Raw genomic sequence first — 63,342 nt, forward strand, 5'->3', positions numbered from 1 at the left:
TGATTGGGTTGATCTAACTTGCTATAATATTGGCTTAAAATGCTCATGCTTTATCTAAGAGAGGGCGGTTTAAATAGTGATGAATGGAATTCATGAAAGATCACATCGTGGTTTTGGAGGCTAGCCTTTCCCATTATATAAGATTCTACAATACTCACTAAATTACGACTTCAGAGGTTTTCTAAATTTATCTATGCTCTAAATACGCAAGCCTTCTTACTTCTTTCTTTCTTTGTGAGGTGTTCTAGGATCCACTCTCAATTTAAGATTTTTCTTTGAGATAACTCAATTCAGAATATTACATTTTCATGGTGGAATGGAGCTCGAATAGAGACATCTAGCATTTAGGTGAAATGTTATATCTTTAAATTAGAAGATAACATAGAGGTGAGTGTCAATCCAGATCTATACTGAAGTTACTTAGGTCAAATTCAAACCGATGGCTTCTTAAGCTTAGGTTCTTCCAAATCCAAACCAATGGCTTTTTTTAAATTGTTGAGCTAATTTTTATCAAGTTCAGTTAATTGGATTCGTCCAGATTTAATTCAATACGTACAAGATTCAAATAAGAGTTCTTATGATAGGAATTAAAGAAATCCATGACACACACACACACACACACACACATACATACATACATATATATATATATATATATATATATATATATATATATATATATATATATATATATATATATATATATATATATATATATATATATATATATATATATATATATATATATATATATATATATATATATATATATATATATATATATATATATATATATATATATATGCCTATAACAACTTGTTTGATATTTTCATTGTGCTTATGAATATGATATTGATCCGATCAGGGAGAAGAAAGATTTTCTGCAACCTGCTCAACTCGAATCTTTTGGAAGATAACTAAAAAAAAATGAAGGAATCTCGAAAGTAGGACTTTAAATCTTCTTTTTCTTTATTAATATTTTAAAAAAAAGATATGCATGGCTTCTATTTATAATGTAAGATTCTTTTCCTAATACAATTTGGATCAAATTACTACCTCTAACCCTAGTAGGACTCTTTTTTTCTAAAATGGACATCTCTAGTAGAAATTTTCTAGAAAAAGCCAAAAATCTCAAAGAGACAAATCTCAACTCCTACATTAGCTTTGACTTCTATTGCTCCACCTGATTCTTCTTAGATAGAGGTGTACGTGTCGTCAAAGTTTTATCCAAAAAAAAACTTTACATTTAACCGGGCCATTTTGGGCTCCAAACGATGGAATTTAAGTTCGATCACTAAGGATGCCACCCCCTAAAGGGCATAGCGTCATATCGTATATCTCAAAAAATTGTTCAATTAAAAAAAATATTATCTCAATCGAACGTCGTATGACCAAGATATAGCTTCCAAAAATTTGGCATATGACTCGGCGTTCTGATGTGGCAAATCTTGCTTTTGGACCCTATCTAGCCCTACTCATAGTGGTCTATATTGAGTCTGATGATTCTCCTGAATCAAATATTAACTTTTACGTTCAAATCTCATTGCCATGTTATACTAACTCAGTTATGATCTTACAATCAAGACGAGTAAATACTCCCTTCTTTCGAGAGAACCATAATCCATCTGATACATGATTCTAATAAGAGATTGCTGTGCCATCTAATATTTCTAGGCTAACAAAGATTGAGGAATGGAATTCTGAGCACAAAATATTGAGAAATTGCTTCTGCACTGGATTTTTTTTTCTGTATTTTTATCCTCAACTAATAGTCCAAACCAAGACAACCACGTCTGGATTGAACAGTTTATAACATATTGGTGATGACTTTTTGCATGACCATGCCACAGTAGTCGGGAAATGATCGCAGCTATGAGTGATAATACCAACAAAAAAACTTCAAGCTTTTAGCAGCCAATAGACCTACCAAAGCCAGATCCTGTCCAACATCCCATAAATGACAATTCATGTGGGTCTCTCTATTTCTCTTCTGTCTCCAAGACTTTTTTTTTTGGGATACTCCTATAAGTTATTTGAAGGTACCAAATGCCCTCAGTAACAAACACCGCACACCTATATGGCAGGCCATACAAGCATGCAAGGCTACAGATCATATCAAAACAATAATAAATCTAAAAATTTTATTTAATCAATAATTTATTCAAATTAATCTTACAAAGTTCCAATCTAACATATGTCAACATGTGCTAACTAATAATACAAATTAAATTAAATACTCTAACTAATCTGACTAAAATGCTATCGACTAAAGATATCTTCAGAAAATCTAACGTACTCCTCAGTCCTATGCGATCATGTATCTGGAACTAAAAATAGAGAAAATATGATAATGAGCTACACTAGCTCAGTAAACAAGATAATATCCCAAAATAGGGTCAAAGCATGCCAAATATGTAATTAAAGTACAAAATTTTGACTAAAAAATAAATCATCACTAAAACATATTTTTCTTTTAAAATTTATTATTATTTTTATAAACTAATACCGAAAACCCAACATCAAGCTATGGCCACATAACCCAGTGGCATGGATTGCACAAAATGCCAAAAACCATTATTATTAACCACTGACGGCAATGGTGTCTCAATACCACTATTCTAATTATCAGTGGTGCGGTGTCGAAACCAATTTCTCATATATTACAAGTCGATGGAGCCAACGAATAATCTCTATTGGTGAGGCCAGATTATAACCATGTTGATAATATATACAAACAAAATAGATTTTTCATAATTTGCTCGGTCATATTTTTCAAATTTCTTAATATAGAATATAATTTTTAAAATAATTATTAACATGCCTGACACATTTAATTAAGTACAAAATATATATCAAAAATTAATTAATTAATAATTATTTTATCAAATAATTTAAAAAACATACTTTGAAGCATCAGGTTACTTCTTCTTGCTTTAAATTGCACTTCAAACAAACGAGTTGGATACACATGTTTAATATTATTAAAATATTATAAATTTTAATATTATTTTAGAAGCCAAAATTAAATACTACTGGAGAACAACATCATGCCCCCAGATCAATTCAGTCGGGTGATTGTGCGTGACTGCTCAGGTTGGTCCACTTGGATCTAAGCGAAAAGAAAGCTAGAGATTTATACTAAAATCTCTAAGTCTAACTTAGAGAGAAAGAGGCTTAGAGAGAGAATCTCGATCCAAGTCTTGGTATGATCCTGATCACGGGCCCAGCTTGAGTGGTTTGGGTCGACCATTAGGGAAAAGGTCTAGATCTACTCGATTAAGGAGAGTCATGACTAGTTTTTTTTTCTCTTGGTTCAAAATGGGGATGAACACGGTCCAAAATGGATGAACACGGCCCAAATTGAACTCAACCGATAATGGATTAACGGGGCCCAAAATGAATGAACACGGCCCATGATGGATGAACATAGTCCAAAATGAATGAAAACGACCCAAAATGAACAGGGCCCACAATGGATGAACAGAGCTCAAAGTGAATGAGCACGACCCAAAATGAATATGGCTACAATAGATAAATAGGGTCCAAAGTGCATGATCACGACCCAAAATGAACACGGCCCATGATGGATGAACAGAGCCCAAAATGAAAGAACACGACTCACAATGGATAAACATGGCCCAAAATGAATAAACATGACCATAATGAACATGGCCCATAATGGATGATCGGGCCCAAAATAAACATGGCCCACAATAGATGAACATGGCCCAAAATAAACACTCCCCACGATGGATGAATAAGGTCCAAAATAAATATGACCCACAATGGATGAATAGGGCTCATAATGGGTACAACCCAAAATGGATGAACGGGGTCCAAAATGGGTACGGCCCAAAATGGATGAACATGACCCAAATGGATAAACAAGGGGTTCTTCATCCCGCTAAGAAAACAAGGAGGAAGGAGGAAAAGAAAGAAGAGGGAAGGTCCAGCGACGGCCGGGCCTGGGTGGCCAGAGGTTGACGTCCGGTCGATGGCCAGCCGACAGTAGTGGTGGTGGGTGGGCACTGCAACGGCTGACGAGAAGGAAGAATCTAGAACATCCTTGGTTTGGGTCTGAAATAGGGGAAGGGGAGCTCATCGGTGTGTCACCGAAGGAGAAGGTTCTCAGTCGTGGACTGCTCAACCGGTGGTAGCGGTGCTCAAAATTGGGAAGAGTCAAATTAGAGCATGAAAAGATTTCAGATAACGCTCAGCTAGGGTGGTACACCAGCCACCAGAAAGGGAGGAGAACACTCGGCGGTAGATCAACTACAGGGGGGTGGAATGTATAAAGAGAATTTTCGAAAGAGTCGTCTCATTCACCACCGTGACTCTTACGGCGGTTGGGCATGATCGACGGCTATTCAAAGCGGCTGTGGGGCTACCGCAGATCCCACCCCCCGTCACACCGCGAAAAGTGGAGTAGAGGCTCGCAATCGCAATCCTGGCTCCTCCTTAGGCCACGGGTTGAAGTCGGTTGGGCCTACCGACTTCAGCCCAATATGGCCCATTTAGGGCCTGATCTTACAAGTATGCTCTTCCCACAAGAAAAATTTCCACCATCTCCTAGGATTATGGTTTAGTAGCACCACAACCAGGGGTTCTGATCCTCTTCTGTCAATGCAGAAAAACAGGAGCTTCTAGCTCGAAGTCATCTGAACAATGGATGATCCAAAAGGGTGGTAGATAGGACACAAGCATTGCTCTCCACCTGGACATCTTCAGTTCAATCACCTGCTGCTGATCAATGCATGGGCAATGATGGGTGATCCAAATAGAGTTTTCACTTTGATGTACAAACTTATGAGGATCTCATTCTTCGAATGTCTCGAGTTAGAGCTAGTTTTGATGTTATTTCCCTCTCGAACAACAGTAAGCTAAACTATAAAGGAAACATCAATGGCAAGGTTTTGTGTATGTTTCCTGCAGCGCTGCGGATAAAGTTGAACTCTTTTGATGTAACATGCTGTGTAGGCTGGGGAAGGGCCCCTTCTTCATGTGATGCAATATGTTTTAACCCTTTTAGGACTCCTAAAAAGCAAACGATCCTCTAATTTGGAGAACAACATGTCCAGTCTTGAGTGAGGACTTCCAATTAGTCGGATGATCGAGGCGAGGGATTTGCCTGATCCAAATACAACCCTATCTGAAATTGGGTTCAATATTTATATTAAACCAAACTCACTTTTCAATTGGACTAGGTTCGCGTGGTGAAAGTGGATCGAATAATATTCGTTTCAATCTATTTTCGTGTACGAATATATCTCGATATGGATAGAAACTTGAGCATTTCACTAATATTTATTTTTGTATCTATATCTGTCAAAGAACAGCAGATGTAAATGTGAATAGAGAACTATCAAATCCATATCCAAATATCCAATTTTATTTGTAACTTTGTTCAATTTTATATAGCACTCATGAATTAAGAAGAAAAATATATTATATCAACATGCTATTAACTTAATTTACTATTCACTTAGTGATATCTTTGATTTTGTCATCATAAAATTTAATTATCCGACTTATATTCGTATTTATGTCTATACTTTCAGTATCTGATTTGTATCCATTTTTATTTAAGAAAATATAAATATGAATTTTTATATCCGACTAATATCTATATCTGTATCTATATTCATCAAATAGAATAAATATGGATATAAATATATCAGAATTCGATCCATTTTGGCCCTATTTACAAGGATTCGAGATTGGGTTGAGTTTGAGAGTTGGGATATCTTTGACGTATCTATCATCGAGATCAAGTATCTCCTCGATAATAACAAAATTTAGTTAGATTCTGTATGATTTTTGTGCAAGGAGCAAAATGATAATAAAAATGTACTTTAACTAGTTACATACTTTAGATACTTCATTAGATCCTTTTGCATTATAACACCATATTAGGTTGAAAGATGAGGGCCAAAGCCTACATATATATTTAATTTTTATTTATCTAAGCTATATTATAGAATGAGAGAAAAATATACAAGGAGACTCCTTTCATTAAATATACTAATTAAAGCAGAAAATAATATTATCGATAGCATTTTTAATAAATATCAAAATAAAATATTTTTAATCTTTGAACTGCACAAGTTTTTATCTCTCTAATGCTACCATACCCTTCATTAATTTCAAATTTTAAGGATTTCTCCAATTTTCCCCCTTTTGTTTTCTCTCCAATTTTAATGACCCCTACTGCTTTCAAACTTAATGTAACATCCCTTTTTTTTTTTAGCTCTTTCATAAACATGCATCATATGTGCCTAGTTTACTGGTAGATATTTTTTTATGGATTGGATTGTGGAGTTACCTCACCCTTTCTAATCAACATACCAAGAAGAATGATTTGATTGGTTGATAATCACTAATCAAGTTGGGTTAAGAAATGGGGATCCATGCCCAACCCATATATCTCTAGGAAACCCAATTTATTTGCAAGATTATCTGAGGCTCCTGCTGTCCTCTTTTTTCTTTTCCTTTTTTTTTTGAGGAAAAGAGAGGCTAAGCATGCCACCGTGCATCCATTAAAGAAGAAGAGTGAGATTTGTGATCGGAGACCACTATAACAGGCTGGTTGTGGCGGGAGGTCGGTGCACCCCCGGCTTGATGTCGTTGAGGCGAAGCTCCGGGCAGCATGGGAGGGCATCTTCTATGCGAAAAGGGTACTTGATGCAGATAGGGTATACCTCGAGGGAGATTTCTCCACAATTATCGATTGGATTCGAGGTGTGGATCGGTATGGGGATGGCCACCCACAAATTTGGGAGACTCGCAAACTAGTCAGGGCGATGAGTTCCTTTCGGGCAGTACATATATATCGAGAGGCAAATAGAGCTACAGACTAGGTTGCCTCTTATGTTGCTCGGCACTCCGGAGCGGTTATTTGGACTAGTACTGCTGAGATTCTATTTTGTTTGTATCATTTAATTTCTTCTGACTTGGCAAGCTGTACCCACGTAAGAGCTATATGAATGCCGTTTTTACTATATATATATATATATATTAATTTAAATTAAAAAAAAAAAAAGAGGAAGAAGAAGAAGAAGATATTCAAAGGGAATGAGAACAAGAAATATGATAGCCATGAGGGGCAGCACCACAGGCCTGAAACAGAGGAAAATAAACTACTGTTGCTGGCTGAAACTTCACAACAAAATCAGATCAAAGATGCCAAAGACCACAGCCTCCATGCTTCCATATCCTTCAGTAGTAGTAAAATAAGCCTCGAGGGAGGGATGCTAGCAAATAGCAATGCAGGAGTGGACCTGAAACAAAGAAATCATTTGAACCTACAAACGTTGAGGAATTCATCATGCTAAGTGAACCAGTGGAAGTATGGGCAGATACCTTCACCTTCTCCGGGATGGCGGACTTCCAATTAATTTTGTAGCATGGGGAAATGAGTCCGCCATTGTTAATGAATCTATAGGAGTCAACGGAGAACAAACCATTTTGAGTGAGTTTCCATATTGGAACATCAGCTATCCATGAAGGCCTAACATTGACAAGGCTACTCTGAAGCATCTACAACTTCCTTGATTAATGCAAAGTTAGGGGGGGCCTTTAAGTTTGATTTTCCATGCAAGAGATCTCCACGACCATTGGAAGGCAACCAAGCAATCCTGTTTCACAGCTAATGGATACAAGTCCTTGAAGAGAAATGCATTCAAGTTAGTCCACACCATGCATCCTTCCAATATCGGATTCTCGATCCATCACCAAATTTGAATAAAAGACATCCTCTTAGTACCATTTTTTTTCATTCTCATACCAAACTTCTTTCTCACATAATAGGCATGTTTATTTTGTTTCCACCATAAGGATTGTGATCCAATAGTATACTTGCATGCCATTTCGCCCCAAGAGCAAGGTTCGTCTGCTTAATATTTTTGATGCCCGATTCTCCTTGCTCCTTAGATCTGCATAAACAATCCCAATTTACAAGATAGCGAAAGCTATTGATCTATTCTATTCGGCACCCGAATACATACATATAATAGGAAGACGGAGCTATCAAAATAGGGTACTTGTCCCTATTCTTAGGGATATAGTTTCTTTCCGTGAAAAGGCAGAAGAACCTACGTCCGGTTGATGGCGGATTGGGTCTTGAGTTCCCGATCGTCAGTCTAGCATGGATGGATCTGACTGGAAAAGTGAATCCGACCGGGCTTTCATCTCGAAAAAGGATGGGCGGGCTTTGCAGCCATGGACAAGTCTATCGGTCAGTAGGGTCAGGCCAATTCCGAAAGTAGAGACGATAGAAAACAGGCGAAACTCAAAGAAGAAGACAATAGGCAGATGGGGTCCATTTTGTTGCTTACTCGAGTGCAGATTGGGCTGGCGGCCATATTGATAGACACTCTACAAGTGGTTTTTGTGTTTTTCTCATACCTAACCTTATTTTTTATCGCAAAGAGGAAGACCTACGTATGTAAAGGGAAAAGATCCTTTTCTGCAATTCATCATGCATACAATTGAACTTTTATACAAATTAATTCTTAATCTGGAGGCACCCTCAAAAGCCAGAGGAGTAGCCTTCGCTGGCTCATGTTTGCTTCGCAAGTTACAAACTTGTGAGTTGCTGTCACTGAACAGCCTTGCCTCTGGTCATAGATCCCAAACTTTGTATTCCTTTTTTTATTTCAAATAAAAAAAAAAAGGAGATTTCCACTTTCTCGTTTTGGATGTTTGTATCCAATAATGGTGGCTTCCAAGATGAGGGCCCATCTAGAATTCTAGCAAACAAGGACGAAGCACAGCTGGCTGATATATGAAATGAATAATTTGAAAGTAAGATTTGTTTAGCCTCCTATGTATAAGCTACTCTTGTTAAAACCATCTGGCCTTTGTTACCTTATGGAGAACTTCCTCTGTATGAAGATACCACAAACAATTTACTTGACTCTGTGTGTGAAGTAGATGTCTTGCGCTTAAAAGCAGATGGATTGATCCTTCACCTCAAGCTCTTCCTGGATATCCAACAAATGATATCAATACTTGGCCTTTGGATTTGCTAAAACATAGCTAAATTCTGTGTTGTTATTTGGTGCAGAGCCAACAATTTCTCATGGCGTAAGCCAATGCTGCTTATACTTATCTTTAACAGCTATAGTAGCATCCCATGAGTAATTTGCATGATAAAATGAGATGCAGATGGAATGCCATGACCAGGTTGCTGCTTCTTGTTGAGGTCTCCATCAAATGGATGCCACCATCTTTTTAAAAAGGTTAAATTAACATAGAAGGAAAAGAGATGTTGCTGCCATTCTTGCTTTCCCTCTGTTGGACTTCCATCATGTCATAACAGGAAGCTTTTTCCTTGTATCGTCATAAATCTGCAGTGGATATTCGTGTGAAGGGCCCAGACAATCGGACAAGGAATTTCTGAGTGCTTACTAGATCTTGGTTTGGTGCATGAACCCTTTTCCTTCCCACTATGACTTGAACTCTGAGAATGCCCTGGTTGGTCTGGAGTCCTTTCCATGTAAGAGAATCATGATCTTGCACAAGATATGCTTGCCTCTGTCTCTCTCTCTCTCTCTCTCTCTCTCTCTCTCGCTTTTAGAAGATAATGAAGTGCTGCATGAGATATGGTTGGTCTGCTCTTTCCTGACATATATTTTGATCATAATGAGGACTTGGTTTGTACATGGTACTCATCTCATAAAGAACTACAGTAATGATTTTAGTTTTATATCTAGTTCTTTCCCACAAATGAATTGTATTCTTATATAAGGGGAACTAGTTCTTCACTGTTCTTTTATTCTGTCTTTTGATTCAAAGAACTTGCACTTCCTTTTGCTTCAACGATTTAGTCTGGTCTAATGCAATGGCTGTCGAAGCAGTATGGCGTGCACCCTAAGCATTGCTGTGTTTTTTAATCACCAGTGGAGAACAAATTTAGAAGAACCTTTTGCTTTGCTAGTACTCTGAAAGAATCTTCTTTAAATCTAAAACATTTCGAGATACTATCAAAAGAAATGCTACTGTACCAGGCTTCTTATCTTTGGTGATGGAACTATTTGTAAGCAAATGCTTGGAAGCAGTCAACCAACAGAGGCATGCCTTTTGCCTGAAATGGAAGCAGATATAGCTAAAAGAGAAGGAAGACTGCACTGATTGGTTGGTCTTGGTCATGGCTGTATCCAATGACACATGGTGCCATGCATGTCGCCATAGAGTACAAAGGTTATGCTGTTAAGATAGCAGAGAACATGATCGACAAACCTGATTACCGAAAGCTGTCTCCATCTTGGATAGTAACATGATGGATAGAGTTGCCTAACTAATTAACAAAAGCTATCTTCATCTAGGATTGTAACATGTTCACTATTTGCTTGTAGATATTTCAGATAATTGGTCAAAGAGAATTTGCTGAGTACTGCCTAGTTCGCTTATCGCTCGACACTGGCTAGGATATCTTTAGACTGAAAGCTAGGTTTGGAAAGGAGGGGTCTCGAATGCGCGTCGAAAAGTCTAGTGGACTTGATCCTTGATGCTCCCTCCCACAACAAAAAGAGGGAGAAAAGTTTTCAAGGGACTTGCTGCTTTGGGAGACATGGTTCTTGATTGGGATTAATGATGAAGTAGAATTCATTGCAATAAGCCAAAGAGATGATGGGATAAGGCTTTTTGTTTAGGCATTTGAGGCAAATAATAAGCATTTGGAGCTGATCAAGGTTATAATCTGGGTCTAAACTAGAATAAGCCCATGCTAACCAGGAATTTACCTTAGCATCAGAAGAAGAGCTGAAATGGCAAATTATAGATGAAATGAGGGGCATAGAATGCTGATTGCATGCAGTGCCTGCTGCAATAACACTTGAGCTGTAATGACTAACATTTTTCGTAAACTACGAGCAGTGAACAGAAAAGGCGGCAGAGTCGGTATCAGAGATTTGATGGATTGTGGAAATGCAGCTTGATGAGTTAGAGCTCTCTGTAAACTTTGCAAGAGCATTGTAGAAAATGTTATCCTCGGCTGCACAAACCTTCTACCAGCCTCATGAACATACACTAGTAACAATACTTCGAAATCTACTCGGTCACAGACAGCCATGAAGAACAAATCTAGTTACTATTAGTGCTTGGAGGTTATCAATATCCTCGAAACCCTGTTTGATCATGGACCCTCTTGGCTAGGAATAGAAATAGGGCTAATATTGACTACATGGAAAAAAATATTAAAGAAATGTTCGATCTTTCTCATGTTTTGCTTGTGGTGTAGCCTAACTTCTGTTCTTCAGACTTGTCCCATCCTCACAATGAAATGAATTGATTGGGGATCTTCCCCCAAGTTACTATCTTAGAAAATGTGGTTACATGAAAAATCAAACTGGACTGGTCTAAAATGAATTCTTTATGCATTCTATGCTTGAAATTTTTGTGAGTTTTTCTCCGATACATATTGTTCTTTACTTGACCCTGGATAAGTCAGGAAAATAACTATTTCCAAAAATTTTATAGAAAAACCATCTATCTGTTAGTGTTAGCTTCTTGCTATTTGTATTAGGATGTAGGATATATATATATATATATATATTCCCAAGATTCTTTTGCTTAGGTATAAGATTCTTCTTCTCTAATATTAGATTCTTGGTGCTTGGTACTGTCTTGCTTGGAATATTCCTCATAGTCTTTAGAGTGGTGAGGGTCAGCTTGCTTGGCCTCAGTGTGTAATTCATTTACTGCAACTGTTAATTGCTGCATTTTTTTTTCTTAAGAGAAAAAACAACAACAAAGATCTGCCACTCTGTGGACTTTTGCTAGATCCTCGCTATTAGTTCTTGGCCCATGGTCAGCTGTATAAGAAAGGTATTTGGGACCAGCTCACCCTTCAGTTAAAGGCCAAGACCTGACAAGGAAACTCTGTTTTGTTTGGTATGGAGGAAATTTCTCAGCAACGCGGCAAGATTCAAACCTACAATTCTCAATAGTCCAACTTATCTAGAGCAAGAAATAACCTCAACTCGTAAAGACAATCGGCGAAAGACAGATAACAAAGTAACTGGCATGCAATTATGATTGTGTAAACCCCACACGGTAGTCACAGGACAAGCAAAACTATGGACCCTCATGAGATGTTTGATATGAACATTTAGATGATTCGCTGTCGCCGATGTCGAACAGGGCTCAGTCGCATCTTTGTATGAATAAAAACAATTGGTAATAGCTGGCAGAAACTAAGTCCTGAAGTCTGGATCATATTGGTAATAGCTGCCTGAGGTTGCAGAAAGAATGTTAGTTGGCCTAGTGTAATCTAAATGTTGTGACCAAAAAGCTTAGAAGAGGCTGTGAAACAGAGGAATCATAAACAAGTCAAATGTGTTATTACTTTCTTGGTTTGACTTTTGATTGTTAACACTAAACAATCAACACAAAACCTGACATTCAACGCAAAAACCACCTATTTCGGTGTTACCAACCTCTGCTAGTGATTACACTTTCAAATTATCTGAGAAGAAAAGGAAAAGAAATACATATATATATATATAGTCATTTAACTTGAATATTTTGACAGCCTTCATCAAATATTCAACCCTGTTATATGAATTGAAAGGCCTGTACAATTTGTTCCTTGTGAGAGGGAGCTTCGCATCCTCTCACATGAGCTGATTCTTCTTGAATGATAACTGTATGGTGCATCCATGTCACTTTTTATGTGATCTCTTTCCTCGAGGAGTTGCGATCGCTTTCGATCGCAAGTTCATCCTATCTATGAAATATCACCATTCAAAGTGGCTTTTTTTCGTCTATAATTGGCGACAACTACGATAATAGATACTGTCTACTGAGCAGGTGTATCTGCGAATCTTCGGTTCATGTCTTGCGAGAGAATCTCATGGGCAATCCATTCAGGGGCAGCACGAATGGCCCAAACTGAATTCCACTCTCTGATCCTGACATAGACCACCTGAAAGATATGTATATGCCATCAAAAAAAGTTATTGATGCATCCATCCCCCCACAAAGAAGAGATCTTTCTACTTGTGTGAGGCTGGTGGCCTAGCTTAAGATGGAACAGAGGTTACTGTGATGCTTTTAGTCCAGTACCTGTACTTGGTGGTGAGATGATGGAGAAGGACAAGCATCTCCAGCTTAGCTAGCTCATTTCCAGGGCATGAATGGGTCCCATTTCCAAATGGCATGAAGGTGTTGGGCTTCGGAGCAACCTGCAGTGGAAGAAAGAGAGTTGATTTCGTCTGCAGAACAGGGGCTGGGATTGATTGAACTGTGAGACCGATCGGCTTCTTTTCTTACCTCAAATCTGGAGGGATCGAACTTTTCTGGGTCAGTAAAGTTTTCTGGGCTGTGGTGAATGTTTCTGAACAGTGGCAGGACTTTCCATCCCTTGGGAATGAGATATCCTGCGCGAGCAAAGAGAGGAAAGGCTCAACAAACTACAACAATACATGGAACTGTCCAATCTATATAGAAAGAGAGAACCATGGATCACAGCACATGCTGATGCTCTCCCCTCACCTTCATACTCCACATCTTCCACTACTTCTCTGAAGGTGAAAGATAGGATCGAAGCGACCCTCATCGTCTCCTGAATCACCCTCGAAGTCATCGACATCCTCTTGGTATCAGCCCAAGTCAGAGACCTCTCCCCTTCACCCATTTCTTTGCTCTTCATGATCTCCTCTTGCTCCTCCTACATGTTGCGATCCAGACAAGCCATCAGCTCCTCTCAAATCGCACTTGGAAAGCAGGAGCAGAAGCGGAGAAGAAGAAGAAGAAACTTACGGTGACTGCCCGTAGTATGCTTGGGTTCTCTCCAAGGTACTTGACGATCCAGGTGAGCACGCTTGCAGTGGTGTCCCGAGCGGCGAAGATGACCCCGACGATGTTGTCGATTATCTGGTCATCCGTGAAGGCTTCCTTGGCTTCCATGAAGGAGCCGAGGAGGTCATCAGCCTCTGCCTTCTTCTGCCTCCTGGATGAAAGGATCTTGGCCACTATGTGGCCCAGCTGCTTCCTGGCCTTCATGGCCTTGTGGAAGAGGGTCCCTGGGAGGTTGATAGGCATGGAGTTATAGCCCTTCTCCAGCGTGTAGTAGCACCCCTTGAGCTCTTCTATGTAGGAGATCTCGTCCTTTCCGAATATTGATAGGAGCGCCACATTAAACGCAAACTGAAGGGGGGGGGGAGGAAAGGAATGGAAACAGAGACAGTATCAGTGCCAGTTATAGTGACAGCAATGGCGTGGTATTCCACCCTTTTGGGTTCGACCTGAAATAGTGAAATATCATGACTTCCATACCGTACCTTAACCATCAGCAGTAAGTGAGTACATGCAGTAAATTTAATCAATAAAAATGCTTATTCTTTTTTTCTTTTTGAATAAAAGACAAGAATGGAAAAAAAAAAAGCCACTCAAGTTGCTGGCTAGGTGATACTCTCCACAAAAAGAGAGGTAAAAAAGGCGAGAGAAACAAGTAAAAAGCAGTGAATTTCTATTAAAAGCAGGTGAGTATATACTGCACTGCATGATACCATAAGAAAGATGAACTCTTACAATAAAATCAGAATTTCGTAATATAATTGATCCTGAGCTTCAATTTGTTAAGGAAATTAGGAAGAAAGCAGAGGGAGGGAGAGGACAGGAGAGAAGGGATGGCGGAGCTCACCGTCTTCATCTCCTGGAAGGTGTTGATCATGCGGCCATCCCAGGAGCGGAGGGCCTGGACGGCGACGGCCTCGATGCCGGCGACCCTCCGACGGATGGCGTCGGGCATGAAGGCCCTCAGGACGATGCGGCGCAGCCCGGCGTGGTAGTCCCCCTGCTGGAAGAAGATGGCCCTGGGGCCCAGCATGCGCTCCTTGCTCGCCGGGTACGTCGGCTTAAACAGGTGGGCCTGCGTCGCCAGCACGAACCGCGCCGCCTCCGGGCTCGACACCATCACGCAGGGGCATCCCAATATGTGCGTCTTGAATACCGGCCCATACCTATAACGAGAAGAAGAAGAGAGGATGGGGTTACAATCTTAGCTAAGAAAAAAGCGCATGGAGTGATGGCGAGGAAGAGCAGCAATGTGAAGGCCATGGTGATGCCGATGGCGTACTTCTTGTGTTTGAGGGCGAAGAAGGTGTTGGGGTTGCTGGAGTAGAGCTGGAAGGTCTCGCCGACGTAGGGCCAGCCCATGGAGCCGGGAGGCAGGGGCAGCTTACGAGGGGTGGCGGCGGTGGCAGAGGAAGCCTTCTTCGCTCTTGCGAGCAGTATATAGAGCAGGGAGAGAAGGCAAAGGACAAGCGATGGCAGGAGAGGAAGCATGGCGATTGTGGTGGAAGCTAAAATGTTAGTGTTAGCAGTGGAATTCTTCATGCTACCAGCACTCAACACCAATCTCACTCTCACAAACCAACTGGTGTTTCGCTCTTACGAGCTGTGCTGTGAAGCGTTGAGAGAGCGATAGAGAGGAAAGAAGGGCGAGTAGGATTTGAATGAAAGGGGTTGGGGTGTGTGTGAGGAGAGGAGAAGGAGGGGTGGTGGGTATTTATAAGGGCAAGGAGGGATGGAGCAATACAGCTCGAGTCCACCCACGGAATCTCTTCCAGCTCACCTACATCCTATGAACGCTGATAAGAATGGTATGGTGATAGGGAGAGAGAAGGGAAAGGAGGGGAGTAAGAAAGCGAGAGATGAAGGGGGGGAAGGAGAGAGGAAGGGAGGGCAGAGGAGGAGAGAGAAAAGAAAATAAATAACGACACAATGTATGAATAGATAAAAATTGTGAAGGGAGAGGTGGGCGGGAAGAGTGGCACGCGTCATCGGCACGCAAGGAGAGGATGGTTGACCGCGTGCCCTGTTTGACTTGGGCAACGGATATGGGGGACTTGAGATGGGGATATGATTAAATTATATTATTTCTAACTAGCATCTAAAAGTGGTTTTTGTCGTTTTGTATCCTTCCAAAGAGGAGAGGGAAGCCCGGTTTTTCTTTTTTTTTGAATTCCGGCAAATTACGGCCGACGACACGTGGGTGCACCACAATGACCGTGCATCAGACCAATCACCAAGATAAACATATGCCGAATAGATCTTGCAGAAAAGAGATAAGTTGATTGGCGCCGTGCACAGCCATAAAGATGCTGATGTGATCATTCATGTAAAATGAGACTATTAATTAGTATAACTTTAATCGGAGTTCGGTTTACCTCATAGATCATAATCTCAATAAATTTTGATAAATGTTACCTAGCTTATACGGTAGGAAAAACACTTTCAAGATTTAAACACGGAATCCCCTTCCGAGAGAGATGGAAGATTTGCTATAGCTTTGTTTGCCAATTGACCATCGATGTCTCTTCGCTATTTTTTCAGCAAGAGAAGGCAATTTTGGATTGGACTTCTTCATTGAAAGCCTATATATGCGGCCACCCATGACAGTCTGTCGATAAAAAGGCCAATAAGCCATGGCCAATTTGGATTCAAAATATGACAGTTACATTAGAACATGGGCATGCATGCACTGCGTCTCCTCGACTGTAACCATTGCAATGGAGATTCTAGCTCCCATTTAGGGTAATAATGAAGGGTGTTACCCATTGTTAGGAGGCAGCTGGTCCCTGTCAATGACTTGGAGGATGTTTGGAAATTTAGTGCAGCCATTTTGACCAACCTGCTCCTTTGTTGGCCATGTTGAAACCAGGGAACCATCGAGGGGTTGTTCCGTGCAATGGCGGATGTCCTATGAGACAGGTGGGCAGCTTCGGCACCATGGGATGACCCCATGGGAGCCACCTTAAGAGCCAGAATGGCCTCATTTGGGGTTAAATTCCATGCACCATGCACATTCTATCAACATCTTTGTCAATTGAGAGAGATGAAGCAGAGCTCATATCTACTCACTGACATATGAACATATGTCATCTCTTCATGCATGGAGGAGAATGATTCAACAGAAGATCGACGTGTCGAGCTGTGGAGGGGGAAGGTGACATTTCTACTTCTCCAAGCCCCAACCACCTCATTAATTTCATCCAACTATATTGCTTGGAGTCGTTGCTGCGAGCACCGGACGTATTTCTCCATCAAATCGTGGAATTTTTGGTCGCCTGACACCCATTCTATCATCATCAGCGTAGTCATATAATCTTGTATTGAAAACATTTTTTGCACCCGAATCCTTCGTCGTCAATGGAGTGTCTAAATAGGTTAGATATTAAAGCTAGGATCAAGTCATCGAGAAATCATGCATGATCTTTCGAATGTACACGTGTTGATCTTGTTATTGATTGGAAATCTCAAAATTCTTGCATGCATCATGCATGGTTTAATTTAGCTCACAAAATCATCTCTAAAGTTTGCGGACTTCATTGCTTGGTCAAAAAAGGGGGCCTACTACACTAGAAATCTAGTTTTAGAGTAGCCAAGTGTCCTGAAGTGCAAGGAAAATTCTTTAGAATGTACGTTTCGCTGATTAATTAAATTTTGGTGTTCTCACCAGAGAAAAAAAGAATGGAAAAAAAACCTCTGAACAGCCATGTGTCTCGATGCCAATCATACAGCGAGGTTTTCAAAGATGCTATGCTTTCCATGCATGACATCAAACATAGTTTTTCTCAAAATTAAACAACTTTGTATAGTGGGTGGATTGGATTTTTCAAAAATACTTGTAATTTTATCATGAAATGATGACCAAAGGAACTCGAAAGTTGCCACCTGTTTAGTTGCGAATTTTTCCACTGAATTTAATAATGATTGAAGAAGATTTGGGTCATCCACCTCCTAGGACAAATAAATCGTGCTCTATTAAATTTAATGCAAATATTAGATATGCCATAACAGGTTTTGTCACATAATTGGGCCACAAAGCCATGTGCCCAAGTCCCAGGACTGAATCAAAACAATGATCATGTCATCCTAGTTTTTACTTGTTCTTATTTCTTTTCCCCTTATATTGGACAAACTACATAATAATTCTAGATCTAGTTTCCATCCATTGAGAAGAATTTAGCCCCATTAGCTCAAAATAATCAAATCTCTTGAAGTGCATCTAGAAGAGGGCTTCGGGTTGTATCTTTCGTGCGAAAGAATGGTTCTTTTTTTTTTTACCTTTTGCAATATGCAACGTTTGATCGCGCAATAGCTGCTATGAGATATGTACATATAGATGAAAGAGAGAGTTCGGAGTACTTTGAGATCTATGTAAGATGTGATCCGACGATTTGATTGGCGAAAGAAGGTCGATCATTTCTTCGCGTGAAGGATGAAACCAGAATCCTCTAGAAGAGAGCGGACCGTGGCTGCGGTGGTGGCTTAGAAACTTGGCATGTGGCATTGTAACAACTCATGGTTTTGCATTGATAGTGACTGTCCCACAATGACTTAAATAAGCTTCTGTTTCATTTTATCCTCATCAACTTAACTTCACTGCTTCTTAATCTTATAGAGTGCTAAATGTTTAGTTTTTTTTTTCCTGAGAGAGAATACCAAAAGTTTTGTACGAGTAACAGAAGAAAACGAAGGAGAAAACCAGGAAAGTTCTAGTCTAACAAAAAACCAAGTTCATTGTATCCTCATCAACTTAACTTCACTGCTTCTTAACTTTATAGAGTGCCAAATGTTTAGCTTTTTTTTTTTTTTTTCTGAGAGAGAATACGAAAAGTTTTGTACGAGCGACAGAAGAAAAAGAAGGAGAAAATCTGGAAAGTTCGGTCTAACAAAAAACCAAGTTCATTAATTGCATCCAAATGTTTATTAACCTTATAGAGTGCCAAATGTTTAGGTTTTTTTTTTCTGAGAGAGAATACCAAAAGTTTTGTACGAGTAACAGAAGAAAACGAAGGAGAAAACCTAGAAAGTTCTAGTCTAACAAAAAACCAAGTTCATTAATTGTATCCTCATCAACTTAAATTCACTGCTTCTTAACCTTATAGAGTGCCAAATGTTTAGGTTTTTTTTTCTGAGAGAGAATACCAAAAGTTTTGTACGACCAACAAAATAAAAAAAAAAAAAAAAGAGGAGAAAACCAGGAAAGATGATCATAGAAGGACATCCTAATCTTTTTGGAACATGGATGGATGCAGTCCCCTTCAAGTGTTCGACAGTCCAAAAATGACACCCACATCTTCTCAACACATCAACACTGTACTGGAAAAAGGGAGGATCAGGGCTCGGAACTGCTGCTGGTTTTGTGGCACTCTGTGGGTGGATTCTAGTGCGGAAAAGGCTATGCAATTCCTTGACAAACCAAAAAGATATGGATCACCCTCGTGACGTCCTTTTCCCAAACACCTTGCACGCCCCCTCTTTTGTTTTTCCCTATCTCGTGCGGATGCACTTGCCGCACAAAAATTAATAAATAAATAAGAGAAAAGAACACCACCTCTTCTGCGCCGTAGAGGGCAACGAGTGAGGGACACCTTATGACACGTGTGAGAAGCCAAGCTGAGGACATTATTCGCATCTAACGTCACGAGAAATTATATCCCATATTTATCACCGATAACATTCTCGATCCTATAGGCTCTATTCATCAAGCAGCTCGTCTTAAATTGCCGCCCTTCATTGTTTTCATGACGTATTAAGTACAATTTGCAAAGTTCGCTTTTCTATTTTTCAATAAAAAAGTAATAAACATAGCGGCACCTTGTGATGTGTTCGCGGGAATCCTTTTTTTCTGCATACCTAATCTCTGACGCAATCATCCAGAGTTCTGAGTTTTGTTTCTTTAACCATTTGATGGAGCTTTCCTTTTTCCTCACAAAGTGTGAGGAAATGGTTTACTAATATCGCCGGTTCTGAATTCCATGCCATGTGAATATTTGCTAGATGTTCGAGACCAAGTTTTCCTTCTTTTCTCTAGTACTTCGTTTCATAACCGACAATAATTTACAAATTGACATGATTTAAATGATGAGTTCTATTTTAAAATATATTAAATCAATTAATAGTGAGATAGATAAAAAAAATATTTGTAAAAGAATTAGAGCAGGTTATATGAAATCCAATGATGCCTTTCTGATATTATTTGATTGAAACATATCTTCCAAACTAAAGAAAAATTTTAAAAAACAATAATGAGAACTATAATATTGTAGAATTTGAATGCCAAGTAATAAAGAGAGTTTGTGGGAACAAATTGAGTGTGATGAAAATAAAATATTAAGATGAATGTGTTGTGAAAATAGAAAAGATAAATTGAAAAATAAAGATATTATAGGAGTTTAGGACGTGGTTGCATCTAAAATTTAATCTTAACATTTCTTGTCCAAAAATTAAATCAGGTTTTGGTCTAGATGTGTAACCTCACAAGACCCCATCAAATTTAAGAGTTGGCTGCATGCCTTGCTAATGCTAATCATATAAGGGTCAAGTAATTTCCAATTCCGGTCCTAATTAGGTACCAAAGAAAATTTCATATAGTTTAGTATTTTGATCGACTTTCTTTACTAGGTCAAGTCTATTATTATTTTCGATTTTTTTAAAAATAAATTGGATAAAAAAGAACTAATGCAAGAAGTATTTGTGGTTGGAGACTTGGAAAGAAGAGGAAACTAAGCTTAGTTCATTTGTTTGGAAAAAGAAAAATATTCTTAGTATTCATAAATAATTTCACTAAACACATATTAAGCATACAGTTATCATGTCCAAACTTGACACTATAGAAAAAAATCAGAATTTCCGACTTTGATATGCTAATGCTAGATAAAAGCATCGGTAATTTGGCTCTTGTGCCAAAATTTGCCGATGCTTTTTAGTAGCATTGGTATATTACGATGCTTAAAAGTATCAGAAATAGAGAAAGGGCTATCCCGATGCTTATTGTTAAGCGTCGTCGGAAGCTAATAATTAGACGACGCTTATAAGTGCTGTTGAGTTTCATATTTATCCCCAAATTCTCCATCCAACCCACTCCATCGACTCCTTTTCAGCCCCAAATTGATCAACGCCGATCGAGCTCCACCTCTGCCTCTCCATGCCGGTCTTCTTCTCCTCCTCTCCCTCTCCGTCGGCCTCCTTCGCCAACTTGCTCCTCCTTCTCTTCCTCGTGGCTGCCCATTTTCACTACCAATCTACGGTGTTCTTCGAAGCCCCAGCCGACTGCCCTCCTCCAGCCAACTATTCTCCTCTATTGCGGATCTCAGCCAACCTAACTCCACACTGGTGATTTTCTATTTTCAGATTATTTTTTTTTTAGCTGTTGCTTGATGTCCTAATATTCTGCTCTCTTAAGATTAGTGAAAATCAAATAAGAAAGAAATTATTTCATATTTGTTATTGTATCAATTTGATTAAAACAAGCATAAGACTATTTTCTTAAAAAAATAATTATTTCTCCTCATGAGACTGTTGTTGTATCAATTTCTCCCTCCTCAAGTAAATAACTACATCTATTCAAATATTTTACATAATTATCATATATTTTGTATAAGCTTAATGATTTTCGTATTCTTAACTTCTAAAGCTTCTATCTTTTTCTTGTAAATTTTTGATACTCTCTCTACTCATAGAGATAATAATGATGATGATACCATCGACCTTGATAGCTCTTAGACTATTTATTTAGGAGTCTTATATGTATATTTTTTATGTTTTTCGAAGTACATTGTAAATGTAAATTGACAATGTAAATGTAATCATATTTGACCATATGAATATTTCGAATGATCTGTTTAATTGTGACATGTGTTATTATATGACTTTTGTTATGTGTTTAGTATATATTAATGTATATAGAGTTTTAAAATTTTTTAAAAATATTTATTTTAAAAATTATAACTCTTATGATGCTTTAAAGCATCGTTAAAATATATATTAGTGATGCTTGTTAGTGTAGTTAATTAGAGACGCCAATAAGCATCGCTAAAATAAGATGTTTCATCGCCGACGCTTTTAAAAAGCATCGGCGATTAGCGATGCTTTTAAAAAGCATCAGCGATAATGACCGACGCTTTCAAAAGCCGTCATAAAGTTGGTTTTTGACGGTAGCATAGCCGACGTTTTTTCGACGCTTTAGAAAGCATCAAATAAAACTACTAGCATTTTTTCGTGTTGGTATATAAATTAAAAAGCGTCGGCAATGCCTGATTTTTCTGTAGTGTGAACTCAAAATTATTTATGAATCTTTCATTGGAATATGCCCAAGTCTATGTATCCAGATTGGGTCTAAACAAGCATATCTATCCATATAACAACCCTTGTTAGGGTTGCAAGTGGATTAAATTGCCCCACCTCTGATATAAAGTAGCTTGAAAATTAATAAAATTCAACTCAAACCTTATTTAGATTAGTTTTGGATTCAAAATCATAACTCATTTTATATATAGATTGAATATGGATCGCTAAACGTCCAATCTAAATATGAGCCAACTCAAGTTAGGATACTATATATCTCAAAATTTTCATTGAATGTAGAAAATAAATTTTTTTTCATAACATAGTTTATCAATAATTTGTGTTGCTAATAACTTTTAGCACAGTCGACGAGCGTCTCATTCCTAAGAATTTACCTACCAGATATCTAAGATTTAATAGATTAATAAAATTAGTATTAAATCAGTTATGATAATATAAAAAACTAGGACTACGTTTGAATTCAATATTTTGATCTAATTCAAATATATATTGGATTTGGTTTGTGCTCATCCACAATTCAACTTGCTTCACTTGCAGAAAATTATAGATGATGACATCACTATTATATTATTTTTTATTATAATAATAATAAGAATAAATTACATAAATATCCTTAAGGTTTAAGTCTATTACACTCCCATCACTTATATCTAATTATCTCCTATAAAAAGTCGAAATTTCTCTTAGGTGGGGAGGAGGATGCACATAAATCATATATCCCTCGGTGACTGCTATCTCATTTAAGATTATTTTGATTATTTTTAAACTTTTTTCAAAAAAAGCATTTGAAACTCATTTAAAGTTAGCGTGCTGGATAAAAATAAATTTCAAGATAGCAAGCGCAGATTTTCAAATTATTATATATAAATATAATTTATTTTTTAATCTCAAAAAGATTATAATTTATTTTAGTAATAATAATAATAATAATAATGAAAAAAAAAAGGAGGAGAAGAAGAAGAAGGGCAATGATAGGGTGGCTGGATGCTAGCTCTGAAATAATGCATTGGCAGCACATGGTGGTGGTGAGTCGTGCCGTGCTTACAAGCTGGCAGCGTATTCGCATTGTCAACGGCGTCAAGTTGGAAGGAAAGACTTGGCTAACGGCCTGCTTCGCTCCACAAAATGCCAAGGCGTAGAGCTGGACATGGTATCCATCCATCCGCCACCCTATTCAGCATATGATCCATAATGGCGGATAAGACGGAATAGTAGGACGGAAAAAATTGGCACCGTACACTGTGAGGACGCTCGACCTGTCCCCGCTCCCACCTTCCTTGGATCTTCTCTCTTTCTCCTCTCGTGCCACTGATATACACATCATATGATAAAAGATGGCAAATATATATATATAATTTGAACTATTAGTTGATGCAAAGCATTCATCTCTTGCCCAGATGAAAAGGACACGTGTGGGGAACATCCTGATGACTCACGCAAGATGAAAACACGTATGCTACAAACAGGTGGATGGCGGAGCTCGCCGGAGCTGTCGCAAGGACACAGACGGTGGTGGCCCGGAGGGAGAGAGAGCGAGAGGCACTGCGTGCCAGCTATTTATTCTACGGCGCATGTCTAAATAGCTACCATGTCATACATCTCAAAAAATTGATTGGTGTTATGGTGCAGTGCATGTAATATAGAGAATCCAAACTTCAAATAGGAAGATGTTGAATGAGAACGATTGACTGTATTTATTTGTCGATTAATTAATTAATTGAGTAATTGGTTTTGATCGGGCAAAGCTTTAATTGTTTTCAAGATAAGAAGGCTGGGCTAATTGGAGTCGAACCAAGGTAAACTAGGTTCGTGCTTGGGTTGAATTCGAGCTGATCTCAATGAAAAAAAACTCCTTAAGCTTAGCTTAGCTTTTCTTTGTGTGTGAGAGTGTCGTCTATTTTGAGTCGAGAATTAGAAATTGCATGAGCTTGGCTAAAACAAGATTTTAGCATCCCACACCTGCAATATTACGAGTGCAATGCCCAAGAGAAGGAGAGTTTTAGAGGTAAAATTAGAGTAGAAAAGTTCAAGAGTTTACCAGCATGCTAGGCTCCAAAACCTTTCACACCAGGGCTCATGTTCCTCCATTTGACAACTAAACCTTATGAAAAATTAGTCAAAGATATGCACCACATCCTTACAAAGAAGGAAGAAAAATCTTGCCAAGCATATACTGGTCATGCAAGAGACTTCACACCAAATCAATCTCATAATATGCTAGGTTTGATACTCCCTGCAGTAACTAGGGAAAATTAAATAACCTTATAGCAAAAATTACAATGAGTTAAAAATAAAAATATCTTAAAATTAAATCTCTGTTTTAGTTAAAAGAATTATCTTTTTGTGAAGAAAGTAGTGCAAATAAAGAACATTACTGGTTTAATATTGTTATTATTCTATTATTTTGTTTGTAGCTATAAACTTTAAATAATTCAAGCAAAAGTTGCAGGACCAAACTACATCAATTGTTACTTGTAACGTGAGATTAATTTAAGAAATCGGGATGATAACTGATAAGAGGTTGATATTATCTTGATCTTGGAAGTGTACGTGAGTCAGCTTTGCATGCAGTGGGAAGAGGAGTGATTGCGAACCTCACTCCACATCATTGGAAGCATTCTTTTTGGATTTGATGTGAGAGGAGTGAAGCTGTAAAAGGTACAGCAAAACCTCTCTAAACATAATCATTACCAACACCACCAAATCTCAGGATTCCCTCACAATGACTTCAAGACTGAGGGGGTCCAAAAAGCTGTATTCTTTTGGACAGAAATGGATGGATTCAGTCCATTCCATGGCCTAGCAACCATGACTGCCATTGAGTCAGTCCATTCCATGGCTTAAGAGTGAAAGATGCATGATCACCAATTTACTGTCCATATAGAATTACATCCATTGGACGGTCAGGACGACTGATTGGGACATGAACAGCTCAAAAAAAGTACAATTTATTTCCACCATATATATATAATTATATTAAAAGAGATCTTAAAGGTACTTACATGATCATTTCTCTAATGCGGTTATCATATTAGTCTTCAATATTACATTTCACTTTGTAGATGATTACCAAGATACATATGGAAAACTTGGAAAATAATTAATTAATTACTGTCGATTGGACAAAAAAATTACAATTTATTTCCACTATATATATAAAATTATATTAAAAGAGGTCTTAAAGGTAATTACTCACCTGATCATTTATCATATTAGTCTTAAATATCATATTTCACTTTGCAGATGATTACCAAGATATATATGGAAAACTTAAAGAATAATTAATTAATTTCAAATGCAAAATAATGTCAGATTTTAGATGGTACAGGGACACAATCTAATTCAAATTATATGAGCTTTCAGATCCAGATCAGGAATTCTGAAAAGAGAAGCTCATATCAGAACTACCATATATAAATATATATTCTTGAGGAGGCAACTATTAACCGGTCCAAGTATATAAACAACCAAAAGAGTCTGAGATCAAAATATCACTAAAATGTTTGGAAATAGAGAAAATAGAATTCGAGAGTACTGTCTCAAACTGATCGAAGATATGAGAAGCTGCTCAATCTACCGTGCTGTTAGTCTAGACATGATTAATTTAAAAAAAAAGGAGATGAAAAGCTATCCAAGCTATTGTGTTGTTGGCCTTTCCATAGGCATGATTAACTTTCAAAAAAAAATAAAATAATGAGAATCATCAGTTTGGCCAACTTGAAATATAACTAAGAGAATTATAGAATCTCCATGACCTGTAAGTGTACCAAATTAATTTGACCAAAGTCAATGATTACAATCTATTCACTTGATAATAGCTAGTGTTATAATTAGCGGGTTCCGGGTGGGAGCAAATAATATAATAAGAAGGCCTTTTGTTTTGATGAAGGGACGCCGGGGACGCACGGCTCTGACGGCTGGGGTTTCCCTTCCCCACGGTCATGCTACGGATTCCTCGACGCGACAAAGTGACCCAGGTTGGGAACCCAAGCTGGCACACCTTCCCTTCTTACTGAACATTATTATTGCTGTTTTTTTTTTTACAACTGCGGCTCACAGTATAGATGTGGATGCGGCAAACAAAATTAGAAAATAAAAAACTATATAAAAGCTCTAGGACTGATCCGCGGTTTGCCCAGCTGAAACCTCTAGAGTGGTGAGCTGCAAAGGAAACAACCCAGTTTGTGGCGCCGTTTGCCTCCTTATAGACGTGCATAGTCTGTGGGAGCTGCATCCCCCAGTAATCTGCAAATGTCGTAGAACAGCGGTCGGTCCTCGACTATGCGTCCTTGACCCCGGATCCACTCAATCACCGCGGTTGAATCTCTCTCGAGGAGGAGGCGATCCGCGCCCAGTGTCCGCCTCGCGTAGGTGATTCCCTCCTAGGCAGCTCTAAGCTTGGCGTACATCATATACGAGTCAAAGATTCGCCGATCTCCCGCCACCACTAATCTGTTGTCGTGGTTCCTGATGACGAATTTCACATCTCTGTATCTCCCATCTTCGGTTACACTGGCAATTATTATTACCCATTTGTCATGTTCTCCGATGTCTCAGCAAAGGCACCAGGTTGGCCGTGCCACCTACTTCTCGAATTATAATCCCTTAGCATCCATAAGGTTAGCGAAACAACTCTACATGACACCCAAAAAACATAACATTTTTTTCTTTTTTAATTTGAATAGAGAAAGAAATATATTAAATAATACTACAAAAATCGTAATTGCCGATCCAGCATGCCTATAATTTAATCAATGAATCATATCTCCAACCACAAACACCGAAAAATCAACATAAAATTCATTATTGTGGAAGACAATTCTTTTTAAATCGAGAAATATAGTGGAGATACCACTACTGAAATTTGATCTTAAATTTTTCATAAATGGAGAGGGGCGCAAATGGATTGGGCTAAGCTTTATAACACATCCAAGTAGCCAATAAACCATATCTCACCCTGACTTCACATCGAATCTTTTTATTGATAGAGTATAATAATAACATGCATAAAAGCAATGTGAACATGGATCAAATTATTTGTAATCAAAAGGACCAGCTTGTGCATGAACATCCACAAGTGCACTCACTTGATTCATCAAGCTACTCATAAAGATGATTAAACTAATAGAGTTGCAAAAGAAGTGGACCATCTCTCATACTTGGACCCATTGAATGCCTTGGAAGTTGGATTTCCAACCCTTCGTAGGCTCCATTTTCTACAATAAACAGGAGAGAAAAAGAAAAATCATTGCATTTGTTTCTTTTGGGATATGATATTGTGGGGGAGGAACTGATCCACCCAATGCACCCTTTACGGGTCACCCTCAACTAAAGAAAAGGCTTTGGTTTCCAGACAAGCATGGATACTGGTATATATGTCTACTAGCGCCAGGCTAGTGACAGGTTACTATCCCCACTATTTTGTTTAGGATAATGGAGTTCCAAAACTAGGTGCTTTGGGGGCTTCTTTAGTTGTGTGGCAGCCAGCTAATCATGGTTAGGAGTTGACTGGATTTGGAGAATATTTTGGTCTGGCTACATGTCTCCAAGGGGACAAAAGATCCACTTAGTAAGCTATTCTGCAAGGAAGGAACCAATATAATTTATCATTAGTTTCGGGTTGTATCGTTTGCATGAAAGAATGATTGAACTTTTTTTACGGCGTCGACCGTTAGATCGTGCCCCGTGTTGATCTTAAAGCACCCGTTCATTCATCTGCCTGCATAGATCTCGAAGCGATCATGACGCAATCCAATAGTGCGAAAGATGCAACCTATATATATCCCTTTGTCATTGTCATTATAGGTTGGTGGAAGGCACCTTCGATGGGGATGGATATGTCTTTGTTCCACTTTTCCGATGGACAATCAGATGATAGGTAACTTGGCTAGACATCATGGTTAGAATAGCAAGTATTAGACAAATTATATGTGGATGAGTTTTTGAAAGCAAATAGTGATGGAGGGCTCGATTCAAAATTCATTGATAATGATGAATAAGTTTCAAAATCATGTTAATTGAGAAAATGACTCATTTTGAATTGATCGATCCATCGTCAATCTAAATAAGTCCTCATCAGAATGACAAGATACATTTTCAACTAATTATACTTCTGAATAAGGGATTGCTCATACTTACCAAGTTGATCTGTATTACTCAAAACATATAGTTTTCTTTTTATATCTTTCTCATTGTAGCCCATTACCTTGATATCCTCACTATACTACTTTCTCCACTTTGTTATTCAATTCTTGGAAGTTCAAATAGAATGCAACTTGCTGGTAGAACCGATCATTCTAGTGGCAAATCAATTCAAAAGAGAGACAAAACATTGGTAATGCTTCGTTACTTTTAAATACCTTTGGTATATCTTGTTTTTTTTGCGTGCATTTTTGACTAATCATATACATCATGCATGCTTGGAAACTTTATATCATGAAACATATCTATCCATAAAGCCCTCCAAGTAAAAGTTTAATAAATAAATATTGACCTTTACTACAAAAAGTATAAAAAATTACAAACAAAATCTAGGATACATACATACCCATATTTAATCCACTTAATGCCTTATAGATGTCCCCAACAAACATGCAATTATTTCTTAATGGCCCCATAAAGTTTTTTTCTTTCCATGGAAGCCTCCACTATTACGCTTCAAAAAGAGATCCGCCAATATTTAATAACAACCTAGTTTAATCTGGTTCGTATTTACCATCAGCTGATGGAGAATAGGGTTTCCTTTCAACTAATCGTAGTTTTCATGACCGTCTTAAGCAGATTCGAAAGCAACGATTTGTATTTACCACCGTAGGTTGAAATCGAGTTTTCACGAGAGCTTGCTTCGGAACAAAATTATAAAAAATCATAAAAAAGTATAAACCCAATGAGTTGGCTGAAGAGTTGTTGGATCCACCTTAAAAGAAAAAAAATTATAAAAATTTGTTAGTTGAATGTTAGCTAGATGCAATGTCAAGGGCCCTATCCGGATTCATTTGTTAGTGGATTTAATAAACCCAATGCTCGTTTTGTTCCAGACATGGACGCGCCATTTGAGCTGCCCTTGTTGGATGGATGGATGAATGAATGATTGAGAGCTTGGGATCCAGCTATCCAGTGGCCTGCACAGTTAAATAGAATAAATATTTTATGTTGCAGTTGGAGTGGGCATGCACTTTTTTTTTTTTTTCTAGCCCAAGTACAACTAATCCGGATTATTGGATTGGAGTTTTGTGGCCAAATTGGCCCCAGTTGGATGATGCTATCGACATGAAAAAGCAAAGGAAATTTGCTGCAAATCAAGACAAAAAACCATCCCAAGCACTATGATGGGGGTTGGAAAGAGCACAAAATTTCCCTTGGGTTATGACAAGTGACATCAGCCCCCATAGATGTTGGTCCCAAAACAATAGTCTGCTGTATCTATGCCTTTACAAAAGGTGGCCCCCTTTTAAGATTTTCCAAGACAAACTACATAGTTGTATGGGATTCGCATGCTAGATTTGGATCTTTGAGAATCTAGGACCACATAGACCCATCCAAATTTATAGAGACCAAAACTCCTATACTAGATTGTATGCTATTGGTGATGTTGCATGATTGACGGTCCTGCTCTTGGCTAGCCAATTTTTTTTCAATCATTGCGATGTTTGAGCTAAGATACATGGAGATCGAGTTTTACACAAATTGGACCTGCTCCACCAATTGATATCTAATGGTCGTAGGTTTATGCCTCATTTTTTTTTGATTTAATAAATAGACAGACAGACAGATAGATAAAATAGTTATAAGTATATTAAGCAATAGTTAAATCCCTCCTTCAATTAAGGGGAGGTATTTTTTTGAACCTTAGAAACAAATGCAGAGTGGTTATAATTCTTTTTTTTCGTGGAGGAGAGGACGGGGACACTTTTTCTTATTATCATCTTGGCCTCATATCTTAAAATAAATTGGGACATTTCTTCTGGCTTTTTTTTTTTTTTTTTTTTTCTTCCGAGCGAATGCAGTGGTTCATGACTGAACTTGCCAATTGTGACATTAGCAATTTGAGATGAATACAAAGAAATTTATATAATTATGTGGCTTCATTGGTAAATTGAGAAGCCAACTCATGGGTGCATTTGAATATTAAGTCGATGGATTACTTAAGACTTAGCACCTTTGTTTTCATGGCTTCACTCAGAATCTCTTAGTAGTATAAGTCAATTGCCAACCTTTCTAGCTTGGCCGGTTATGGAACAAGGTCAAGACCATAGAACCTTTCATTTCTTCCAATGCTCAAATCAACTGGGAGCAAAGTCCTCAGAAAAGTGTTAAAACTCTCAAAATTTTAACACCATCAAATGTTGACCAGAATCAATGATGTCACAGAACTTTAAGTGGACATTAATCTTGGGGTTTGCATATCTAAACAATGTTACGTTACAAGTTACATGAATGAGATCGAAGAGGTTATTAAATGGCCCAAGGTTTGTCAAATTTCAGGAGGAAAACCCGGCCACGTTTCGGACCTTCGAGTCCCTACTTGCTCATCAAATTCCCTTTAATATGTCGATGAGAAGAGGTTTTTAATGCATGCATGCATGAAGCCGAGAAGACCCGGATCCAAAACCATGCATCTGTCAACCATCTCTGACTCAAAATCCCACAATGCATGCAGAGTCATATACCCTCGGTTTTGTCCGCGTGTGGCAGCTGGTATTCCTTTGGAGACCCCACGCTCAACTGCATGATTGGAGCCTCTGATAATTGAAAGATTGATGGAGTCAAACCAACAACAACAACAACAACAACAACAACAACAAAAAAAAACATTACTAGCCCATAAAGCATGTGCATTGGGAGGAATATATTCTATCTAGCCAGTGCAGCATTATACTTTTATTATAGTCGGATGCTACATCTCAATTCATTTTCATCTTCTTCGAGCGGTCGTGCAGTAGCAGCGAAAGTCTTTGAAGATTAGAGCATCTAGGCATATGCTGCTTTCTATCATCTACTCGATCTACAACTTTTTAGCCAGCCCAATATCTGCACACATATCAAGGCCTTGTTCGATCAAACTTGATGGATCATTCTTTATCTCGACCAACCGAGCTTTTTATGGATCCTGGGTTTCTTTCCCCGCCTCCATTAATTGAAAGGTTCCCATTCTGCTCTTGCAGCGACCAAGACAATGCTTGTTTTCTGGGAGCCCTCACCTCTAGCATTCTTAAGGTGAATTTTGACGGTAATATGGGCGAGGGAGAGAGCAGTGGAGGTGTGGGATTTATTATCAGAGATCATGATACCAGACTGGGGGCGGCCGAGGGTCGGCGGATCTTCGACACATCTATTGTCAGTGCCGAGCTCAGAGCCGCATAGAAAGGCATCACCTATGCGAAGCGTATGTTGGGGGTGGATCGTATTTTTCTCGAGAGGGACTCGGCCACAGTAATCGAGTAGGTTCGGAGTCAAGGATGTGCTGATGAAAGAAGGTCACTGTTCCACGATGGAATATTAAGAGGCTGCCGTTGGAAGCGAGCCTCTTCTGAAGGACGGACGATGGAATTACCCAATTCTTTAATTAAATTGTTAAATACGTGGTGCATAAAGATGCTTGCTTCTTTAGCACCTATATCCGGCCATCGTGACAGGATTTGGAAGCATATCTTAATCTAATATATATATGCAGTACCTCGAGTATACGTCAAGTACCTCAAGGCATTAAGTGTTGATTATGTGTACCTTCGGGCATATTATAATTATGTGTTGACCATGAGGCTCTATATGTAATAGTAAACATGACTAGGGGGTTATATAGGACCTAATAATACTTATTCCAATTGGTTGATTGAGAGTAATATCGACTGATATTTTAGACCGGAGATATTGAAATACTGGCTAATATGATATATATGAGATAGCTAAGTATATTGAGACATAGATTTCAAAATTAATTAATTAAAATCTATTTAAGAAAGTAGGGAACTGATAAAAAAATATCGGTCAAATGTGTAGTTTTTTTTCATCGGGAATAGAGGTATAAGTAGGTTGGGGTGGACCAAGGATGGGCACAATTGAAAACTGATCCATTTTTAAATGAAGTCAAAAAATTGAATGCCTTTTGTATAGGATCAGATTGAGTATTACATTAATTTCATCAGTCCATCAGATTTTTCTAATTAAATTGAGTAACTATAATCCAAACATAAACCATAATAAATATATAAATTAATTATCCAGTTATATTGAAAATATGTTATATAATAAAATAATAATAAGCAACATGTAAAAATTATCCGAAAGATTTTTGATATAAGATTTGATTAATAATTACATATTATTATAATTAATGATAAAATTATTAACTAACTATATTATGGGGAAAAAAATCTAATATCCTATATCCAAAGAGGGCTCCGGAATATACATTGCTCTCATTTTGGATCAGCTTAGGTTGGTTCAGGTTCGAGATAGGCGATGTTTTTTTGATCCAAGCTAATCTAAATAACTTCTTTTCAGATTAGATCATATTGATTACAAATTGGTTCCAAATCAAAAGTGGATCAATCCAATTCTCTTGCAGCTCCAATCGAGATAATAGAGCCATGTTTTCTTTCATACATTGAAGATGTGCAATATTAATACAAACTGAGATTTTGGTCAAAAAAAAAAAATCTTAAAATCTTTGGGATGAGTCATTTCAATTAATCAACATCATTTTTTTTTCCAAGATGAGGATTATTGCTTCCCAAAGATACATGGTACAACCTACATACTCACTAGAGGGACACTCTGTCACAACCCTTCTACTTGACTTTATAACAATCTCAAAAAATTACACCTATATGCAGGTATTTAAAAGTTATTCAGTATTCGAAGCATTCCTGATTCCACGTGTGCATGCTTTAACACTCGCAAGGTTAGGTCAAATTATTCTCAGCAATTCCTGAATAATTAATCGAGAACGAAGAGCGTGACACAATTAAAAGTGCCATTCAATTCATTGGGTGACATGGTTTGACTCATTTAATCTTAATTACGCGTGATCCCATGTATATGGGGATGTAAACCCATCCTTCAATTATTATTTTTCTACTTAGCATGGCAAGGATCACTAATCCAGGTCTTCGCTGACTTTTAACACTAGAAGGCTTATTAAACTTTGCTCATAAAACCTAAGGTCAGTGGCTCATATTTCAGCTTATCAAGCTTTGACCTAGTAATTAAATTAGGCTTAGACTGATTAGCTGTGAATAATTATCTAGTGCAATTATGATGATTGTTATAGCAACCTCCAACAGCTGTGGTACTACTAGATTTACAAAAAATAGGACTGTTTTGTCAAACCCTAATCTGTAATCAAGGTAGCTAACGATGATCAAGCTCTTATTATCCAATTCATCGAATTAAAAGCAAGATTAAGTATAAGTTTTCTAAAATGTAAGATTAAGCGCATACGGCGACCTCCTTCCAAATAGACACCTTCTTTGGATTCCCAAGAAGAGTGATGCTCGTGTAGGAAAAATTCTTTGTATTATGTGGTATGAGAGCATTGATTATATATATGGATGATTTATATACTTCTAGTGTGAATACATTAAAAAAGGTTAAAAAATAACAAATCTCGGAGAATTGATTATGTTTACTAACTATAACAATGAACGACTAAATACTAAATTATGAAATCAACATTAATGGTTCCAAGAAACTTTATGCAGTAATGAACAAGCACATCCAAGAATTTTCCTTGGAGAAATATATTCAGCTGATTTTTCTTTATTTTTGTTGTTAAACAAAACCACATGCGAACTGCAGAGGAGCAGGTCTGGATAGTTTGCTTCTTGGAGTCCACAAATTTTGTCAGCCATCTGCAGTGATGAGAAATCCACATAATAATGTTGAAGAAACTGCAGGAATTTTCGCAGCCAAGCATTATTATTATTATTATTATTATTATTATGGAGAAGAATGGTGTAAGAGAAGACATCATTGCATCAAGATAGCTCGAATATATCAGTTTAAGAACTATGGACCAGGAGGTCCAGGACCACTTATTTTCATCACCCTCAAAATAGTTCCTTTGTTGTAGATGACCCATATGAGTGAGGGGTTGGGTTTTGGAGGCCTGTCCTGTAAGTGGCCTACCATTGGGCCCAGAAACCATGCACAGAACCTTACATGCCCCTCTACAACAGCAAATATTTGCATCATCAATGGCTTGGACTTCAAGAATGATTCCTAATTTTAGGGAGAAAGTCGGCTCCTATTATACAACAACCCAGAACCTCACCCAGAAAAGCTAGCTAGAAGGTATTATTTAGGATTTTTAGCCCTGTATAAGTACCTAAAGTCTACTTAGTGCATAGTCGATGTAGGATTAAATATAGGCTCTCATGATGCTTCCGTACTCTTCCTGTTAAGATTATAATATCGTTGCCAGGCTAAGGATCCAAATCTATTCAAATCTAATCACAAGCACTACGATCAGCCCATGGTCAGCCCTAATGGGCTGGTGCTGCAGTGTCCTTTGGTTCACATAGGTCATTAGTCGAGTCCGCTTTGATACCATTTTGTAATAATCTAGGATTTCATCTAAAAAAGCTAGTTGGAAGGTATTATTTGAGTTCCTTGGCCCTATATAAGTACTCAAAATTTATTCAGTGCACAGCTGATGTAGGACTAAATACACGCTCACCAGATCCTTACACACTATATGCTGTGCTGCTTGTGGAGATTGCCGCATACTTCACAAGTTCACCTTGTTCTTCCTACTCATCAAAGAGAGTGTTGTTTATGAGCAAGGGCTAAATGGTAGGCATCTCTATGCATCCTGACAGCCAATCCATGGCATAAAATTTCTTGGGCCAAAGTTCATGGCTGTCTGAGCTAATCATCATATATAGGAGCCACAATAGGGGTCCTGCTTGAAACTAAAAGGCCATGAACTTATAAAATTGTGGTTGCCAAAGGATTAGTCCTAGTGTATTTGCAAGATAAGACTGTGATAGAGTCACACCATCTTTGGCTCAAAGGCTGAACAGCTGGCCTCATGTTCCTCTGAAGTGTGGGATGTTTCTTGGTTGGGCAAGAACTTTCTGGTGCTTTGAAATCACATTTATGGGCCATGATGCATGGAAGCCTTCTTAATAGCTTGGGCTTCTCCAATCACTTAATCTTCTATGGACATTGGAACATGGTTGGCCTACCAAGAAACCATGGTCTAAGCATCATCATCCCACATCATCTTCCCTACTTAGGATGCAATTGTGTTGGACTGAATCTGAGTATTTTTCTGATTTGGATTTCTTTGTTCTAAAGGGAGAGGTGATGGAAAATATGTTGAGCTTGTCGGGCTCCGACCCTTGGGCTTTCGGCCCAAGCCTTTTAGATTTTCAAAATATAGATTCATATATTGACCACTTCCTTCACTTGAGAATTGAGATCGAGGTGAAAGCACAATATCTCTCTGTTGAGTTAGGTAGATTTTGCTAATAAAAGACCCATCAATTCATTTATGAGGATTGAAATGAGTAGAGTAACAAAATTAAATGGAATAAACAAATTTAACAGGAAATAAGGCATTCTGAGTGATAGGGGAACCATGTCAAGTTATTCAAGCTAGCAGGACTTCAAGTCCTTGATGACTAACTTCAAAAGAAAATATGCCTGTTATGTTCCTTCTAAATGAACAACTAAAGAAAATCTGGATCTTTGCAGTTAGTGGATCAAATAGAACAGGGATACTTTTAAACAAAATTCAATCTTGAAAAGATTCCAAACTTGTCTAGTAAGGTGCTATATAGAAATAAATTAAATCTAGATTTTTCAAATAAATTGCATAAAGCACAAGAATGAATGCCCAATTCTTTTTTCTTAATGTTCACCAAATTCAGGAGCTAATCATTAGAATTTGCCAATTAAAAATTTCATCTTAAAAGAAGCGGCCAACTTCCAAATGAAAGAGAATTCTTTCTCAATGATGTCTCCAAAGTTCACAAAATTATTGTATGATTCTACAGAAAAATCTTATTAGAAGACCATCTCTATAAAACATTTACGCTCTTGAGAATAGGGCACAAAAAGAAGAGAGAGAGAATAGCAACCCAATATTCCGAAAAAACGATCATAACATGGCACCTCCTAGACCTAAGTTTCAATATTTAACATAGATCCTAGCCATCCAAAATTTAAATCGTTTATGGGTCCGAAGACAAGAGGTTTCATAATGCTTATGAAGTCTACAAGTTATGAGCAAGTGTATTAAGACCCATTACTCTCCCCAACACTTTTTAAAGTTTGGATTGGATCTGGTTTCATATCCGTGATGAACAACAACATTCAATAGACTAAATTCTCTCAATGTCTATACTGTATATAAATATAAACAAATAAGAGATAGCTATAGCTTTTCAACTATTCTTTATATTAAATATGCAAACGATTTTTAGGGGATATCCGACTTTCAATATTCTTGACCTTCAATTAGGGGTGGCAATCGGGTCGGGTCAGGCATAAACAGGTCGGGTCAAATACAGGTCGGATCAGAAAACTATAAATCTGAACCCGACCTGTTTATTAAACGGGTCAGGAATTACAAACCTGAACCTGACCTGTTTATTAAACAGGTAACCCGACCCGACCCGTTTAACCTGTTTAATAAACAAGTAACCTGTTTACCCAACCCGACCCGACCTGTTTAACCTGTTTGCCCAACCTGACCCGTTTAACCTGTTTAGACCTGTTTAATCTGTCCAACCCAACCTGTTTAACCTGCCCAACCCGACCTGTTTAGACCTGTTTAGACCCGTTTAACCTGTTTAGACCCGTTTAACCTGTTTAACCCGTTTAACCTGTTTAGACCTGTTTAACCTGCCCAACAGTTAAACGGGTTAAACGGTTTAAACGGGTCAGACATCTAAAATCCGTATCCGACCCAATTAATAAACAGGTTAAACGGGTCGACCTGTTTACGACCCGAACCTGTTTAGGCCAAACCCAAACCTGTTTATGGCAGGTCGAACACGGGTCGGGTTGGCGGGTCGGGTCATATTTTGCCACCCCTACCTTCAATTTAAGCACAAATCTTGAGATAGGGATATTTTGGCCTATATGAATATCTATGTTATTTTTTAGTTTATTTGAGCTTATGTTGTTCACTTAGCACAATCAAGTTTATATGGTATCTCACAAGAAGCAAGCTTTTATACAATATTTATGTTCTCTAGGGGCTACGCATGTGTTTACAAGTTTGAACTAGTCTCGGCAAGTTGCTTGCCGGGATTAATGTAATGCGATTTTATTAATGCTTAGGACCGTGGAAGTGGGAGGGAGAACTGGGAGCGTTCGAAAGAGGGGAAGAAAGAAAGCTATAAAGATGAAAAGAAAAGAAAGAAGGAAGGGAAGAAAGAGCGGGAGCAAACCCTGGTTAGGGCTCGGCGACGACGAACGATAGCAAGAATCGAAGCATCCCAGCGAGCAGTGCCCGGCAATGGCGGCCGCCGAGGGATCGAGCTCCGGCTCGTCTTTGTCTTCGTCTTCGTCCTCGCCGGCGGCGGATTCGTACATCGGGAGCCTCATCAGCCTCACCTCGAAAGCCGAGATCCGCTACGACGGCGTCCTCGTCTCCATCAACCCCCAGGAGTCCACCATCGCCCTCCAGAACGGTACGCCGTCCCACCGGACCGACTCCATTCCTCCCATCAATTTCCGTTTTCTGAGGGTTTCCGTTCTCGTGTCCCCAGTCTTCTTCTTGGATTTGGTTGATGGGTCTGGTGATGTGGTGGAACAGTCGTTCTTTTGATTGGCTCCTCAAATTACGCCTCTTTGATTTTTCTTGATGTTTCCCCTTCTTTTCGTTTTGGTATTTCATGACCGAATTATCTCCTCTTTGATGTGGAAATCCCCGCAGGTTTGTGCTAAAAAATCTGTTCTTTTTGTGGAGGAGCTGTTGTGTTTTCTTATTCTTTGTTTAGTGATGGTGGATAACGTTTCTTGTTCAATGAAATTACTGGAAGCGAGCTCCCAGACTGCAGAAGTTGTCTGAAAATAGAGATAACTGATTAGAATTGAGAAATAGGTAGTTCTCCTCTTTACTGGAAATTTTTATCCGTCGATGACTTACATTGTCTCTGCTCCTTGGTTGCAGTGAGGTCATATGGAACTGAAGGACGAAAGAAAGATGGTCCTCAGGTTCCCCCTAGTGACAAGTCTATGAATATATTCTGTTCCGAGGAAGTGACATCTAGGTAAATGGAAATATTCTAACTGATTTTAAGATCTTATGGATAATTGCTGGCCCACAATGTGTCATTAACGTAAGTAAGTGATGTTTCGCCTACACTGCCTCTTGTGGACTGGAAGTTTACTGAGTGTATCATTTATCTTGGGTGAATGGGTTTTAGCATGCACCTTTTCCCCTGTTGGTCATGCTCTTCAAGTGTTGTTGGGATCTTTTATTTGGTCAAATATTGATTCTGTTCTCCTCATCATGCATTAGAGATCTGTAAACTTAATTATTTATTTCCGATATCTTGGAGGAAGTTGTGTAGGTTGTGAATAATTTAGTTCCTCCACTTCTTTGCTAGTTTTTGTTTCTTTGAGGACCAAAGAAATCATTTGGCTGTACTTTCAGATCCCTGAATTTAGTCATACTTGAATTCTATCATTTTTAGTTTTCTATTTTGTATTGCAATGGTCAATAACTTGGTGAAGGACATTTTTGGGCTAAACAAGGTTTTGCTATAGAACATGCCACGTGAGCACTAAATGTGGCAGCAGAGTTGGGGATGTAAAGATGGATCCATGGTAGGTCTAGAAATAAGGTTAAAATATGCTATTTGATGCATGCTAAACTTGCAAGATCAGAGTTATGGTGGAGGTCCTTTTTCACAAAAAGAGATAAAGTAAGAGTGCCATTATTTTAAAACAATTCCTTGTTAAAACATACATCCATAATTCAGAGTATGTGTAATATAGCTGAGTGTATGTAATGAACCATTTTAAAACAACTCCTCTTTAAGATCACAACCATCTGTCTATTTCTCCCCTTGTCTGTCCGGTTAAAGTCTGGCTACCATCCCATGTGATGACAGAAAGGGGAAAGGAAGGAGCAGTAGGCAACGACCTACTGCCTACAGAGGAACTGGGTTTTCTGGACGAATGTCATTATGTGTTTTATCACCTCTGACTCCATCTTTGTGAATATATCTACTTATGTGTTTGGTTATTTATATAACCAAATTTGTGCAACTTTTCTTTTTTTTAAAAAAAATCATATGACTATCTTTTGTTCCTTAATACACACTTTTGTATGTATAATGTGTTCTGCTAGATACTAGTTGATGCTAGATCATATTTTGTTGCTTGGAAGCTATGGAATATGGATACTTTAAATCATTCGATGAAAAAATTATTATATGAGTGAAACTTAAGCAATCAAACTAGAGATTTGATTGGATAAATTATGTAGTTAACAACCTTATTTTTTATCAGTATGATGCTTTCTAGTGTTTTCTGCAAATTACATACATATGTACATACATGAATACTTGCATGCAAGCATGCATATGTATGCACGTAAATATGTTACAAATCATTTGATCATACAGCGCTAGATACATGCTTGCTTGGCTGTCTAGGCATTCCACCCAAGGTATGCCGAATCGACCTGAATTGGACGCTTCGGCCCGTATCGAACTGAACCAACACTGACCCGAAACGGTAGGATGGGCTAGTTTGCCAAGTTCTACTTGTGACCCATAATCAAACCCGTTTAACATAGCTTTGAGGCCTTCTTTCTTTTCAGTCATGCACTTACATCAGAAGTCCCAACATATGAAGGAAATGGAACTGCAAAGTAGAGAAGCTGTTTTTGTTTTTAAACATCCATTCCATTAATTTCTTCACATTCATCACATGCCAGACACTAGTATTACAAAGATAGGAAATGTTTTGTGTTGTATGAGAAGCTTTTCAAACTTTTGACCTGATGACTTGAAATTGCTTATTAGCATATCTTTGCGAATAAGTTTTGCGAGGTTCTGGTGTTTTCTTAGTTGTGGGGAGTTGAAGCAGAAGTTTCATGGGTGGAATGTGTTAGTCTACACTGACATAGGACAAGAATAGGGAGAAAAGCAGCACATATGATCTCATCTGAAAATGACTTCCAACATGATTGTTCTGGATATGATGCCATTTGGAATAATTGTTCCGCCTGTATAATTTTACTGCTCAGGTGACAGTATTATTATTATGTTTCTAAATGTTAATGTTAAGTTCAAATTTTCAAAGTTCAACAGCTGAATAATTTAGAAAATTCAATGCAGGAAGGTCCTTGAATGTAATTTCTTATCAGTTCGTGTTAAATAGACCACAAGCCTGTGTTTGAGTTTCATTAAGTGGATGCATTTTTAGCTTATTCTATTTTTAGGATTTGCAAGTGAAGTCATCTCCAGTTCTTACAAAGCCTCAGGCACACAATGATCCAGCTATTATTCAGGTATACTTTATTTGACATTGGGATTTCTTTTTCCTTTTTGGTGCTGCATATTGTATGTGCAGTATCTTTCCATCATGTGCTTTGCAGTCACATGACGCCTACAAACCTAGTACATCAGCTTCAGTTGGAGGTGGTGCTCTTCCTGGTCATCTTTAGCCAGGTCATCATATTCAGATGCATTTTCACCGTATCAATCTGGGGCCACCCTCAGTTCCGAGGCCTCCTTGCCTGCTTTTTCAAATATAAACAGGACCTCTTTTAGTACGCCTACGTGTTGGCAAGGATATACTGGTGTGCTAGGTGGCCAGTCTCCCAAACAGCATTTGTTTCCTTCACAACCCCCTTCAGCAATGGTGCAGGATCAGTTGCACTTACCTGAAAGTCAGGCACCAACAAACATGCCAAATTTCACAGACCCTGCCCATTTAACTTGCACATCTGCTGCCACCACTTCTCATTTTGCAATTTCTAACCCTGCTGATGTATTCTTATCAGTATCCAGCGATCCTTCTCAACTGTCTCATCCGTTGTCGTCTCTTTCTTATTCATGGATAAAGTCCTCATTTTCTTCATCTAATCAAGATTTAAATGCCTCCATGCATTCGGTTTCTAGCAAAGCTGGATCTTCAGCGATACCAATTCTTCCCTTGCCAAGTTTACCTTATTCCTCATCTTCAATTTTGGGGTCCACTACATCTCCTTTAACTACATTGCCTCCTCTGCTGACCCCTGATCAGCTTACACAATCTCGACCAACAGCATCCTCCTCTAACCAGAGACTGATCCCTGAGCGAGAAGACATGGCAGCTGTATTGTCACCATCATCAAACCCACCATCGTCTGTTAGTTCACTGCCTCAGGAACCATTGTTGCCATTACGATTGCTTTCCCAACAGGTATGATGATACTTTATATCTGTTTTAAATGGATAGACAAAATTGTTTTGGCAGGTCAGTTGTGTCCTGCATGCAGCTCTTGTTATTTTCTGAAGGACATATTGCCCTTTACTGCTACATTTTTTTTATTGTGCTTTCTCTTAAGAGTGTCTCTGAAATGATGTGGAAGTCTATCTGAATTCAATAATTTAGTTTCACAAGATTTTTCTTTAATTTATTGAATCATGATCGTCTTTAAGTGAATTTAACATCAGTATTGCTTATAAAGTAAATTTGAGTAGGCGGTTATATCTAGAACATTACCTACACATTCCCAAATGGATGAATTAATATGCATCAGTATAGTTGTTGCTTGGAGGGAAGTGTGGAGATTGTAGGCTTACTATGTCAACCATGCATATGGAAGAAGAGGACATGGACAGAGGCGGAAGAACATTAGCGATATTTGACTTTCTGAATGTTAATTTACATGGTTTTAACTATCTAAGTACTAGAGTCTAACGTGTGCCATATGCATGGGTGCGGACATGGTTGACAACCGCAGTACAGCCTGACCGATGCAATCAGATGTTTGTGTTTAATAGTAGAATTGATTCATAAGCATGAAGAAGTTGGACTATTTTATGTCCTATGATTAGCTAAAGCTTAACATCCCAAAAGTTGTGCGCAGTGCACACCATTACCTGAGACATGATTTGTCAATAGTTCATTGCTTTTCAACTATTGGAATGACCTATATAGGTACATGCATGCAGGAATGCAATATTTGATGAACTGAGTAAGGAAAACATATCTCCCTATCTATCAATATTGCTGATTGCATGGATGAACTCGGCTTTCAAGAACTTCTCTTTCTATCAATTCAAATGATGACATTGTCTTATTAATTTCCAAGAAAGAATGTTCTGAAATTGTACATGTTATTTTGAGTATTCTCACCTTTGCTTTTTGGAACTTAAATTGGGATTTTTGAATCCTGTGAATCCAAACATCTGACTAACCCATAAATGTTGGATAAAGGTTGGCTTTCTTATATGAGAAATCTAAAGGAGGACCAAGAATTTTGATTTTGCAATGTAAAACTTGTAGTTGTGATTCCGATGGAGCTCTATCAATGATATCTCACAAAATTATGAAACATAGGTTCCCTTGTAATGATAATTCAACTACTTGTGCATCACTTTACCTAATAAACCTGTTTCATTTGAGTCCATTTAGTGTCTATTTCTAAAGTTATCTTTTTCTGTGGACTGCTATTTTCGTCTTCCTTTCTCTTTATGGATCTTTCTTGACTTCTCCTAATCTCCCACTTTTAGTGCATATTTTTGGGGTGAGGGACTGAAAACTTCATTTTCATGATGTTTATTGACATTCGAAAGGATTCAAATGTTTGCAGAGAAATGGGAGTGTCACTTCACCTACTGTTTTCTAATCGTGGTTCTTACTTAGAATATAGGTGTTTATAACCTATTACCATTCTTCTATGGCAATCATTTTTATTTGGCCTGAAAAGCATGTTGCTTGTTGCAAGTTGTCAATACTGTACTAACCTTGTCTAGCTGATCAAAGAAGTAAATGAAATTAAATCTATATGATGCAGTTTTTTGACCTTTGTAAGCTGCTTGATGGCTTAAAAGAAAGTAATTGCAGTTCACAGCTGTTTCTGTTAGCTACAGGCATATGCATAGATGAGATATTATGTTGGCATTGAGCTGTAGGTATCAAAATTTGGTGGAATGATGAATGACATTTTGAATTCCTCAAAAAAAGAAAATGAAGAACTTGGACCATTTTATGTAACACTTGATTAATACTGATAGATTCTTGTTAATCACATTTTGTCATATGCCAATAAATGTTGATATATCTGAAAAGAAGGACTGAAGCCTAATGAATCAGAAGCTGTGTGCACCATTAGCTGACATATGTTTTGGTCCTACTTAAAAAAATGGCACTCTAATGCATGAGGCTCCTGCTGCAGATTCTGAGGAGGGTCAAATTTATGCAGCCTTACTCTCATGTGTAGAGAGGCTGTTTCCATATTTCAAACCCGTGATACCTAGGTTACAATGAAGCAACCTTACTATTGCGCCAAGATACTCCCTTTATAATGCGATCCTAGTTCATTACCTTAAATGTATTGGAGTAGCTTATTTACATGTGTGCATGAATAGATACATGCATACCCCTCACTTTTAACAGAATTGAGTATAGTAATAGAAAGTATAACCCATCTATCAACATTTCAGATTGCATTAATGGAGTCAGCTTTTGATGGAGTTTTTTCTCCATCATTTCAAAAAATGATATCGGCTAACTAGTTTCCGTGAATCAGTTTTATTAAGTTGTACATTTTATTTTGGGAACTCTTGCCTTTCCTTTGTAGGAATTCATGGTTTCTTAGCATCCAACTAACTCACAAATGTTGGACAGCTGTCAAGCAGGGGCAAGAATTTTGACTTTGGGAAGGCTTGGATCGTGATTTTGTATGCAGCTGCATTCATGATAACTCACAAATTAAGAAATTCAGATTTTCTTGATCTTTATAATCATATTTCAACTTCTTGAGCACCACTTTTCTTAAGAGATCTGCTTCATTTGAGGACATTTTAATGGCTAAATCTCTAAAGTTCATTGTTTTTTAAATTCACTTTCACTATTCTTTATGGACCTCACTTGACTTTTATCGGCAACCTCACTTCTACTGCACCTTTGCAGGAGAGGGACTGGAAACTTCATTTTCATTACATATGTTAAGATTTGAAAGGAATCGGATATTTCTTCCCATTCAAGAACATAAGGAGAGCTATTCCCAACTGTTTTCTAACCTGAGTTTCTCTTTGAATGTAGAAATGTAGATATATGGCCTATACTACCGATCTTCTACGAGAATCGTTGTAATTTGGCCTGCAAAGCAGTAAATGTTATCAGTTGTCAATGCACTGTTAACCTGCTTTATCTGATTAAAGGAGTTGCAAAAAAATGAAAGTTCAAATTCAAATAGATGCGTTTAAAATGCTATGCCTAAAACATACTTATCTTCAAAGGATCAATGAATAAACCGAAAGAAGAGACGTTTCTCACTTGGCCCTGCACTATGCTCCACTTCAACAAATGGTAGCTATGGTGGAACTGGCGAACCATGTGAGGTGGTTGGATGCATGGACAGAGGGCACATAACACCTAATAGCGCAGCTATGCAGTGGACAATATATAAGTGACATGTAGTTTTCAGGTCTTTTAATCTGCTTGATGGCTTTAAATAAGATAATTGCAGTTTATACCTGTTTTTGTTAGCTATAAGACACATACCAATGGTAGATTAGATGGTATCCTGCCATTGAGGTATACATATCAAAATATGGTTGAATGTTATTATCAAAGAAACTTTGAGTTTGTTCTCACTACTAGAATTTTGGCTGTCTGCTTAAATCTGTAGGGTCAGGGTAGGGTGGCTCAGTTCACCGAAGAATTTGATTTTACGGCCATGAATGAGAAGTTTAACAAAGATGAAGCTTGGGGGTCGCATGGCAAGGTAAAACTAAGAAGGACAAAAGGAAATGGAATGGAAGAAAATCCAATTCACGATAATGTGGAGGTTGAAGAGGGTTATGGACAAGATCCCAAGCTTGGCCACAAAGTGAGACATGCTTGTTTATCATTTCTTTTATGTTCCATTCTTCTCTCTTGATTGTTCTGTCTGACGCTTGAAAGTCAAAACACATATTTTACGGGCTCGTTTGGTTCGCGGGAAAAGAAGGGGGAAAAGTGTGGTCAACGGGAAAGTAATGAGATGCCTCTTGTTTGGTTGGAGTTTTCAAAGGAGAGAGATGGAAAAGTTGTATTTTCATAGGAATATGATTCCCACATTTCATGGAAAAGTCTTTCCCATGAGAAATATGGGAAAGTTACTTTCCCATGAGGCGGGAATCACTCCATTTTTATTTTTTTTCCAAAAAGGCCCTTCAGCATTAAAGAAGCATTAAAGAGGCATTAAAGACCTAATTTTTATTAAGGGCATAATAGGAATTATACATAACTTTCCCAGGAAAGTGGATGGCCAACCAAACATAAACACTTTGAAAATTTGTCACTTTTCCATAGTCAACCAAACATGCTAAAAGTACTTTCCTATGCATCCTCTTCCTAGGAATTTGTTTCTCAGGAATCATATTCCTAGGACGGAAAATGCTTCCCGTGAACCAAACGAGCCCTACATAAATCAATGATGCTGAAAAATTTTGAGATCCTATTGGATGACCAGGTCAAAGTGAAGGCTTGTTTGCTCGCTGTGTAATGTGATCAAGCCTGTATTTGTGGTGCCTTTCATTGAACTATTCAATTTATAACCTGTCTTTAAGCCAAAATCTAATTTCTTGTGGAACTTGCAGATAGTCGGCACAAATTTGACTGCAGCACAGTTCACATCTCATATCCTGCCTAAGTTTCAGCTAGTGGTGCACGCGGTTCTGGGGTAACCTAAGAACTGAGGTGAACTGAACCGACTTCATTGGTGGTTTAGATTTTAACATAGGTTGGTCCAACTCAAAGTCAAAGTGGTTGATAACCTGATCTAACCCGAACCACATGAATCAATATTTATATATTATTAATTTTGTATGGCGTATTAAATCAGCTATCATAGATTATGATAATTTTTGTTTTCTTAAACAAAATATTGGATTTTTTTTTTTGTTTTGTTAACATATCATGTACAAGATTTATAGTTTATTTTTTGGATTTTGTTGTTGTATGAGGTTGTTGAATATATTTGTTGTTGGTTTATTTTGTTCACTGGTTTAAATGGGTTTTCTTGAAAGAAAAGAATCAATAGATTCTTATGCTGATTTTTTAAAGAAAATTGGGAAGTTTTAGGGCCAATCTTATCTTAGTCCATTGGTTTAGTTTCTTTCCACCGTTGATTGGTTGGCATTGAAATTACAAAAACTGAGATCTTATTGAAATTGGTTTTGTTCTGGATTGGTCCCCAACCTGAACTGACCTGAACCTCTTGTATAAGCTTGTTTCAGCACTCTGCAATGTTACCCATGCTGCTGCTTGATGAAGCTCTTAATTAATTATGTACCCCCCAAAAAAGCTCTTGATTGATTAGTGGTTTGAATATTGATAACTATGTGGGCCAAACTGTAGAATATACTGTAGGAAATGACCTAGAGGCAGAAAACATGCTTGTTAATGAGCAATCGCTAGCTTTCTGGGGATGATAAGATTTCAGTTCTTAAATAGGGTCAAGCATTTAGCTTCTGCTTTGACTTGAAGCAATTCAATTACAACTTTATTGATGTCCTGTTTTGCAGCCTGTATATAATAAAGATGACTTCTTTGACAATCTTTCTTGCAACTCACTTAACCGAGGATCATGGAGTGGCCGTATGAAGTTCTCTGAGCGAATGAAATTAGATACAGAGGTGTGGAGTTGCTTATCTCTGCATTTCAGATAGAAGTCTTAATGATGCTAACTGAATAAATTGATGAAACTGTAGTTTGGCTTGCAGACTTTTGGTGAGTTCCAGCAGGGGACTCCTTTGGGTCGTGGCAACCATGGGCCTGCTCATCCTGGTAACTTCAGGGGATCAGACAACCGAGGAAGAGGTTATGGATATTATGGTGGGAGGGGGCATGGGGGTTACAGGCTTGTCTAGGAGCTTTTGTATGTTCAATTTCCCTAGGATTTGTGCTTTTGCTAGTGTACTCATATCAGTCCTGCTATTCGACCCTCTTCGTCTGTGGCGGATGTCAAAGCCTCTTTCCTGCCCGCATCAAGTCATAGCCTCATAGGTGAGCCCGACCTCGCATTTAACCACTGATGCAAAATACTTTCGTCTTTAGAAACTTTTGTTATCTCTGTCTGCTGACTTTTCACAGTATGGCCTGCCTTTTTCTTGCACAGGCTTCCCTCTTTGTATTTAGGAGGCATACCATGACTCTCCTTACGTGGTTTCAAGTTACTTGAAATAGAGAACTGTCAATGTACTTACAACGTGTGCATCTTTCAATTGGTGAGAAAAGTTGATCAATGAACTTTTATATGTTATATGAACGACTTGTTAATTATGGTTATTATTGATGCTTAGCCTGTAAAATCTGTTTTTAATTATTAGAAAATAGAATTTGGATTTTGTTTAAGATGATGCCAGCTGAAATAGATGTGGCAAATAGGACAGAGATATACTAAAAGAAGGTTAGGAGGCACCAAGGACCTTTATACACAAAGTGTCCAAATATATTTTAGTAAGAACAAAGACAAGTGAATGCAGGAAGGGTTTTTAGGTAATCCGTTTCAGAAGGTTCTTAAAAAAAAAAAAATTATGACCAGTGTCGAAAGATGGTTAATATATCAGACCATACTGATGGAATGAGGCTTCTGGCTTGTCCTTATGATTATTAGGGGTGAAGATGCCATCCGAATTTTAGGCTGATTGGTACGTCAAAATAGAAAGCAGATGCTGGGACAACTCCAAGTCTCCAAGTCCATATTTCGGTAATCATGAAAGCGAATAACTTTTATTTTTCTTTTCTCTGTAATATACTAACTTACCTATCCATTTGCAAGACTTAAAATTGCATGTCAAGGAATCAGCTGGTGAAGTCATGGTACCCTGCATTGAATTAAAATGATTTGCCGCGATGGTTGTCCAAAGCCATCTGGAGATCGTCAGCTTCTGTCGCCACGGAGCAGCGAGCTTCTTTGTCGTAAATCTGGTGAGTTGCAATTCCTTGTTGATATAGCGAATTCATTGGCATCAAGATGTTTCAATCCAATTATTTATCATTATTGAGAATGTTATTCAGCTCCATCGCCCTCTAAAATCATAGCAGGGAAAAAAGCAAAAGGCTCCATCATGTATAGAACCTAAAAAGTAAGAAGAAGAGGTGACCAAAGAGCACCAGATTCAACTATTCAAAAAAATCTTGTTTATGAACATGATAAATTTCTTTTCTCAAGTCAAACGAATACAGAAAGACCAAAAAAATTGTTGCGGTTCAGGATGGAGACCAATAGCAGCCATCCTTTATTGACCACCCACCCAGTTGCAAAAATATTCTATTCTGTAAGGCGCTCTTTTTTTATTGCCGTCGTCGCCTTCTCTTTTTCTATGGACTCTTGAGACTTGTTGGTGCTGTATGTATGATGGTGAATTTCCACCGAGTAGACTTGGAAGTCTCCTCATCCGAGGCTTCTTCGGTCGGTCACTTTCTGCTGTTGATGAACCACCCTTCCTTCCTCGTCTGCACCGGTGCGATGGTGTGTCGTCGCTCCTGCCGTAAAGGTGTATCCAAGGAGGAAAACTACAGTGACGACAGCCAGTATGGCTGCACCGATGAACACTCCATTCCTAACGACGTAGCATTTCCCATCCATCCAGCCCTTCCCATAGGGCTGCCCACCGTTCATGCTCGACCCGGTGGCCAGCAGGACCAAGGCAAGCCCAAAGCTCATCCTACAAGACGGAGATGCTCCATAATAATTTGGAGCAGAGTCGAGCTCAGAAAATAAAAAGAAAGAAACAAAGAGAAAGAATTAAAGAGGTCATCATCATCATTATCATCATCTTGCATACATACCAAGATGCAACTAATTGGGCGATGGAGAGGATTCGACTTGTCCTAATATTCTTCTCTCCTGAGCAGAGCCTGGTTCCTACTTGGGAGGTCCCGACGATCTGAGCTATCGAGAGGCAGACCGCTGCCGTGATCCCCAACCCGAACGCAGGGCTCCTCGGCAACGAACAGAGGCTTCCGTCCAGTTTCATATCCTTCGCCTGCAGAGAACAACGCAAAAAGACGTTCAGCCTCGCTGCTGCTCGTACCGATTCGACGAGCGTCGGCATGATTCACGACCTTTACTTTCTTGAATTCGGCCGCTAAAGAGCACGCGAAGGCGACCGTTCCGAGGAACACGAGGATGACGCGAATCGCCAGCTTCCCAAACCTGCTGGGCTTCTTCTCCATTGCTTGCTTGCTTGCTTCCTGGGAGGAGCTGGGGTTCGTGATTCCGAGAATGCCTCGAGATGCAGCCAAGATATTCTCAAGGCTTGCTCGGCGGAGAAGGAATGCTGGGCTTCTTCTCAGCTTGGATGGATCGATGTGGATTGCTTCGGAGAGGAGAGGGAGGTGGCTATGGACTCTTGAACAAGCTCCTCACCAGATGGAGCCTTTCCTGAGAGCCGGTCAACGGTTGAGAGGAGAACATTGAAATTGTCTGGAAGGAAAGAGGCTGGATGAATCCCAAAAAAGGATATCTTCGTTTGTATGGCCCACGGAGACGCTGACTCGATTGGGATATCTTCGTCATCTTTTAAGCATCCAAATCCGCTCTTATTAAACCAGGCCGAAGTGCAGTCTTCGAACAGGCGCAGAACAAGGTCCTAGAAGAGTTTTACCATATATTACTAGAGTGAGTGAGGTTTATTTTCCCTTAAAAATAGAGTTAGAGTCCTTTAGTTTTGGGCTGGTATTTTCATCATCTTGTGTATGTTTGTCTATCATGATCAACATAGGAAAAACCGAGACATTCGAATACCAAGATGCCACAATATTGACTAATAGAGCAAAATTGAGTTTGGAGATTGTTTCTCATATTGATCGTTATAATTATCGACATAGATAATTTTCAATTAGATATACTAAATATCCAGAAAGAGTCTGGACCGATAAATTAATAACTTATCGGCTGATCGCTTGAGATAATTTAATGAGTGCTTTTGATACTTTACAAAAACTAGTATCTTGGTATTACCTTAATCCATTATCTATCTTCTGCTCAAAAAGATTAGTGTAAGACAAACAGGAGGTGATGCTACCTAATTTCACTCCCTAAATTCCGTCACCTGACTACAAGGAAGATGAACCAATTTTTTTTTTTTTTTCTCTTTGGAAGATCTGCAACTGATTCATCGAAAGAGAAAAGTTGGTAGAGGTTTCAAATTTCCACATCTCATAGCTAGTGAAAGACAGAAAGAACCTTCTCTTTTGACTAGAGCTCCGATAGACCATCTCTACTCGAAAAGTTTTCCAGAAGATTGTTGATTTGATCATGGCATAAGCTTTCGACCACTATGAGACGCCTTAAATGCCAAGTTGGACTATGCTTGCTGGCTTGTCCAAACATGCATTTCTGAAGAAAAATTGACTTCCTCCTTCCATGTCGTCATGCTGTCCAATTTCCTACCTAATTTCCTCTTAATATGTGGTTATCCAAGTCCTCCCACAAGGAAGCTTCATATGATGCCCATAGTTTAAGATGCAAGAAGAGGTAGCAATGGGGCCAATGACCCTCGGGGCTGACTTCAATCCAATCCAAAATTTATAATTATGAAGCCTGATGCCAAGTTTAACTGAGTTCGAATCTTGACATTAGGCCGAAAATTTCACTGGATCAGTTTGGATTAAGGTTGATTTATACCTGAAACCCTCATATTTCTATTAGATTATATGAAATTATATGTGTAGATCACATCTGTCTCGTTTTGTATGCAACATTCTGCACCTCTTACCCTGCCTTGGATTTATGTTCTGCTTATGAACAGATCTAAACTGAATCATAGCTTATTAGTTATCCTTTTTTTTTATATATTTAGTTTGAGTGTTAGCCTGTTAAAAGAGAAGGGGATTGAGATGGATAAGAATAATAGGAAACCAAAGACAAGTAGTGGAAAACTTTCTTTACAAGAACAGATATGTTATAATGTGTTTAGCTTAAGGTGGGCTAACTAATTAGATTGGGATTTTCTATTATATAATTCCCAGATTAGATTGTCAGTCCTGAAGCATCTGAAAACTTAGACTAACATGCTGACATGGGCTACAAGAGTTGTTATTAAGATCATAAGATATTAATGGAACATGAAAATGTTTCTGGTCACTCCCAATTACAAAAGAATCATATATGGGGTCTCAAAGAAAAGAACTCTGCAAGGAAAGAAGTGCAACACAATTAAGTTAATGGTTTGGAGAAATGAATATGAGAATAATGGTGTAATTGTGAAGTGGAAGATAGCAAACCCTGATGGTTGAGGAGAGACCTGCAAAACTTGTTTTATTATTTTAGATATTTCTTATTAAACAAGTTTAATTATTTTGTTTTTTTAATTTTGATCTTTATTTTCATCACATTTGCTTATTTTAACTTGGCCTTCTATTATGTTGAGAGATTTTCATCACATTTCTTCTATTATGTTGACTTGGCCTTCTTCTTCTTTTTACCATGAGCCTAACATGCTCGTACCAACCTCTTGATCCAATAGGGAGTGGGTATTGGAATGTTATAGTTGGGGCTTCCATATTTATCTCAACTTTCCCCTTCTGTAGAGTATCAAAGAAAAAAAAAAAAAAAAAAAAAGGCTCTTCCCTCCTTCTTCTTCTTCTTCTTCTCTTGATCCAATAGGGACCGGGTATTGGAATGTTATTGTTGGGGGAAAAACCCCAAGTCATACCGCCGCGGAGGCGCTCGGCCAAAGAGCGCCGACCAGAAAGATGCTCGGTCAAAGAGTGCCGACCAGGAAGGCGCTCGACTGAAGGGCGCCGACCAGAGAGAGCGCCGAGAAGAGGCGCTCAACCAAAGGGCACCAACCAGAAGGACGCTCGGCCAAAGAGCGCCGACCAGAAAGATGCTCGGTCAAAGAGTGCCGACCAGGAAGGCGCTCGACTGAAGGGCGCCGACCGGAGAGAGCGCCAAGAAGAGGCGCCCAACCAAAATAACCAAGTAGGGGTGCTCGGCTAGAAAGAGCCGACCGGAGGACGCCGACCAGAGAAGCGCTCGACTAGAAAGCGCTGACCAGAGACAAAAAGCGCCAAATAGAGGCGCTCGGCTAGAAGGTGCTCGCCCGAAGGGCGCCGACCAGAAGTACTAGGAGTGACCCCGCCATAGGGCGCCCCATTGGGCGACCAGCTCGGCTCGGCACCCCTGCCGAGCCGATTGCCTTGACCAAATGTTCAACTCCCGCCTAACCCTCTAAGGGACCTGGCAACTCCACTACAACCTGCCGCTATCTTCAAGTTATCAAGGCATAAGATCTCCGCAGGTATTCGGCACGACCTGCCATTAATGCATGAGACCCCCTCAAGTCTCCGATGCACTCAGTAATTTAATGAACACGGCTCAAGGCGATCTCCGGATCACTGAACCATCAAAGCGTATGGCTCTCCCTGACCGCCGGTTCACTCGGTAATAAATGCACTTACCATCCACGGACCCCAGGCCCACCACGGCCGACGGTTCAACCACTCCAACAGGTCCGATCGACCGTGACAACTCCCTGGTTCCGGTCTGATTCGGCCTTATTCTCCACTACGCCATTAATGGGCCAAATGGTGCCCAATTATTACAAAAGAGGACAAATTTCCCTGTCACCTCCCAGGTAACACAATATCCCTCTATAAAAGGGAACCTGGGGGAAAGAAAGGAGGGGGACCGGACCCGGACTCGGACCGGGACAAAAAATAAACAGCACAGACACAATTGAGCACAATATTCTCTTTATCTTCTCCACATATCTCTCTTCTTCGCTCTCTTGCTTGCTCTCTCCACATACTCGCCCCCTCTGACTTAAGCATCGGAGGGCCGGCGCCGGAAAGCCCGGCCACCGGCTTTTTTGCAGGACAGGACAAGACAGGACGCACTCCCTTCTTCGCTCACTCACTCCACAGGAGGACGCAGCCGGCCGGCGCACCGCCGTCCGCCCTTCCGGCAGCGGAGCTCCTCCTCCCCTGGCTTCGCGGCAGCCCCCGGGTCCAATTTCCAGCAACAGTTGGCGCTAGAGGAAGGGCCCGAGTCGCTGCCATGAAGCTAAGAAGCAAAGGAGCTTCCAACGCCTCTCGACGTCCTCCACCCAGTCCGGAACATTCTGTCCGAAACTCACCACCTCCGGCCGAGTCAGCACCTCAAGTTCGGCCGGAGCAGTTTGATGCCCTGGTGCAACAAGTGCAAGCCTTGGCTACCGCCGTCCAAAGCTTGCAACCCCGGGGCATCCCAACAGCACCACTTCCTCCGGCTCCAGTTCAACCGGAGCCTCCTACAAGCGGACTTCCCCTTCAAGGTCAGGACTCTCAAGTCCAGGCCTCCCTCTGGAGAGAGCACCCAGTCAGAGGCCACGGAGGCTAGCCACAGCCTTCAGAAGCTGAGTCGGTTCCAGGGCAACCTGCACCCGAACGAACCGCTGCAGCGATCCTCCAAAATGACGAACTCGACAAGAAGGTCGAGAAGCTGGAGCGCCAAATCCAGGCACTCCATGGAAGAAAATCAGGACGTGATGGCGACTTCGAGTTTACTACGAAGTCGCCCTTCTCCTCGGAGATTGAAGATGAACCGGTTCCACTACGGTTCAAGATGCCCCAGGTGGAGCCTTACAACGGCAAGGCTGATCCCCTTGACCACCTGGAAAGCTACCGGGTCTTGATGGCCCTACAAGGAGCCTCGGAGGCCATGATGTGCAAAGCTTTCCCGGCGACACTCCGAGGACTAGCCCGGCTGTGGTTTACCGGACTGAAGCCGAGTACTGTCTCCTCCTTTGAGCAGCTCGGCAGACAATTTGCCGGCAACTTTGCCGCCAGCCAGCCCCAGCGACGGACGTCCGACTCCCTCCTAGACATTAAGCAAAAGGAGGGAGAATCCTTCAAGGAGTATTTGGACCGGTTCACCGCCGCAACATGGGAGGTCCGGGAGCTTAACCCGTCAATCGCCATGTCAGCACTAAAGACTGGAGCCCGGTCTTACAGGTTCCTCTTCTCGATCGAGAAGAATTTCCCCACGGACCTCACCGAAATGTTCGCTCGGGCGCGGAAGTACGCCAAGGCGGAAGAAGCCGTGGCAGTTAGGCGGGGCGGGACCGAGCAGAACCCCAAGAAGAGACGCCGCGAGGAGCGCGGCCAGCCCAGAAGCCCGTCTCCGCGACGAGCTAAGAATCCGCCCCGCCCGAAGAGTCCACCCCGGTTGAGGGGACCGCCACAGCAGAGGTCACCACTCCGCCCGAGGTTCCCACTGCGGGCCCATGCACCCAAGGAGAGGTATGAAAAATACACTCCCCTCAATGCTCCTCGGGCTGAAATCCTCATGGAGATCGAGGGTCGTGATCGCATCCGGCTCCCACCTCCAAAACAAGATACCAGAATCCGGCGTGATTCCCGGAAGTATTGCCGTTTCCACCGGGATCACGGCCATGATACTGAGGATTGTTATCAGCTCCGAAATGAGATCGAAGCACTCATCCGCCGAGGGGTGCTTGATCGATTCGTGCAAGGCCGGCGTGAAGAGAAGCCAGCCGAAGGAGCCGCCCAGCCTGAAGGTTCAAATGCCAACAGGCCCATCGCCGGCATCATCAACACCATCCGGGGCGGGGCCTCGGCCGGAGAAGCTTCAAGGGAAGAAACCTCTTCAAAGCGCCTGCGCGCCTCTGAAGCCATCTCCTTTTCAGATGATGATCTAGAGGGAGTCGAAACTCCCATGATGATGCCGTGGTCATCTCCATGATCATAAATAAATTTAATGTAAAACGCGTCCTGGTTGATAATGGAAGCTCGGCGAATGTTTTGTATTTTGGTGCCTATTGTAAAATGGGGATGACCAAAGAACAGCTACGGAGGATGAATGCTCCGTTAGTTGGATTTACTGGGGATTCAGTCCCAGTAGAGGGCGAGATTGACCTTCTGGTCACAGCAGGGCTCGCCCCCCGTGAAAGCACCGTGGGGATGAGCTTCCTCGTGATACTCCTTCCCTCAGTCTACAATGCCATCCTCGGAAGGCCAGGCCTCAACGCCCTCCGAGCAGTGGTCTCAACTTACCACTTGCTCATGCGGTTCCCCACCGGCCAGGGAGTTGGCGAAGTTCGAGGAGATCAAATGGTGGCAAGGCGATGCTACCTGGCGACCCACGAGACAAAGCGACCAGCCGAGGTGCCTGTCCCAGCGACCGGCCAGCCCTCGACTAGGACTCTGGAGGCACGGGTCCACCCTCAGAAAGAGCGGGTAGAGCCTGGTGAGTTATTAATTCAAGTTCCTTTACGAGAGAACTCTCCCGGGCTAACCGTGCAGATCGGCTCTGGCCTCAACGAGCATGAGAGGGGTCGCCTCGTCAATTTTCTACGAGACAACATGGATGTCTTCGCATGGTCGCCTGCAGACATGCCGGGGATAGATCCGGAGATCATAGTCCACCGGCTCTAAGTGAAGCCAACCAGCAAGCCCGTGCGACAAAAGAAGCGAGGCGCCGCCCCTGAACGACAGCGAGCAGCAGCCGAGGAGGTCAGCAAGCTCCTTGAGGCTGGCTTCATCCGGGAAATATCCTACCCGGAGTGGCTCGCCAATGTGGTCCTCGTCAAGAAAGCCAGCGGAAAGTGGCGTATGTGCGTGGACTACACCGACCTGAATAAAGCCTGCCCAAAGGACAGCTTTCCACTCCCCAGCATCGACCAACTCGTGGACTCCACCTCAGGTCACGAGCTGCTGGCATTTATGGACGCCTTTTTCGGATATAACCAGATCCGCATGGCGCCAGAAGATGAGGAAAAGACAGCCTTCATCACCGACGGGAGAACCTACTGCTACAAAGTGATGCCGTTCGGTTTAAAAAATGCCGGGGCAACTTATCAAAGGCTGGTCAGCCGGATCTTCAAAGATCAGATAGGCCGGAACATGGAGGTCTATGTTGATGATATGCTGGTGAAAAGCAAGGTGGCACAAGATCATATAGCCGACCTCAATGAAGCCCTCTCCACACTCCGAAAGTACCAGATGAAGCTCAATCCAGCCAAATGTGCATTCGGAGTCACCTCCGGCAAATTCCTCGGCTTCATTATTACACAACGGGGAATCGAGGCCAACCCCGAAAAAATCTGAGCCCTCCAAAAGATGACGCCTCCCAGGACGGTCAAGGAGGTACAACGGCTCACGGGCCGAGTGGCAGCCCTCGGGAGATTCATCTCCCGCTCGGCTGAGCGCTGCCTTCCATTCTTTGCAGCCCTCAAGAAGCCGAAGAACTTTTTGTGGTCGGACGAGTGCCAGCAATCTTTTGAGGAGCTCAAGCATCTACTGGCTTCCCCTCCCCTGCTCACGAAGCCTCAACAGGGAGAGCTTCTCTATCTATATCTAGCTGTCTCCCCTGTAGCAGTAAGCTCGGTCCTGGTCCGAGAGGAGGGTAAACTCCAAAAGCCAGTATATTACACCAGCCGGGTCTTGAGGGACGCCGAGACCCGATACTCCAAGCTGGAGAAGACTGCCTATGCTCTGGTCATCTCAGCTCGAAGGCTCCGACCCTACTTCCAAGCCCACACAGTGGCCGTACTGACCGACCAGCCGGTCAAGCAGATCTTGCAGACATCAGACCGTGTGGGCCGGATCACTAAATGGGCCATCGAGCTCGGGGAATTCGACCTCGAGTACCGACCCAGACCGGCGATCAAAGCACAAGCGCTCGCAGACTTCATAGTCGAGTGCACCATACCGGACGAGGCCGAGCCCGAGCCTGAGCCACCAACGGAGCCGACCCCGAGTTTGACATGGACTCTGCATGTCGATGGCTCCTCAAACTCGGGGGGTAGCGGAGCAGGGCTCATCCTCACCAGCCCGGAGGGGGTGGTCGCCGAGCAAGCCTTGCGCCTCGAGTTTCCTGCTTCCAATAATATGGCGGAGTACGAAGCGCTCGTCGCCAGGCTCAAGCTAGCCAAAGAGCTAGGAGTGAAGGACTTGAAGGCCTTCAGTGACTCTCAGCTCGTCGTCAACCAAATCGTGGGCGACTTCGAAGCCAGAGACCCGACCATGCAAAAGTATCTTCAGAAGGTACGGGATCTCGCCTTGACTCTGGACTCTTTTCACATCCAACATGTTGCCAGGTCGGAGAATCTCAGGGCCGACCAGCTGTCAAAGCTGGCGTCCTTTCGCATAAGCGAGCTTCCCAAGGAGGCAGTACTGGAGTATCTCCAAAAGCCCAGTACAGACGAGCCCGAGCAGACCCTCTGCACTGAGCTCGAGCCGAGCTGGATGGACGAACTCATCAGCTATCTGCAAGATGAAGTCCTCCCCACTGATGAAAGAGAGGCTCGCCGAATCAAGCGCTCCGCCACCCGGTACATATTATATGAGGGAAGGCTCTATCGGAGATCTTTCACATCTCCCCTCCTCAGATGCCTCCGCCCAACGGAGGCTAATTACGCCATGCGCGAAGTCCATGAAGGAATTTGTGGAAATCATCTGGGAGGGCGAGCATTGGCCCACAAAATTTTGCGCCAAGGATACTATTGGCCGACACTCCAGAAGGATGCTGTGGACTTCGTCCAAAGATGTGACCGGTGCCAGAGGAACGCCAATGTTCAACGCCGGCCCTCGGCTCCCTTGACTTCGATCAGCTCCCCTTGGCCTTTTGCCCAGTGGGGAATTGACATCCTAGGGCCATTCCCGCTGGCCACCGGGCAAAGAAAGTTCCTGGTCGTCTCCATCGACTATTTCACAAAGTGGGTGGAAGCTGAGCCCCTCGCCCGGATCACCGAGCAGAAGATGCGGAATTTTGTTTGGAAGTCCATAATCTGCAGATTCGGGCTTCCCCGCATCCTCATCTCTGACAACGGTCGCCAATTTGACAACATTCACTTCAGAGAATTCTGCTCCGAGCTTGGCATTGACCACCGCTTCACCTCGGTCGCGCACCCTCAGACGAACGGAGAAACCGAGGTAACAAACCGTACTATTTTGCAGGGTCTCAAAGCCAGGCTCGACAAATCCAAAGGACAATGGGTCGAAGACCTATACAATGTCCTGTGGGCTTACCGGACTACGTTCCGCGTCCCCACCGGCGAGACTCCCTTCAACCTGACATACGGGACGGAGGCCGTCATCCCACTGGAGATTGGGATTCCTTCTCCAAGAGTCGAGCATCACGACGCCAGCTCCAACTCTTTGCAGCTCAGAAGCAACTTTGACCTAGTCGAGGAAACAAGGGAGGCCGTCCGAGTTCGTATGGCGAGGTACCAGCAAAGGACAGCTCAATACTACAACGCCAGGGTCAAAGTCAAATCTTTCAGACCAGGGGACCTTGTCCTCAGAAGAGCTGAAGCCTCCCGACCAACTGAGCAAGGGAAGCTGGCTCCGAACTGGGAAGGACCATACCGAGTCACGCGCATCCGCCGACCCGGAACTTATAAATTGGAGTCTCTAGATGGGACTCCCATTCCGCGAAGTTGGAGCTCTGAAAATCTCCGCGTGTACCACCAGTAGAATCCCAAGGGGTCCCTCATTATTCAACTATTGAATTTCATTCTATGAATTTCATTTCATAATAAACTTATGGTCTGCATACTCATTTCAAGCTCACCGGTTTTCCTGGTTATCTCATGATCCCAGGTTTATTTCTCCTCCCCTGACCACGGTTGGGATGCCCCGATATCTCGGGATGATAAAGTACTTACGAGGACTCCCTGAAGATGTTCGTGAGTTCGTGACGCGTTCTCCATCGACCAACGAGCTCGGCTCGTTCTCCTACCCTGACCACGGTCAGGATGCCCTGCCACAACGGGATGCCCCGATCCGTCGGGATGGCTCGAGACGTCGAGATGCGGTCTTATGTGACCAGACGAGCTCGGCTCGTTCTCCATCGACTTCCACCGACGAGCTCGGCTCGTGCTCCATCGGCCAACGAGCTCGGCTCGTTCTCCTACCCTGACCACGGTCAGGATGCCCCGAGACGTCGGGATGCCCCGGTTATCGGGATGGCTCGAGACGTCGAGATGCGGTCTTAAGTGACCAGACGAGCTCGGCTCGTTCTCCATCGACTTCCACCGACGAGCTCGGCTCGTGCTCCATCGGCCAACGAGCTCGGCTCGTTCTCCTACCCTGACCACGGTCAGGATGCCCCGAGACGTCGGGATGCCCCGGTTATAGGGAAGCTCGAGACGTCGAGATATGAGTTGCGGTCCTCACTGACCAGACGGGCTCGGCTCGTTCTCCATCGACTTCTACCGACGAGCTCGGCTCGTGCTCCATCGGCCAACGAGCTCGGCTCGTTCTCCTACCCTGACCACGGTCAGGATGCCCCGAGACGTCGGGATGCCCCGAGACGTCGGGATGCCCCGATCCGTCGGGATGCCCCCAATATATTGGGATGCCCTGCCACAACGGGATGCCCCGATCCGTCGGGATGGCCTGAGACGTCGAGATGCGGTCTTAAGTGACCAGACGAGCTCGGCTCGTTCTCTATCGACTTCTACCGGCGAGCTCGGCTCGTTCTCCATCGGCCAACAAGCTCGGCTCATTCTCCTACCCTGACCACGGTCAGGATGCCCCGAGACGTCGGGATGCCCCGATCCGTCGGGATGCCCCGGCTATAGGGATGCTCGAGACGTCGAGATATGAGTTGCGGTCCTCACTGACCAGACGAGCTCGGCTCGTTCTCCATCGACTTCCACCGACGAGCTCGACTCGTGCTCCATCGGCCAACGAGCTCGGCTCGTTCTCCTACCCTGACCACGGTCAGGATGCCCCGAGATGTCGGGATGCCCCGGTTATAGGAAAGCTCGAGACGTCGAGATATGAGTTGCGGTCCTCACTGACCAGACGAGCTCGGCTCGTTCTCCATCGACTTCCACCGACGAGCTCGGCTCGTGCTCCATCGGCCAACGAGCTCGGCTCGTTCTCCTACCACCGACGAGCTCGGCTCGTGCTCCATCGGCCAACGAGCTCGGCTCGTTCTCCTACCCCGACCTCGGCCGGGATGCCTCGAGACGTCGAGATGCCCCGATTCTTCGGGATGCCCCGATACGTTGGGATGCGGTCTTCACTGACCAAGACGAGCTCGGCTCGTTCTCCACCGGCTTCAACCAACGAGCTCGGCTCGTTCTCCATCGCCAGATTTCTCTACCGACATCCTCAAAGAACGGACCCCGAGCAGAGGAGCATCTTCAGTCGCCTCGGCGCAAGGACGCACACGGTACAAGGTACCCATTTATTTAATGTTTTTACATTATCTTATCTGTTCTTGGATCTCTGCCGACGTCCTCAAAGAACGGACCCCGAGCAGAGGAGCGTCTTCAGTCGCCTCGGCGCAAGGACGCACACGGTACAAGGTACCCATTTATTTAGTGTTTTTTACATTATCTTTTCTGTTCTTGGATCTCTGCCGACGTCCTCAAAGAACGGACCCCGAGCAGAGGAGCGTCTTCAGTCGCCTCGGCGCAAGGACGCACACGGTACAAGGTACCCATTTATTTAGTGTTTTTTACATTATCTTATCTGTTCTTGGATCTCTGCCAACGTCCTCAAAGAACGGACCCCGAGCAGAGGAGCGTCTTCAGTCGCCTCGGCACAAGGATGCACACGGTACAAGGTACCCATTTATTTAGTGTTTTTACATTATCTTATCTGTTCTTGGATCTCTGCCGACGTCCTCAAAGAACGGACCCCGAGCAGAGGAGCGTCTTCAGTCGCCCCGGCGCAAGGACGCACACGGTACAAGGTACCCATTTATTTAGTATTTTTTACATTATCTTATCTGTTTTTGGATCTCTGCCGACGTCCTCAAAAAACGGACCCCGAGCAGAGGAGCGTCTCCAGTCGCCTCGGCGCAAGGACGCACACGGTACAAGGTACCCATTTATTTAGTGTTTTTTACATTATCTTATCTATTTTTGGATCTCTGCCGACGTCCTCAAAAAACGGACCCCGAGCAGAGAAGCGTCTCCAGTCGCCTCGGCGCAAGGACGCACACGGTACAAGGTACCCATTTATTTAATGTTTCTACATTATCCTATCTGTTTTGGATCTCTGCCGACGTCCTCAAAAAGTGGACTCCGAGCAGAATGTTTTTAGTCGCCTCGGCGTGAAAACACTCACGACACCAACAAAATTGGTATAAACCTAGTCTGTTGAATCCCCGTCACGAGCTGACGAGCATTCGACCCATTCGTTGGAAAAGAATCCGGTCCGCCCCGGCAACCCGAGGCTCGGATTCGAAGTTCACTACGCTAAAAAATCTAAGTCCTAGCGACCGCCCCAGGGCTTAGTCGAATTCTGGACTAGGCTCGGAAAAATTCTCCGAGCCCAAATCCCCTTAGTATAAACATAAGCGTCGCTATACCACTGGTCGAAGGACCGAGCAATGGAGCTCGGCTAGCCAAACCTAAAACCAAACCCTGTGGCGGGCAAAGCTGAGGCCCTAGAGCCCATATCCTCGGAACCTAAAATGGATCCGAGCAGAAAAACTTGGACTACAACAGACGAGTTTCCAAAAAAAATATATATTCATTTCAAAAAGCCCGTAGGCTAAGTACAAAGATTCGGGTTTAGCCCTTACAAGTATGAGGGGCCATCCCGACCAAACAAAATAACAAAAATTACATCAAGGCTCGAGCTCGACTACTTCGGCTTCGGCAGTATCGGAAGCGGTAGGCTCAGCAGTCGGGGCTTCAGTAGCCTCGGCAGCAATGGGAGTAGCCTCGGGGGCGGCTTCGATCGCCTCGGCCAGACTTCCCTGGTCGGCCCCCGGAGTTTCTGCCTCCGCCTCCGGCCTCTCGACCCCTGCTCCCGGTTGAAGCAGGTTTACGTCAAAATCCGGGAGGAGCCGCCGTAGTTGGTTGCGGAAATCCCGGAAGCCCTGGATCAGCCCATTCACGCCCTCCTCTGCTAGGAGGTCGTGAAACTCCTCCGACTCGCGGAAGAGCCTCACCGCGTTCTGGGCTTGCTCCCGAGCCTCGTGGTATGGGGCCTTCCGCTCAAGGGTTTTTATTTTCCGCTCGAGCTCTAAGTGTCGGAGGCGGGCATTCCCCACCTCCTGCTCGCGGGAGGCCGATGCCAGCTTGGCTGCGGCCAAACAAGCCTCGGCGGCGCGCACTTCGGACCTTGTTAGTGTGTGCACGCCCTTCTCTTCATCGAGCTCGGCGGTTAGAGCTCGAATTCTTTCCTCGGATGCTCCAATTCTTTCTTGGAGCACCTGACGTTCGGCCTCGGAGGCCTGGTACCTCGCCTCGGCGGCCAGGTACCTCGCCTGGGCCTCCTCGTAACCACGCTGGCACCTCCGGGCCCGCTCCCGGTAGTCTTGGACTATATGCATCAGCATTTCCGTCTCGTGCAAGTGCTGTAAAAGAGACGAAAAGAAAAACATAAGGCGCTGCGAGTAAATTTTTTTTACAAATTACACAGATGAAAATTTTTACTTACCCGGACGGCGTTGCAGCGGGTAGCGTCCATGAAAGCATTGTAGCTCATGGACTGTATCGTGGCCCGGTCGGCCGGGAGCAGCGCGACCCGAAATACTTCGCGCGCCACTTGAGGGTTTTCGAGGGCTGAATCGCCCTCGAATACCGACCAGGTGAGTGCAAGAGGCACTCGCTCCCCCGAGCCTGATGGGCCCGAAAGGCCAGCTTCGGCTGGCCTAGGCGGAGCCGACCCCGAGGCTCCCTGACTGCTCCCCGGCTCGGAGCTAGGGGGCTGGGGTCGGACAAGCGGCCGATCTGACTGCCGCACGACTGGAGCGGGGCGCGCAAGCGCGGGACCCGCAGGACTTCTCCCCTGGTCGGCAACTGAAGCATCCTGCCGACCAGGAACTTGCGCCAAAGGCATCGAGCATGGGAGCACCACCGAAGCTCCCCGGGAGCCCGAGCCCCTGGAATCCGCGCCCTCCCTCTGACCAGAATCGGGGTGCGCGGGGCGGGAAGGGCCCGCCTCGGAATGCGCGAGGCGAGGAGGGCCCGCCTCGGCCACTGGGGTCGCCGAGACCTTCTGCTTCTTCCTCGGCTCGGTGGGCTCGCCCGAGAGCTCGGCTGTCCTCTTCTGGAAGCGAGCGTAGAGGACTTCGCTTTTAGTCACCATCTTTGCGATATCTGCAAAGGCGAACAGGATTAGAACATTAGAACAGTAAGGAAATAAATA

The 63,342-nt window shown here is 41.6% G+C and overlaps 3 protein-coding genes across 8 annotated transcripts; 1 reads left to right on the forward strand and 2 right to left on the reverse strand.

Moving 5' to 3' along the window:
* Positions 1-12,322: 12,322 nt before the first annotated feature.
* On the reverse strand, positions 12,323-15,822 carry LOC103713001 (abscisic acid 8'-hydroxylase 1). Its single transcript, XM_008799747.5, has 7 exons — positions 15,080-15,822; positions 14,645-14,963; positions 13,762-14,148; positions 13,495-13,669; positions 13,273-13,379; positions 13,066-13,184; positions 12,323-12,925 (listed from the first exon to the last, which is right to left on the reverse strand). The coding sequence occupies exons 1-7, from the start codon at positions 15,337-15,339 to the stop codon at positions 12,832-12,834; spliced, it is 1,461 nt and encodes a 486-aa protein (XP_008797969.2). The 5' UTR covers positions 15,340-15,822; the 3' UTR covers positions 12,323-12,831.
* A 21,586-nt stretch (positions 15,823-37,408) lies between these two features.
* LOC120110915 (protein decapping 5) lies at positions 37,409-49,265 on the forward strand. 6 transcript variants are annotated; one of them, XM_039126922.2, is made up of 8 exons: positions 37,606-41,475; positions 44,915-45,115; positions 46,794-46,904; positions 46,992-47,274; positions 47,387-47,495; positions 47,885-47,977; positions 48,050-48,198; positions 49,129-49,265. In XM_039126922.2, exons 1-4 carry the CDS (start codon positions 40,930-40,932, stop codon positions 47,136-47,138), a joined length of 1,005 nt encoding a protein of 334 aa, XP_038982850.1. In that variant the 5' UTR covers positions 37,606-40,929; the 3' UTR covers positions 47,139-47,274; positions 47,387-47,495; positions 47,885-47,977; positions 48,050-48,198; positions 49,129-49,265. The 6 variants fall into 6 exon arrangements, with proteins under 6 accessions (XP_088579189.1, XP_038982850.1, XP_088579187.1 ...); XM_088723061.1 differs by lacking the exons at positions 47,885-47,977; positions 48,050-48,198; positions 49,129-49,265 and having other exon boundaries at positions 37,606-38,158; positions 38,228-38,327; positions 40,511-41,475; positions 47,387-47,579; XM_088723062.1 differs by lacking the exons at positions 47,885-47,977; positions 48,050-48,198; positions 49,129-49,265 and adding an exon at positions 45,867-45,966 and having other exon boundaries at positions 47,387-47,579.
* Positions 48,246-49,710, reverse strand: LOC103713004 (protein MODIFYING WALL LIGNIN-1). Its single transcript, XM_008799751.6, has 3 exons — positions 49,339-49,710; positions 49,063-49,259; positions 48,246-48,938 (listed from the first exon to the last, which is right to left on the reverse strand). The coding sequence occupies exons 1-3, from the start codon at positions 49,447-49,449 to the stop codon at positions 48,665-48,667; spliced, it is 582 nt and encodes a 193-aa protein (XP_008797973.2). The 5' UTR covers positions 49,450-49,710; the 3' UTR covers positions 48,246-48,664.
* Between the last annotated feature and the right edge of the window lie 13,632 nt (positions 49,711-63,342).

The sequence above is a fragment of the Phoenix dactylifera genome, chromosome 6, assembly GCF_051530095.1.
Source record: "Phoenix dactylifera cultivar Ajwa chromosome 6, Ajwa_hap1_PhDact_Kaust_v1.1, whole genome shotgun sequence".
Taxonomy (NCBI): Eukaryota; Viridiplantae; Streptophyta; class Magnoliopsida; order Arecales; family Arecaceae; genus Phoenix; species Phoenix dactylifera.

Bases quoted from the DNA above. Each gene is read 5' to 3' on its own strand.
- LOC103713001 (XM_008799747.5), bottom strand. From the start codon at position 15,339: ATGAAGAATTCCACTGCTAACACTAACATTTTAGCTTCCACCACAATC. The intron at 14,964-15,079 runs GTACGCCATCGG...TTCTCGTTATAG, and splicing joins TTCGCCCTCAAACACAAGAA to GTATGGGCCGGTATTCAAGA. The intron at 12,926-13,065 runs GTACTGGACTAA...CATATCTTTCAG, and splicing joins CATCTCACCACCAAGTACAG to GTGGTCTATGTCAGGATCAG.
- LOC120110915 (XM_039126922.2), top strand. From the start codon at position 40,930: ATGGTGCAGGATCAGTTGCACTTACCTGAAAGTCAGGCACCAACAAAC. The intron at 41,476-44,914 runs GTATGATGATAC...TTAAATCTGTAG, and splicing joins TACGATTGCTTTCCCAACAG to GGTCAGGGTAGGGTGGCTCA. The intron at 46,905-46,991 runs GTGTGGAGTTGC...TTTGGCTTGCAG, and splicing joins GAATGAAATTAGATACAGAG to ACTTTTGGTGAGTTCCAGCA.
- LOC103713004 (XM_008799751.6), bottom strand. From the start codon at position 49,449: ATGGAGAAGAAGCCCAGCAGGTTTGGGAAGCTGGCGATTCGCGTCATC. The intron at 49,260-49,338 runs GTCGTGAATCAT...TGTTCTCTGCAG, and splicing joins CCGAATTCAAGAAAGTAAAG to GCGAAGGATATGAAACTGGA. The intron at 48,939-49,062 runs GTATGTATGCAA...TCCGTCTTGTAG, and splicing joins GCCCAATTAGTTGCATCTTG to GATGAGCTTTGGGCTTGCCT.